This window comes from Colletes latitarsis, chromosome 7 (genome assembly GCF_051014445.1).
Source record: "Colletes latitarsis isolate SP2378_abdomen chromosome 7, iyColLati1, whole genome shotgun sequence".
NCBI lineage: Eukaryota > Metazoa > Arthropoda > Insecta > Hymenoptera > Colletidae > Colletes > Colletes latitarsis.
In genome coordinates, this window is record NC_135140.1 from 20,433,475 (window position 1) to 20,503,461 (window position 69,987).

The 69,987-nt window shown below is 40.1% G+C and overlaps 8 protein-coding genes across 14 annotated transcripts; 4 read left to right on the forward strand and 4 right to left on the reverse strand.

Annotated features, from left to right (window-relative positions):
• Window positions 1-13,590: 13,590 nt before the first annotated feature.
• Abi (tyrosine kinase Abl) lies at window positions 13,591-18,171 on the reverse strand. Of its 5 annotated transcripts, XM_076767791.1 has the most exons (6): window positions 18,072-18,171; window positions 16,275-16,940; window positions 15,875-16,204; window positions 15,009-15,266; window positions 14,807-14,932; window positions 13,591-14,709 (listed from the first exon to the last, which is right to left on the reverse strand). In XM_076767791.1, exons 1-6 carry the CDS (start codon window positions 18,154-18,156, stop codon window positions 14,693-14,695), a joined length of 1,482 nt encoding a protein of 493 aa, XP_076623906.1. In that variant the 5' UTR covers window positions 18,157-18,171; the 3' UTR covers window positions 13,591-14,692. The 5 variants fall into 5 exon arrangements, with proteins under 5 accessions (XP_076623906.1, XP_076623909.1, XP_076623905.1 ...); XM_076767794.1 differs by lacking the exon at window positions 14,807-14,932; XM_076767790.1 differs by having other exon boundaries at window positions 13,591-14,932.
• Window positions 18,172-18,235: 64 nt separating this feature from the next.
• LOC143343182 (TELO2-interacting protein 2) lies at window positions 18,236-20,450 on the forward strand. The gene is made up of 5 exons (XM_076767795.1): window positions 18,236-19,192; window positions 19,258-19,386; window positions 19,468-19,629; window positions 19,700-19,906; window positions 19,978-20,450. Exons 1-5 carry the CDS (start codon window positions 18,656-18,658, stop codon window positions 20,245-20,247), a joined length of 1,305 nt encoding a protein of 434 aa, XP_076623910.1. The 5' UTR covers window positions 18,236-18,655; the 3' UTR covers window positions 20,248-20,450.
• A 447-nt stretch (window positions 20,451-20,897) lies between these two features.
• Window positions 20,898-23,791, forward strand: Cyp304a1 (Probable cytochrome P450 304a1). Its single transcript, XM_076768761.1, has 7 exons — window positions 20,898-21,009; window positions 21,223-21,474; window positions 21,550-21,722; window positions 21,806-22,075; window positions 22,439-22,728; window positions 22,790-23,046; window positions 23,377-23,791. Exons 1-7 carry the CDS (start codon window positions 20,919-20,921, stop codon window positions 23,556-23,558), a joined length of 1,515 nt encoding a protein of 504 aa, XP_076624876.1. The 5' UTR covers window positions 20,898-20,918; the 3' UTR covers window positions 23,559-23,791.
• A 184-nt stretch (window positions 23,792-23,975) lies between these two features.
• On the reverse strand, window positions 23,976-27,544 carry Twr (signal peptidase complex catalytic subunit SEC11 homolog C twr). Its single transcript, XM_076768760.1, has 4 exons — window positions 27,385-27,544; window positions 27,169-27,278; window positions 26,215-26,364; window positions 23,976-26,140 (listed from the first exon to the last, which is right to left on the reverse strand). Exons 1-4 carry the CDS (start codon window positions 27,430-27,432, stop codon window positions 25,906-25,908), a joined length of 543 nt encoding a protein of 180 aa, XP_076624875.1. The 5' UTR covers window positions 27,433-27,544; the 3' UTR covers window positions 23,976-25,905.
• Window positions 27,545-27,867: 323 nt separating this feature from the next.
• On the forward strand, window positions 27,868-58,864 carry LOC143343203 (uncharacterized). 3 transcript variants are annotated; one of them, XM_076767844.1, is made up of 7 exons: window positions 37,581-37,651; window positions 40,293-40,520; window positions 44,036-44,167; window positions 51,051-51,153; window positions 51,215-51,401; window positions 56,432-56,513; window positions 56,868-58,864. In XM_076767844.1, the coding sequence occupies exons 2-7, from the start codon at window positions 40,368-40,370 to the stop codon at window positions 57,012-57,014; spliced, it is 804 nt and encodes a 267-aa protein (XP_076623959.1). In that variant the 5' UTR covers window positions 37,581-37,651; window positions 40,293-40,367; the 3' UTR covers window positions 57,015-58,864. The 3 variants fall into 3 exon arrangements, with proteins under 3 accessions (XP_076623960.1, XP_076623959.1, XP_076623958.1); XM_076767843.1 differs by having other exon boundaries at window positions 37,602-37,739; XM_076767845.1 differs by lacking the exons at window positions 37,581-37,651; window positions 40,293-40,520 and adding an exon at window positions 27,868-27,977.
• LOC143343837 (uncharacterized) lies at window positions 28,086-29,249 on the reverse strand. Its single transcript, XM_076769113.1, has 3 exons — window positions 28,960-29,249; window positions 28,661-28,875; window positions 28,086-28,604 (listed from the first exon to the last, which is right to left on the reverse strand). Exons 1-3 carry the CDS (start codon window positions 29,247-29,249, stop codon window positions 28,141-28,143), a joined length of 969 nt encoding a protein of 322 aa, XP_076625228.1. The 3' UTR covers window positions 28,086-28,140.
• Window positions 29,572-31,641, forward strand: LOC143343755 (ELMO domain-containing protein 2). The gene is made up of 2 exons (XM_076768971.1): window positions 29,572-29,727; window positions 30,247-31,641. The coding sequence occupies exons 1-2, from the start codon at window positions 29,684-29,686 to the stop codon at window positions 31,142-31,144; spliced, it is 942 nt and encodes a 313-aa protein (XP_076625086.1). The 5' UTR covers window positions 29,572-29,683; the 3' UTR covers window positions 31,145-31,641.
• LOC143343756 (thioredoxin domain-containing protein) lies at window positions 31,778-33,859 on the reverse strand. Its single transcript, XM_076768972.1, has 6 exons — window positions 33,514-33,859; window positions 33,157-33,342; window positions 32,960-33,098; window positions 32,582-32,743; window positions 32,374-32,499; window positions 31,778-32,280 (listed from the first exon to the last, which is right to left on the reverse strand). The coding sequence occupies exons 1-6, from the start codon at window positions 33,641-33,643 to the stop codon at window positions 32,133-32,135; spliced, it is 891 nt and encodes a 296-aa protein (XP_076625087.1). The 5' UTR covers window positions 33,644-33,859; the 3' UTR covers window positions 31,778-32,132.
• Window positions 58,865-69,987: the final 11,123 nt, after the last annotated feature.

The window sequence follows — 69,987 nt, forward strand, 5'->3', positions numbered from 1 at the left end:
ACGCACTTTCGAGAAAAAAATTCCTTACCGAAAATACAATGTCTGACCAATGTCTGACCAATTCCCCTGAAATTTCATGCGTATGTTAAAGTATCATAACTATTGAACGGATTGGAGGATTTTACAGTTTCAAAATGCAAACAATGCGTATTAATAAGACTCTAGAACTGAACACTCTGTATATAGTAATTTTTTTAATTAGATCCCCAGAATTGAGTTTCTATGCATTTTCACCAACCCAGTCAAAATCCAATATCCTCGATAACCGTAGAATTTTACAGCCAAAGTCGCTCTTAAATGACAATTAAATCCTCTTTTTCTGATAGTTCGTGCTCGGGATAGTGCGGTGGCAACCATTTGTGAAATTCGCCAAGTTAACAACGACGATTACGTACGTTAAGACAGCCTCCATTGTCGAGGCAATAATCGTAGATCCTTTGTTACCGGCAATATGATCGTACGTTTTACGGGGTACTGCTCGAAAATAATATCATCTCTGGAGTTCGGCGCGTCTTGAACACCAAGCTGAGATACGAGGGTCGTGAAGACGACACGATGGTAGTAAACGATCAGCTAGACCACCCCCATGGGTGCAACATGGAGTACGAGCTCGCGAGAACATGGTACTCGAATGAATTTCACGAGGACTCGCATTTCGGTTGAAATTCCACGCGTCATTATCGTACGCGCGATTGCGACGATTAAACGATGCAGAAACGGCCGGTACTAGACTCGAGGGTGCTATTTCTGTCAGGTAGTTCCAGCTTTTAGATGGTCGACAAAAAATAATTTTCGGAACATTGGCTTTTAACGTGCATCCTAAGTAACGAAACGTACTAGTTGCTTTATTTGTTCCGTCGAGTATCTTGGATATAGCAAACGAGTTCCATTAGACTCTCAAGAACAAGCTTTCACAGACAGTTCTCCCTAATTGCTAATTAATTTACTGTTAAAATTACTTACCTTTGGATACTTTCTATTTTCTTTCTTCTTTATAATGTCGTTTTCGAGATTGTGATTTGCACTACACTCATTTGCATGATTTTCTTTTCACTTCACTGTCTTCTTTTATCTTCCAACAATAACAATATCAATCGATCGTTCAACTGTATTTTCTGATTCTTATAAAAAGTTTTACAAACGACTGTACATCGAGAATCCTTACTTGCAAAAGGGTAGCGTTATCCGTGGACCCATTTTAACTATGTCACGGTTGAATTAATTTTTGACGCTTGGAAAGCTGGTAATGAGTACCGAAGAGAGAGTTCCTAGAAATAACGAGATTAATTTCACAGTTGACGATCCATACTTTCCGCGACAAATGTAGGTTGCGCGAGACAGGTCGGAAAAATTGAAATTCGGGACAGCTGATAAGAGGTCTCGGTCAAATTTCGTTCCTCGCATTTTTGGCGGGACGTGTCCCGCCGTCGCCGGTATCTCCGGAATTGAAAAAGTTCCCAAGGACGCGATGTCCCGTGAGACCTTTAAGATCCATCGTATCAACTTCTTATCTCGCGCGATTAATCTCGAAGAATGCTCCGCCCGTGGAATCCGGGAACGCGATACCGTACGTTCGATCGAAACGCGTTATCACTTAGTGTGGGAAGCCAGAGTACGCTGCCATAGAGGTCAGCCTTCCCACAAAATGACCACGGCGATCCATCAAACCACCTCGACACCGTCTCTGTACGCTTCGACGAAAACATTTACATCCTCAAAATGGAACTGTTTAGATCTAAATTAAGAAATATCTAAGGCAAGAGTATCTGAATCTGATCGTTCAAAGTTCGAAAGTACCTGAGTCTGTTCTACATTGCTGACCGTAGATCTAATCATTAGACTCTAACAAAAAGTCCTCGCAAGCTCCACTGGCTCCTCACAGTCTCCGATGAATCTGAGTTCGAGCATCTACGAGGATTCCCAGGATGCATCTGAAACAAAAGGCAAAAAAAGGTTAGTTAGAGTTCAAATAACTGTGGACTAGCTGGAAAGAGATTATCTTTAGAGGCCTCTAAACTAAGTCCGATTGATAGTTTAAAGTGGGCGTGTACCAAGGACATCTAGTTAGGTCTAGGTTAAGTAATATGCTGAGCCCAACTGACCGTAAGTTAAGGGATATCTGATTGGTCCCTTAAGCTCTTTAATGTCTCAATGAATCAAAAGCTAACGTCTCTGATAACTGGGAGCTTAAGTCCCCCTGATGACTTTTGTAGACCTAATCCCTCGGCACAGAAATAGCAAAAGGTGATTGTGAAACGTAAGAACCTAAGAAATATTCCACGATGTGCTCAAACTGAAAATCGAAACGCTATATTCACCTATCCGCCGTCTTAGATATCTGTTGAAACGTTTAGGGTGACACGACCAGGTCGAAAGTCAAAAGAGTAAATTACCTGTCGACGTTCCGAGGCATTCCCGGTGCCAGAAAACGTTTCTTCGCCCAACTTTAATGAACCCACAGAGAGATTCCCCTGCGTTCTCCGAATTCCCGACTCGCCATCGCCCAGGCTGCGAGAGGGGAGGCGAAAAAAGTCGACGATCGTGGCGTTTTAATTCGAAAGAGGTGCAGGCAAAAAAAAAAAGAGAGGCGAATTCAAGGCTTCCCACGTGATCCTTCGGGCTACGAGCACTGTTCGCGCATGCGACACGAAGGGACGAGACCGGGACCGTAAACGGGCCAACGGGGGCAAAAAGTTCGTGGGACGGGGGATGGGAAGAAAACGCAGGAACAAAGAGAAACGAAAAAGAAGGAAAGGGGACAAGCAGCGAGCCGTGGTAATTGGCCGAACAGTCGGTAAGTAATTTCGGGTACGTGACCGGACGATGGAAAGGCGGTCGCCAGAATGGAAATCGATGCCAGAGAGAACACCGGGTAGTTTACCATGGAAGCCTAATTTCCTGAAGACGATCCACGACTATCCTCCGCACCGCCAAACCCAAACTCCGCCAATTTTCCGGCCGACGACCGACGCTCGCGATAAATTTCGCGTCGAGTAATTCCCGCGATCTGTCGACGCTTCCGAGTAAACAGTTTAAAAAAAAAAAATGAGCGTCGAGTCTCCGTTTTCCAAGAATTACGCAACGGCAATCGAGGTCATCGGTAAGCGACTTCTTGACGGACGACTGGCGGGGATCGATTCGACGATAAAATTCGACTTCAATTTTCGCGTGCATCCGAGCACGCTGAAAGAGGAATGCCAGCGATCTGCAGCATTCGACGCTGTCTGTATACGCCTGCCTCTTTTCTCTCATTTCGATGAAGAAATCTTCGTGGAATTTTTGTGTCAGCGGTTTGCCGGAACTTTAAGGTGTGTTCATTTTTGTTCTCTCTCGCGATGACGAGTTCCGTCGAAAGGAACATTTGTATATTTCTATTTACTCTTTACGAATAAACTTTTAAACGTCTTAGATTACCAAAGTTGTTCAGCGAACGTGGTCTTGAATAACTTTGGAAGATTAAAGCCTGGAAGGGATCGGATAGGCAACGAGGCTCGAACCAAGTATTCGATTAAACAATTTACCAAGAAATTCCATGCTTTGTTCGAGGAAGATGGATAGTATGTGCCTACGGATTTGCACGAGGAGACAAGAGACAGAGCGATGGGGGTAGCCAAACAGTATGGTGAGCGTAACCAAATAGTGTGGTGGATTTACCCAAACAATATTATAGGGGAGTAGACCTCGTCAAGTGGCTACACCATTTTGTTGCCAACTAATTTTTCCACGATTTACATTTCTTCGGTGTTTTATTCGCGATAAACAAAGATTCAAACTCGTATCGAACCATTGCATTTATTAATCTTGCATCTTATATAAATAAATCAAAGTATGCATATTCGAAAGCAACATTCAGTATTGTGTGTCCGTGAAAAGTTGTCTAGCGAGGAGGAACAGGGGTCAGGGTACTACCTCGTTTGCTCCACCCATCCCCACTTTCGTCGTTTCGGCCAATCGGCTCGCTAGCCTAAACTACAGTGGGGAACCAATCAGACCCGCATTCTTCTCACTAGCCAACTTCTCGCGTACGCACAGTATGTCATCCTGTAGTTTTTATTTGGTAAACGTTCAACACTGCCCTGTGCCAGGTTAACAAGTAACAGAAAAATGCGTGACACGACTGATCGAAACATCCCACTGGATGATATATCACAAATGTACGTGTCGTAAGATCTTCGTGCACATTGTATCCTTAACTCACGCTACAAGAATGCAAGAAAGGATTCACGTCTTTCGATTTACGATAAATTCTTGTTCGATCTCTGTAACATCTCCATAGACCGTCGCGTAGATCGCAATAGCAATATCTACGTAACGCGCGTACCTATCGAGAGATCTAGAACGACGTAGTACAGCGGAGAATCCGACTGAAAGCGTTATTTTGGCGAGGAAGAGGTGGAATTCCGGCGAGCCTGATCGATTCACCGCGGAAAATTCGTCTTCAATTTCCGGGAGCGTTTAAGCGTGGAATTCCGCGTCTCTCGTCTGCACCGTCTGTGCCTTCGGCCTGGCGGAAGCACATAGACGGGAACATACAGCACTTTGAGGTCAAAGAGAATCCGCGCACGCGGGGACATTCTCGCGCTGGATCGATGATCGGCGGTCGCTCGAACCACAGCGACACGATCGTCCGCGTTGTTATTTCGAGAATTCCAATTTTGACGGGGAGAACCACGCGCGCGGATTGTGTACACGTCGTTTGAACAAATATCGGTGAATGAGGATGTTTGAAACGAACTTGTTGGGGCGGAGCGCTTTTTTACCAAAACATGTTTGGTCCGCGAACGCAATTGGCGCAATTACCATACGCGTAATCGTTCCAACGCGTTCCACGAATATTTTTCGCGACACTTTCCGTCCGGAGAGTCTTTATTCTACGCAGGTGAAACGCGAACATTTTTAACTGGACGCACGGAAGACAACAAAGCCAGGCTCCTTTAATTGAAACGAACGTCGCGGCTCTTAAGACTATGATGGAGAAATTAGAAAGACTCGCGGAATCTTTCGGCAATACCTGTCGCCCAGTCTCTCTCGCATTTCCATAAAAATCCTTCTAAAACTGCTTCACTGTGCTTTTAAGAAAATTGATATTCGATGTTAGTAAGTACTAAACTCCTTGACAATCTTATGAGAGACTTTAACGAGAAACAACGAAAAATTACTTTCTCGAACGAACCACAGGATGTGAAACAATTTGGAATTCCAGTAATTTGAACCGCGAGAAAGTAACAATAATGACTCCTTTAAAGAAATCACCTAAGAGACACGTTTTTGCATCGCTTCGCTAGTATAAACGTAAAGTTCACTGGAACCAGGATCGGAAGCTTTTGTTGGAGGGTCCACCGTGCTCAGCGCGAAGATTCGCTGAGATTAACCGCAAGGGTCATTATAAGAGACGTTAAATGACGGTGTGATCAGCAATTTCTAGAGGGAAGCTGTCGCTGACCCATTAGGTGCCTCGTGACGGTGAATGCGTGAACGAGGCATCATAAAAGTTGGCGATGACCGTCGTGAAAGTTTACTATTCATGGCATCTTTAATGCCCCGGGACGAACAGCTTATAATTTGATAAAGAAGCTGGCGCTTCGGCGACTGACGTGGAACAAACATTACGGTATAAAAAAGCGACGCTAAAGCGTGGAATATTTAAACGCGTTTCGGCGCACGTTGACTCGATTTCTTTCACGACGTACCCGTGAGTTAACAACATACTACGGCGAATATTGACAGCTGTCGATATCGATCTCTGCCTTAGAAATCGTAAACATCGATGTTATCGATGTCAAAGGACGTACAGATATCGATAACAGAAAACAAGCCGATAACATGTTGATGATTCGATATCAAGGATCGTGGATGTTATTTGACGTTCGACTAGAATGTCAAAGAACGTTTCGACAAAATACTAAAGGTATCACTGTCAGAAGATGTCCCGACAACATGTTGATGGTGTCGATGTCAAAGGACATGCCGACAAGAAGCTGATGGTGTTATTGTTAAAGGGTATGTCCACATGATGCCTAAGGTGTCGATATCAAAGGACGTGCCGACGGTATGTTGACACTAAAAGAAGGAAATAACATAATTAGCAGATTAGAAGGGAGTCCGAAGATATAAAAGCCTTACCAGAAAGCAAGGATTCTTGGAAAAGTCTGTTGAACTTTGGTGTCCCGTTTCTGACCACTATTAAACCTGAGAACATGTCACTTTGACAACACTGGCGATATCGATACGCCATATATTCCACGATTATGTATCTTCGTCCCATTTAACGTAAACAACACGATAACCAACATTACAAGGAATGTTAGCCTTTTGCTAAGCTCCTAACCCCTGACTCTAGCTACTATTCCCCTACAAATTCCAACACATGTCCAGCCCCGAGGCCGTCGGAGAAATCGTATTCAAGTAATGAAACAATGTCAGCGAACAGACCACTGACCGAGATACAACTCCAATCCACGGCATTCGACGGCCCCATCTGCTCCAGCCCCAATCGTCCCGCACAATCCTGGCGATTAAACGAAAAGAAAGGACAACGCCGATAGCGCAGAAGCTCCCTCATTCACCGGTCGCTTGCGGTCTTTCGATTGTCTTGATCAGCATTCAGCCAGAAGGCAGCGAAGACCAGATAGAAATCCCCTAGTACGGTCCATTCGGTTCTGTCTTTGGGTCCCGGAGACTTATAGTCCTTTCAATCAATCCGTTCCAAGACATCCCCTTTATGCGGATTCCGGTTAGTCGGCAGATCCCAGATTAATGTCGCCAGGGCTGTACCGGACATACCGCCAGGGGCGGTTGGACAGCGAACGTCGCGTCGGTGAGTGGACGAAGGGCCAAGTTGGATTGGGATCGTCGTAGGGCAGAGATGAAAAGAGAGGCTAGGTTAGTGGGAGAACCACTGGTCCATTGTGTTCCCGATCACCTGAAGGATTAGAAAGAAACGGGAAGCGGCTCAAGTGTTCAGGACAGCTTAACGCTGCTACAAACGATACGGTTTTCCTTATTTGTGCCCAAGGATCGATCAACGCCCGAACGCTTTTTACGATCGTTCTCGTGGAAAACGGTGTTTTTGTGGCCGCGCTGCCACGCGCTCGGCGAACGGAACGTGTGGCGGCTTGGGACGTCCCGTGTGTCGAATCGATTTCCCATTAGGAGAAAAGGCTGAAGTGTCACCGTGAGTTTGGAAAAACGCGAAACTAGATCGCTTTTTTCCACCATTGTCTCGTCCGAAGAGGTTCCCTTTGTCTTGTGTTCACTCCTGTTTGCGAATGTTCGAGCACCGACGCATCGCTCTAACGATGGATAGTCGGGTTCTGTTCCGAAGTTCGCGTTCAACAAAATACACTCATATTTCCTAGACGGACTATAAACGCAGATAAAATGTTTCGCGCTAGAAATAATCGAGCAAGATCATTTTACATTCGCCTCGACATCCATACGTTCCATTGAGGTTCGCGAAAAGGGCAGAGCCGGGATCGACCCCGATATGCTTCCCTCGGAACACGCCTCCCAGAGGTAATATCGCAATGAAATCTGGTTTAGTCCCCTTAGTCCTGCAAGGGACCGCTGTCCGATGGCTTATCCCCGAACCTGTTCGTAATTCCCCGCCCCGGTTACTCGTAACACAGTACACAGTATGCGTAACGCAAATTCACGTCGTCGAGGTGTTCTCCGTCAAATTAGGACGGGCCATAACGCATACATTACGGAAAGCAACGGTGGCTCCCACTTGGACCATCTTGTCCGTCCACGGTACGCGGACGAAATTACGTTCTACTCGTTTCGTGTTTGTTCGAGGCTCGTTGGCGAGTAAAGACCCGGTCCACCATTTTACCCAAACGTGGAACACACGTACGAATTTAATTTACGTTAAGAAATAAAAGTGTCCAACAAATAAGATTTCATTTAATGAAAAATATTTCTCATCTAGCAAAACGTGGACGAATCGCTATTTTTATTTTGTATAATCTTCTCGTTTGAAGCCCCAGTCCTCGAAACCAATCGTTTAATGCATCGAAGGGTTTCGGAGATACGATCGCGTCATTAATAAATTGCTCCTATGTACCATTTTCTGATTTTTGAAATACTTTTAGATCGACTTCAAAATGAAATAAATACAGTTATTTTTCTCTGCGTTAAATTGTATCTTCTTTAAATCCCGACAGGTCTCCAACATCGAAAAATTTTTAGGTAAATTTGAGTAGACGTTAAATTATTCCGACTTTTTTACGATAACGGGAAGGAAGAAGCGGGGATAGATGCATGCAGTTGCAAAGGAAAGCTGCGGCAGAAGATTGTTTAAAATACATGAATATTAATGGGTCGTGAACACCTCTGAATGTTTACGATTCCGGTGGAACGCGAGAAAGAAGGCGGTCAAGGATTTCATTGTATTACAAACAAGTTCCGTCGAAAAATACGCAAAATGTGGGAAAGAATTGTTTTATAAATATGACCGAATCGATAGCCGAAAATCGTGAATATTTCAACGGTACGAGTTGAAGAAAAATAAATGCATAATTCAAAAAATAAATATAGGCCGCAGCCTTCCCAAAGCATAATTTATTTAACACGACTGTCATGGTGGTCACCGGTGACTAGCACTTCAAACTTGCCACGTATTTTAAAATCAGCAATTTCGAATAGAGCTTCAACAAATATATTGTAAATTGACTATACTATGAGAAATTAGATGCTGAAGGTGCAATGTCCTTCTTATGTACTAAGTAACGGTTAATAAGGGAACGTTGAGTGAGGGGGAGGGGGGAGTGAGGAGAAACAGATCCAATAACGCAATTACGATAACAATTCGCCGAGGAAATGGGAGCATCGATCCGACGTCGATTATCAGCCTCGAAGGGATTACGCCGAGGCGTATGCGCGCGCTAATTTCAAACCGTCTTCTCTGTGCACCGTAAATCTCGTTAGTCTTCAATTATGGTCAAAGTTTCGAGATATGAAACTAGAATTAGGAGAAGGAGCTAGTCTCGCGTCTACCTGATGATAGATACCACCTGCTTCGTAAACAAACTAATTGCAAGATTGATGAATGGACCCTGGCGATAACATGATTCAGATGCCTGGTCGAAACGCAATTTATGCCGCAGTCGTGCGTTGCATAACCATCCCTTGTCAACATCGAACGATAGAGACGGGAACGAAATTCAAATCATGTCACGAGGTTTATACGAATAAAACGTTATTAGCAACGATTGCTGCCGTCGAAATTTTTGCTGTAACACGTCCAATAAACTCCAATAAAAAGTTTCTGGCGAAGATTCCAAAAGTTTTTTAATTTCTTCAGTTAGTAGACCAGTAGAGCAATACTTGAAATAGCCACCTTTAACCTCGATGCAAATCTGCAGCCGTCGTGTCATACAGTTTCTGAATCGTTAAAATCTTCAAGACGTTGGATAAACAATTGTTCTTGAGTGGCTTCAAAAGTAAAAATCCAATAGATTTCAAGTCTGTGAAGCAAGCAGACTTAGCTAATAGGCCCTGCGTGACCTATCCATTTGTTGAGAAATCGTTCGTTCAAGAACTGTCTGGCTGCTCGGCTAAAATGTGGTAGTGCGCCGTAATTCACGTACCACACGGGACGTAAAGCGTAAAGTGGAACTTCGTCCAATAATTCATTCGATCGACTGCTCAAGAAATTGTCGTAAGATTGGACTGTTCCGACCGGATTATCACCGGATTATTCCTGCCCAGAATTTGCACTGAACTATTGATGATGGAAGACTAGATTTGTTTCAGCCCAATAGAGTGTTCTGACAATGACTTTCAGAGAAATTATACTTATTGAGCTACCTTCCAGCTCAATCGCAATGGCGCAAAACTTCAACGAGCACGATGACAACTAGCCCTCCCCCGCCGGCTTGCATTCATCCTTCGACACTTAAAATCCTGGCGCCCACGGTAGTTGAAGGAACATCTGGGTACGCCATCGAGTTAAACTAAGACCGATGACGGAGTAAGTCAGAAAGTTCTCAACCGCACGAATCCTCTTCAGCCTTTCGACGAACCTACCCTTGCGAGACACCGGCTGGCGGGCGCGCCTCCTCTTCAGAAACGGATAGACAAGTTGAAACTCGACGGCAGGCCGGAAACCACCGCGAATATTAATCCCGTTTCCTCCGTGGATGCCGCGCCAGGTTCGTCCGATGTCCCCGGTATAAATTCTCGATCCTCGCCTCCCAACTGCGGGTGTTATTGCAGTCACGTTGCGGGGGAGGGACTGCCAATAAAAAGGCGACGATTCGTGCCATGGGCAGCGGGCATAAAATCCAAGACTCTTGCGCTTAAACCTTGGCGGTTGCTCGTCTTCGTTGGGTCGTTCGGGCTTCATATTTTCCTAGATTCCCAATCGTCCGTTTTAAAATCCATCGAAGATTAATATTTTAACACTTGCTAAGCAGGTTCAGAACGAAACGTTCTCCCAATTGCTTTCTCTTCTCTCTCGTTTCAGTATTCCGTAGCTACATCACCAGGGTACTAACTACCTCGATAGCTATTTTATCCAACGCAAAGAGTTCTCGTGTCTTCTGTAAAGTGGCTACTAAATTGTTTCCCTCGGGATGTATCCTCTGGTACGACGAGCTATGCGTCACCGTAGAGATATATTTCCGTTGAGCTTGACTAATTCGATTCGTACTGTGATCAATCTAACAACGTTAACGCAATCCTTAACAACACCTGATCCCCATCTACCAGCTAGTGGCTTTCTCGGCTCTAAATTAGCGAACGACTCGCTATCGATTAGCAAAGCCCTCGGAAAGCAAGGGATACACTGGCAAGGGAAGAATGGAAGGTCCATTATTCGTTGGTACAAAGGAAGTTCGCGGTGAATTCAGACAGCGGTCGGATACGACGGATATTTCAAGATTCGATGGAAGGACGAATAGGATGACAGGTGAGCGTGGAAGGAAATACCGGGGACCGAGAAGTTGGACGCGGTTGCCCGGGAAGACGGTATTAATCAAATGAAGCGGTTTCTGTTACAAGCCGGGCGAGGATGGGTCTGAGCTGACTGCCGGTACCTGGGGGATAATCAATCTGGAGAATTAGATCAGATAGCTGGCTGTACGTGCGCCAACTCCGTCTCCTTAGATTTATCCAGTCGCCAGGAAGCCTGATAAAGCGTCGTACGCTTCCTCGATATCGAATAAATTCTGCGCTTTTGCTTATCAGACGGGCACAATCGTTCGCGGTTTTCCTCGAATTTATCGAGAAATGTCCGCGGTCGAAGTACTCGCGTCATCAGCGTTTCCAGGCGATTCAAACGTCAGAACGAAACTCGCGTTTTGTGGAAATTACACGCCAACGGGTAGCACGATTTAAACTAGACGCATTGAAACTAGCGTTCCTGATCTCTCGAAATTTTCGTTTCTCCGGAAACGAGAAATCGGAGTGGAATTTTCGTACATTTTTATTCTAAGTAAATTCCATAGTTTTTACCAATAATGCTTTATTTACCAAAGCTTTTTCCGTTCAGATAAATTTGTAATTACCCAAATTCGATTTAAGTACTTGGTTTTCAGTTACAACCATTGTCCTGATGGAACAATACGACTACCTTTTCCATCGACGAAATACAGAGGATTTATTGTTAAGCATTGTTGACAATAAACATCCAGTACCATAAACTGGAATTTTTAGAAAGCCGTGCACACGTGAACCGTCCTAAATTAAAACAAAGGCTGAACGTATGAACGGTTTGCACGAAGGTTTGATAGATGGTGCACCGTTGCAGCCGAAATGTATGACGGGAGTAGCTCGCCAATGACCTCGAGTGGTCCATTGATTGTACCCGCACCTAAATCACCAGTATATTAATTACTCGCAACTTTCTAAAAAGATGTGAAAAAGGCATAGAATGAATCTGTGTTCGCAAACTGCTCGAAATGAAAGTTTCAATGATCGTCGTCCCCGACGTATAACCTTGTTATCTCGGCGAGGTTCGCGAAAAGCATTTTTAAATTGAAATTTCGAGCCGACGATTTCGGCACGGCGAAAAGAGGAACGCTGCGCGTCCCACGGCCGCGGTGTATTACGAGAACGAATAATAATAAAAAATAATGTTCCTTCGCTCCCTTCAGCGGTGTCTTATTTTCGCACGACCTCTTTTGAGCGTGACATACGAGGATAGTTTGCCGCGTCGTTCGCAAAACTGCGCCCTGTTTTCATCTCCACCGTAGTACGTACGCCACGAAAATGGAAAAATTCACGAAGATCCTGGATATACGAGACTCGGGTTACTTTCTCTCTCTCTCTCTCTCTCTCCCTCTCGGGCCGGAGGACGAATCTTTCGCAGCGTGAATTTGCGTACGTAACTGCGCAAAACTAGATCCCGTGGGTGTCATTACTGGCTTAAAAGAGAAAACGCTTGCAGCGGGAAGCTGTTCCCCGCGCTATGCTTCTTATTCGTATATGGGCGGAAAAAACACCGCGTGCGTCAGAAAAATACTTCAACCGAGCATTAAATCGGATCGTAAAAGAAATCTCGTCTGAAACAGACGCGTTTGAAGTGCTCTCGCGATTAATTTCATCTTCTTTGTACGAAGACCGTACGCTCTTTAATAATTTACACCGACTTCAAGATGAAAATTAATTCCTCAAAAAGTAGTGCTACATACTTCTAAGAATCCTCCATTTCGAAATCAAAGTTTTACCCAGAACTCGAGAGCCTGAATCATTCACCTCCACTGTTTATATTTATTCTTATTGATTTCTGCTCGAGATAAAAATCAATGATGTACCTGTTATTTACTATATTCTATGTACTGTTTTTATTACATTATTTTCTGAAGAGGACTACTAAACTAGCCCAAACGTAAAAACAAATAAAGTGAACCACCTTGAAACCAAGAAAGTACGGTTTCCGCTTTCGAGATACAAAATCGATACAGTGAATTCGCTTGAAAGCAGGGTAAAATCAAGCTGAGTTCAACAAGAATACATATACACAAACAGTGGTGAGAATGATTTCATTGATTGATTCCAGTGTAAAAATTATTGCTTGAAAGAAGTCATTACTGTAAATCGAACGGACAGAATTATTTTAGACATTTGCTGTGAAATTGGCGCATGCAAAGCGAAAACACCAATCGTACGAAGATGACAAGCGTTCTCGTTTCGTGACCAGACTCATTCCAAGTGCATTTCGCCCAATTCACAATATCCGAAGTCGGTCAATTTCAAAGGGAATTAGGGACTCGTGTTTCGCGCAACCCACGATTTTGCATGCAGTCGTGGTATTTTCTAGGCCAAACGATTCGATTGTCAGATAGGCTCGCAAATCGTAGTCACGTATGCAATAAACAGAAAAGCATAATGATCAGAGCTTTCTTTTCTTCCTTTTACTCGTGTGGTTATACACGATAAATTCGATAAAAAAAAAAATAGAGTATTATATGGTTCTTCTCAAATATAATACAATCTCGAAAACCGAGTATAAGGCAAAAATAATGCCAAAAGAAAGAGCATCGAAAACTTGCAAAATTATAAAAAAGATAGAAAAGTATAACCATCGTAAAGAATCTATAAGATCACGACTGGTGCATGCAAGTCACTCTAAAATTGTATTGCAACTTCATTTATTTGATTATAAATACATTCGTAGTTCGTACATTCGCTTGCGTCCTTCCCAACTACCACATCTAAAAAATTCTGTACTACCATTCAATATCTTTTCACTCGTGAATTCTACGTCAGAGGCAATTTCGAAATTCACAATCCTCGTGGAAACGAGGTCTCTTATTGTCTATGCAAGCATCTCGGAGCATGGAAAGGAAAATGCAAAGTACACCAGGAGGGAAACCAGAGAGGACACGAATGGTACGTTAACTGGCCAATTACATGGTACTTATATCTGTTTTAATAATTCGCTAATGACATAATTAACGCCATACAATGTGCGAATATTATGTGGGCTTTCTCACCTTGGCGCGGCTTGCAATGTCTAATAAAATGAAATAATGGAGTCCTAAACGATACATATATTAATTGACTGTGTTGTGGGTAGACTGTGAACTGGCGTAAACGAGCAGGATTGCGGGACGATCTTTGCAACGTGAGGATTATCTTTCTATTTTATTTTTACGATAAATAAAATACTGAAGTAAATATACACTATAAAATAAATTCGTTACGCTGCGCGCCTCTTAGCAGGATACGTTCGATTCCTGAAAGCAATTTATATTACAAAATTTGCATTCGATGCAAGGCGCTAGGATTCTCGTTAAACAGGACGTTTGGTATTTTGATTACACGTTAGCCTATCGCTAACGTCACCTCGATTACATCTAAGATACATAAATACAGTTAACCACTAACGTATTGCATAGTGGAGTAATAATTACACCTTATCTGTATATACGTATATAAATACGATCCGTTGCGGATCGAGGTAAAATAACGCTCGTCAAAGGGGAATACTATTTACCAAAAAATACACATTCTCATATCGATACGAAGATTGGTTAGTTTGATTTTTAGAAAACTCACGTGATGTTTGAGATTTTTTTTTTAGGAAGTGTCTGTAATTACAGTTTTTTTTATTGTAACGTACGCCGTGCTATATATAGCATCGTTCCACATCGTTGTAACGACCAACCCGGTCGATATTGACCTTAACGTTACGCTTATCAATATACTAAATAAGATATTAAAACCAGGGATTCGGTTGCGTCCCTTAATTTTGCAGTCTTTCTGTGAACAAAGATCATTCACAATTTTGATACATTTAAATGCAGTGTCGTGAAGACATATTAAACGCAGGGCTCTACATAATTTCCGGGGAACAAACCCGTTATACCGTCCATGACCCCCTCCCACCACCCATCATCATTCTTTTTCAATACATAAATTACAGAACTTTCCTGGAAGCTCAATTCATCTTCCTTGTCAGCGTAATAATCGTAAATTGCAACCACTAAAAGGGTAATACTTCATTATAGTTCGTTCCTGTTACGAAAATAATCGTAACACTTAACGACATTTCGACGTACCTTTCTCGATGTAATTCTTTGGTACCCAACCGGGCAAATCCTCCTCGTCCGGCACGATAGGCATGATAGCCCCGCTGGACTGCATGGGCCTACCGAATTGCGGATGCTCTTCCTGTTCGGGTGGGGGCGGTGGTGGCAATGGCGGGCTACTAGCACCACTACTTCGACTGACTTGATGTGACAATCTATGTGGTAGAGTGTGGTGACCACCATACTCCGCCATATCACCAGTTATACCAACCAGAGGCGATGGTGGCGCTGGGAACAGACATCGAACACCTTGTGTAATTTAACGGGGGGGGGGGGGGGGGGGGGGGGGGGGGGGGATCTAATATTTATTGCTGAAAATACGATAACTGAACGATTCAGAGAATGCATCTTATAAATTACATTAGTTCTCGATTAGTGCCTAGAATTGCGATCAATCAAAACTGGCACGAAATTTTCTGGATACCTAATATCGAAGTATACCTATCCTAAAACTATTATTTTCCGCGATATTTTGTCACTAAGGTGTTAGATTCTCCTGATTACATCTTCAAATACACATATAATATAAATACATATAGAACAGTATGATTGAATGTGGAAAGAATGGAGAGAATGTGGAAAGGAAGGAGAAGTGGGAAGGGAAATGAACTAGAAATAAGTCACGGCAATGTAATATACCAAAGATTGTAATCTGTAAGGACACAAATAAACATATCTATCTATAAATACATATTCCTCCTAATGACCATCTCAAGACCATGCAACTTTCATATATAATAATTCTTCGTACAATACGTAATTTTCAACCTGTTCAAGTTGAGCATGTTAGGTAAATCATCCTGTGTAAGATTTAATAAAACTGATCGGTTACTTACGAGGCATGCTGTTGTGTTGTTCCAAAATATATCCTGCAGTCACGCTAGGTGGTGCAGGCGGCGGTGTTTGAGGATGACTTTGAAGCGGGTGAACTGTTCCTACTTGAGGCGGTGAGGTATGTTGAGTTATAGTGTTTGGGTGAGCGCTATGATTCGTATTTAGAGTTGCATGAGACGTGGTATGAGCGTGTAAGGGTAAGGTACTATAACCGGGGCCGCGTTCTCTTCTAGGATGACCCAATGGATAATTGGGGGCATAATGACTAGGAACTTGAGGCGGAGCAACGGCAGGTGGTGTCCTGTATTCTCGTGATCCTTTGCTCAATGTTCCTGCACAAAACATAACAACCTTGTGTTAGATAGATACAATAACAAAAAATATAGTCCATTTTGTACTTACCCGTTCTCACTGTTTGAGGTGGAGTAGGTGGTTTGGTTGTAGGAGCAGGTCCTACCATAGCAGCACCTAATCCAGAACCAGTGGAGGCTGCACCTAAACTTTGAACACTACCCTGACTACCACCACGTTGTTTACTCCTAGGAGTACCACTGCTACGTACTCCATGTCCGATATCATCCAAAACTGTGTAATCTATACTTTTTCTCACATACTTAATCGGTTTTTCAGGATTTGCTGGTGCAATAATTTTATACTGGCGTACTGTAATCTTATTGGAAGTTAAAACTCCTATTTCTCTTCTAGCTACTTTCTCTTTGTGTATCATCACTGTTTGGGCAATATGGTTCATTTGGCTTTCCATTTCTGCCAACTGGGACGTTTGCAAATCCAGCAATTGTAAAAAATTATAGGTGAGAGTATTTATTTGGTAGGCAACACTGGCCAATGACTGGGTTGTAAAGTTCTTTGTCTCTTCCAAGGCTATTCTTTTATTTTCTGCTTGAAAGTAATTTGCCTCGCAATAATCAGCTACCCGCTCAAGATTTATATGATTGTCTGCAAGATTGCTTCTCCCTTCAGGGATTTCCTGACCAAGAAATGCAGCTAGCTCTGCCATGACTTCTGAATCACTGCCTACTCCCGATGATACACAATAAGAACCCGATCCTTGGGAAAACCAGAGCAACAAGTGATCAGATTCACAAGAACATATTTTAGGTTAAGGGTTCCCAACTTGTTTACTAGTAACTCTAGAGTGATCGGATATTAAATGTAGTGTTAAAAGGAGGTCAATGTTGAGAACCCCCGAATGAAATGATTTCTTGGAACGGATTCTAAAATCATCGTGCTTAAAACGATACTATTCGCAACGTTTCTATCGGCGAAACGAAACACAAAGTGAAATCGGATAAATAATATACGAACAATCGTAAACCTCAAACATTTGTTCGACTTCGAAGGAAATGAGGTTATGTAACTTTAACGAAAGTTCGTACGCAGTACTCGGATTAATGTTGACAAAACTTAATGCACCTCTTTATCAAATTTATCTCACTTAAATTACGGAAATCCAAAACTGACAATTGTAAAAACCGTTTGAAGGGCGGTGTCTTGCATGCAGGAAGCAAGATGGAGGCTAAACTCGAACGACCGACTTTAATATCATCTGATCGAGAATAAAACACCAAATGACACAATAAATGATATGAAAAAATAGAAAATGAACTAACGGTACTCAGCCATATCGTAACTACCAGCTACTACACCTTCATTAATTCATAATTACCAAGGCTCTCGGTATTTGACGGAAAGCAAACAAGCACGGTTTACGTAAACGCGACACGATGCACAACATGAACGTGCAAAATATGCGCGAATATCACTACTGGACGGTATTCATTGGAATTTCCACGCTATCACGACATAAACGTTCCGAAACTCCACTAAACTCGAAGCACGACAACGACAGCTGTACACCCGTACAAAGAACAGACAAAGACATGTTAGTACGACGCAAATATAAGAAAAACGGCCGCGCGAGATACAAAAAACCAATTCGCGAGAACAGCTCGTGCATATGTCACAACGATTAATGCCGCACGAGGGGAAAATCACCAAGCCCAGATACCTTTTCCCTTCCACAATATGTCGGCAGTTCTTCAAGGCGCATTTTAAAACACACTAAATTGTATAATAAAATGAAAAAGTATCTCCTGTAGTATTGTGTATTTATTAAAAACGCTTGTTAGAAAGTTTTCCGCAGTCGTTAGCAGTAATATAACAAACAGAACAACGTACCAAGAAGCTCGAAACTAGGAACGAAGAGCAAAAGTTGTCGAGGCTGGCGGCCATAGTGATTTTCTCCTCCATTTGCACGAATCATATACCGGGCGAACAACTTCGAAAAGATGACATGTACTTCGAGACCTCGAGAGGATCGTATCGATTACCATTTCGATGCATCGAACGATATTACAAAATACAACAATTACATTGTAAATTTGCACGACACTAGACGCGTGTAGTAGAACTTTGGCATTGTTGTTGCACCGTACACGTTCGATCTTCGATGCTCTGTTAAATCGGGAACTCTGTCGAGTGGTCACATGTTGAAGCGCGTACAATCGTCGATACATTCCGTTGTTTGTCGGAAGGCTCAGAACGTTCGAAGGAGTGAGGTTCGTGCAAAGGCTCGACGATCGTTATTCCTTCCCGATCGGGAGCGTTGTATTCGATCAATGTGCTATTGCTCAGTACGATTCAGAAAATGACAGTTACGGTGTGCACGCGTGAAATCAAGGAATTGTCGCGAAAACCTTGATTCGTGAGTCGAGCGATCGTTATTTCTCGCTAAGACTCTCTTTTGCGAGCGAGTCGCAAAAATGAACAAGCTTCTAAGAGAGCTCGAGGCTTTGAAAATCAGAGGTGACATTTCCACAGGCGGTTTATGGTCGGCATGTATCGATCTGATTCAGAAGACTTACGCTCCCGAAAAGACGGTCGGTGCTTGCCGACCGTGCGAGGAGAAAGACTTCAGAGAATACAGACAAATAGTAGATAGAAATTTGCGAAACATCAGCAGATCGTTTCAGCAAATCGTTTACAGTCGCAACCAAGAGAACGCGCAAATAGATTTGAACGCATCAGCGGTCAAGACATTTGTCGTTAACTTGTTGTTGCTCATTGGTGAACATCATGAAAAGAATATTTGGAACACAGCAGAGTCTGTGTCCATCTCCAGAGAGTTAGTTGATGGAGTTTTAGAGTTATACAGGTGTCAGAATGTCTCTCAAGTTTTAACAGAGCAAGACAATTTCACCTCAGTATTGTTAACATTAAGACCAAAACTACTGAAAGATACTTGGAAATCTTATCCAGCAGCTGTAGCATGTTACAAATGGCTTTTGTATCAAATTGAGGTTTGTGGAATTAGTTGAAGCATATAAAATCAACTTTCCATTTATGTTTGTACTATGTCCCTTAGAAACCGGGTTTATACAACCATATCTGCGATGTTCTTCCAACAGCTTTAATAATCATTGATGACTATGTGCCAGAAAATATTGTGATAGGTCTTGAATGTTTGCATCAAATTGTTCAACATTCCCATTTGGTAAAAGTCAATGTTATGTGAGCTAATTGTAATGCTTACTTGGAAGTTAGGTCATTCACTCGTATGATTTTTTACTTTTAGAAGAAGGGATTAATAGATACTGGATATGCCAAAGTAATATTTCATGCTTTAGAGCGTTTAACACATCAGAGAGAAGCCAAATATGTTACATTGGTATATTTGTGTATGACAAGTTTATTAGCTACTATCGAACACTGGGACAATACGTTAAATGTGTTTGAAGTAAGGCTCTTCAAGGTCAACAGATTTATCCATTTAAATATAAATCTCTTAATCTTATCTATTATTACAGTGGACACAGCGTGATGATGTTCTAGCTGTCCTATTAGATAATATGGAATTTGAGCAAAATGTGGAGTTAAGGCGTGTTTACATGATGAGTTTGCCTCAACTGCTAACTAACATTGGCTCTGCCAAATGGTGTGAAAGATTAACAAGAATACTTTCTGAATATTGTGAACATCACACAGACCTCAGAACATTAAAAGCAACATTAGAGGTAGGCGTTTTCGCATATAATTCCAATTGCTTATGTTAGACCTGTATATAAATCTAATATAATTCTTGTAGACTGCCAAGACTTTCCTTCTGATGTTTCACTTACGAGTGGCAGCTCATTGTGTACCTCTGTACATTGCATTCTCAAAATTGCATTTTGATCTAACAGAAACACCAGTATTTGATAAAGAAATAATGCAAAATTTGGAAGACTGCATTTGTTTATTATATAAACTATCTCCGAACGTAGGTTGTGCCGTTATAAATGACGATCGGATGCAATCAGTGATTAAAAATAGTTTGCAAGTAGTATGCTTAGGTGATACCAAATATTTCGAGTGAATGAACTTATACAAGCCTGTCCTAGAATCGAATCTAACGAATTATGGGCCGCATTATTTAAAAAAAAGAAAACATTATTTTTTGTAGTTTCTTAGGATATAACACAATAAAATATAACGAATAGTACTTAGACGCCTTATTTGTGATTTAAAAAGTAAATTGTAGTAAATTTGTATTGTAAAATAAAGATTTTTGTTAGAATATGTTTTTGTCAAAAATACCCATACCCAACTCCTCCCGTTTCATATTTCGTAAATATTTTCCCTCGAATCACAATTGCCTACAATCAGTGGAAATAAACATCGAGTTATTTCGGCAAGGTTTATATTTTGATTACATATCACAACAATGTTTAATCGTTTTTTATTATTACATTCAATATCGTATGTTTCATTTTATTGTATTTGCTAAAAATGTGTATAAATAACGATAAGAAACGATAGTGAATGCGATGCCGATTATCTAAACTAAAGAAAAAATAAAAGGTCGAAACAACTTCATTATGTACTTTGTATTAGAAGATAAAAGCGATTATTTAACTATATGTACCAGCAATATTTGATATAATTTTTTGCGCTCAACCTCTGTAAGATATATGTATATTCTGCTGGACCGCGTAAAATACGAGAAGTAGCGTTAAGAATCATTCTGTGTTCAACACTGGCGGCAGAATGTCGCCCTTGCTAGTGATAGTATTACTGGTTATTATAGGATACAAGCTTTATCAATTCATTAGTGCTGTACCACCAAATACACCACCGTGTAAGTTTCATTCACAATATGAATAATACAGTATATCGTATTCACCGTTCACAATTATTTAATATTTCGTTGATAAAGTGTCGACAGTATCTTTAAACAATTTTTACAATCAACCTTCACACCTTTGTCGTGCAATTCCTTTCTCTTCTTCCTGGTCTTTTGTTTACTACAATTCCAATATTTTTTAAAAGTTCTCTGACTCGTTTCTAACAGGTCTTCCGCGACTACCTGTTGTCGGGTCTTATTGGCATCTACTGTGGGGCAATTACCAATATCCTCACGTCACTGTTCGGTATTATGTAGACAAGTTACACTCCAAAGTTGTGGCCTGTTATTTTGGTCCCATATATGCCGTTATCGCGAACGATTACCAAAGTATCAAAGAAGTATTCCAGAAGGATGATTTTGATGGGAGACCTAGCGACCTCCACATCGCAAAGGCAAGGGCTTTCGGAAAGAAATTGGGTACTTTCTTGTCAAGGAAACTTAACATTCTAGCAATAATATAAGCAACGTCTTATGTTTCGCGTGAAATTTTAGGAATCTTTTTCACCGAGGAACTATTTTGGAAAGAACAAAGGAGATTTGCCCTTCGACACATGAGGGATTTCGGATTCGGTAGAAGACATGATAAATACGAGGAACACATGATGGAAGAAGTTACTTTGCTTATCGATATGTTGAAAAACGGTCCCATTAACGACGAAGAAAAGGTATTTTTCAAAAAATACTGACCCAAATTTTGTACCAGAAAGGCTGATTAACGAACGATTCATAATTTCTATGTGTCTTCTAGACATATTTGAAAAAGAGTTACGCACTTTTCCCAGACGTTCTGTACCCATGTTTCGGAAACAGTATATGGGATATAATGTTCGGTAGCAGATTTGATCGTACAGAACACAGTAAGCTGAGATATTTTTGCCAATCTGCTATGTTGTTCCAAAGATCCGCCGATACCACAGGCGGCATAATTTTCCAAAGGGAAATGTACAAGTACTTCGGAAATTTATTCGGTTATACGAACATTATGAAAGGAAACTACAGTATGGTAGACTTCATCAAGGTACACACACCGCCACTTAAAAATTAAACGTATCCATTAATACACATGTTTCGTTAAAAATTTGATTCTCTTGTATTGAAGGAACATTCCATAAGCACGACAAAAATAAATGTTAAATGAGTCTTTCGAGGACCGTTTTATCACATTGTAATTAATTTCATCGGAGGTCAAATGACAGACTAATATTGATAAAAATGTAACGGTGTTTCGCTCAATTTGCAGTGACATCAATGTGCCATTTGACTCCTGGTAGTAATCAGTATCAACTATCTCGAAAAGCCTCAAATACCTTATTTATTAAATTAATAGCTGTGCCAAAAAACTTTCATTTTCTTCAAAAAATTCTGGTAATTCCTGTTGCAGGAATATTTGAACAAACACGAAAACTCGGATTGTCTGGATAATGATAAGGGAATGATAGACAGATACATTAGAGAAATGAAGAAACAGAGTACAATGTCTACTTTTTCGGAGAAGCAGCTGATTATGACTCTAGTGGACGTGATGTTTCCAGCACTGTCCGCGATGCCAAGTGTTATTCTTCACGGTATTAAATTAGTCATGCATCATCCGGAAGTATTGAAAAAATTGCAGGGGGAAATAGACTCGGTGGTTGGGACCGGAAGATACGTTACGTGGGAAGACAGAAACAAGTATGTTACAAAATTTTCAATAACGAATAAACGTTAGAAATTTTGCTGGTCCCTGTTACAGTTTGCCGTACACAGAAGCAACGATACGCGAGATTCTCAGGTACGAAACGTTGACACCATTTGGCGTCCTACACAAAGCATTAAGGGATAGTACTCTCGGCGGTTACAGTGTCCCACAGGGCACAATAGTTATTGCAAATTTGGCAGGCTTGAACACAGATCCCGATTTGTGGGGCGACCCGCAAAATTTCAGACCTGAAAGATTCATCGACGACGACGGCAATTTGGGCAAGGATTTGTCGTTTTCTTTTGGCTTAGGTAAGCGTGAAACTTATAAATCATTAATCTACATAAATAAAATTGTACCTTCCCAACATCTATCGTTTTCTTTCTTTTACATTTTGATGTTTAAATATTAACGAATCATGATGTCCGCCTTAAACCACTATTACGCGTTATATTGTCATGTCACCGTGATAACACTAATTGTAACACAACTATGTTACAGTATTGTACTGATAACTGTGAAAACAGTTTTGACGTTTGTTTTTTAAACAATGATTGATAGCAATGTAACGTCAGTCGGCTATAAATAACGCCTCGGCAGGCTTGAAAAATAGAAATTGAAAGCAACGCTTTGTCTTTTAGGCCATCGCGTGTGCGCGGGCGAGACTTTCGCAAGATTCAATCTGTTCGGATCGTTTGCCGCGCTGATGCAAAACTTCAACTTTTCGTTCGTGGAGGGTCAACCGACCGAGCTAAACGATAAACTACCCGGTTTGATTGTATCGCCGAAAGAAACGTGGATTCGAGTGGAGTCGCGTTGTTAATTGAAACATAAGCTCTATGTATGGACTCCATTGAGACCAAACAAGAAAATTGCTATGTTTACTATAATTTTTATAAGTTATATACAAAATACTAGATGTAATACCTAAGAAATGGATATTTATGTCCTCTTTGCCTACAATGGCTCAAAAGGCACAATAGTACTTTGTACTGACCTCCTGAAATATTGGAAATTATTCAATATACATACATTACATGAGTAGAAAATTGTCCAGACCCGATAATTAGCACCAATTCGTATTATATTTAATATTACATAAACTCTGTACTTCTGTTAAGATAAAGCAAAAAGAAACCTTTTATTGTTAATGCCAACATTTCTGTAACTTTTTCGTGAATACAATAAACAAAAACAAAACCACAAATACACGTAAGCTACCAGAAATAAAGGTAAGGCATTATACTGAATTCATGTGCTATAAATTTATTTTATAATTTCAGATAGTCAGAGAAACGTTACATTGCATTGGACTAAATACAGGTAACATATAAATGTTTTTAGAAGAATTGCCTACAAACAAGTATCATTACTTATACTACCTACTAATCTGAGAAGTCGTCAATCTTCTAAAATATTCAGTGTCTGTGAAATAAAAGTGTTATGTACAGATATTGCCATGATGGAGAAGCTAGGGAAGATGCGCTTACTTTTATGTGCAGTAAATATTAAAAACTTACTTAAGTATATACATTTTACCGTTAATCTTTCCAAATTTCCCGCGTCCTCTTTTTTTTCTTTTTTTTTTTTTGTTTCGTTTATACAGAGCGTTTATAGATTTTTGTCCAATATTCAGTGCCATTTAAAATAATTCAATATTCAATCGTGATTACTATCTGACTACAACCTTAATAATGTTTAATTTAAAGTACATAATACACTAACACACATTAAAGTACAAAGTACACAATATTTAAATCAAATTATTTCAAAAATAAAAAAATTGCCTGAGTATTCTTAAATTGTTCAGAAAATATACTAGACAATTAAACTTATAGTATTCTTAATAGTATACAGATGGAAAAGTAGTAGTAATAACTTTACTTACACTTTGACTACGTATTAATATACGCTATAAATAACTTACCCCTCGAAATTCTAATTGAAATTGAATTACATGGTGTCTATATCATTGTTGTGCTGACAAAAATCATTAACTAGTAGTTGTGATAAAAATAAATTTCAGATACGATTATGTTACGCAAATGAAATTTCATTATTTTATTACAATGTATCGTAACATTTATATAAAAATTACTTTGAAATTTCGTTAATTGTGTTTTATGTAGAGGTATACGGGTAGCCCGAAACTCGTGTTTGGGCCAGAAAACAACGAACTGTGGAAAAATTCGATGCAATTTGGTCCGAAATGTATCGGGCTTTGTAATATATGTATACTATTTTTATATGGATAAGTAATCAATATTCGTGTAACTCATCATATTTTTAATAAACATTTATGTACATTTATAACAATTTAAATGAAGGAATGCATAAGAAGAAGTTGTAGTTTCATTGTTACTTCTAAAAAAAAATCAGAAACTTAGAACATTTTAGTATTATTTAATTAATAAATTTAATGAATTTCGGCAAAACAACAACGATATTACTTAAAAGAATTAAGATTTTTATACATTTAATTTTGCCAGTAATGACAAAACATTGTCTTTTAATACAATACAAAAGTATTGGAGCTTTGCATACACACCTTATTATTTGCTTATTACTATTGTAAATATACAGACATCTTCTCAAAATTGTTACTTTATTGACCTTTTGCGTACAGAAGGTTCTTCGAGCGGTATGAAATCAACAGAGGTAATATCACATTGTACAGCAGTGTCGGCTTTCATGTCCACGAATCTATTCGATTAAATGATCACGAGTTATCCCCGCCATTTCTTAGAAATTTTTCATGTTTTTATTATGTAATTATAATTGAGTTACGGAGATTTTTACGATTAAAATAATACCAAACACAACAATACTAAATTGATAATACCAAACTATATTTATATTAATGTAACGCTAAGCGGATGGCATAGTTAACTAAACAACTAGCAAATGGGAAAGATTCTAAATAAAAGACAAGTAAGGCGGAATAGAAGTATGACGAACGTTTTACGAAAGTCAATTGGTCAAAACTTGCCGAAAGTTTACACTTTCGAACGTGTCCACGTCCGACTCCGACCGTTGGACATTTAAGTGGACACCACTGTACATAGCTCCACATTTGTATTTGAATTATCTTACATTACTTTACAATGTATCATTTTTTTATAGACGTTCAACAGCAGTCTATTTCATACAACATTCTATATGAAATACACTTATTCCCTGTGTACCAAAACGTACAATGCTAAACCTAATAAGACCATGTATTTTAATTTAGGATACTCGTTCATGTATATAGTAACCATTCCTACATATGGTAAGAAACCCCTTGCTTTACCAACAACGTCTTTATGCGTCAACCACAACTGACCTGCCGCATATAAACCTCTATCATCAACAGAATTATTATCACCCTTTGTTAAAAATTTAACAGTATTGTTTTGATCACCCCTAGAATGGTTTAATTTTTATTTAATAATATAGCTTACATCTATATTACCTACATCTATACAATGAATACTTACTTTTCATGTAATTTAAGTACTCTGTGTACAATTGGAATATCCCTACCCAAAACTTTAAAGACAACAATTTCTCCTACTCTGACTGGTTCATCTTGGTAATTGGTTAAAAATAATAAATCCCCCCTGTGAAATGCTGGCTCCATACTGCCACTATAACATTGAGGTATAACTCCATAAGAATATTATGCTAAAATTATAACTTATATACAAAATATCCCTGATACTTCTCCAATGTATTGAATAATTCATTCTATACCAAAAACATTAAATATATCCATGGTATATGTAACATTTTTGGTTCAAAATGAATTCCAATGTGTTTAGGAGAACTCTACTTCATATTTCTTAAGTATTTTATACTCATATACATGCAATTATACTAATTTCTACTTTCCTCCTGTAAAACAAATAACATTTCGAATATCTTACAAATTTAACTATAAACATATAAATGAAGAATATTTTAGGAAGTGATTCTATAGAGCAGATAAAATTAATGATATAAACACTGTTTAAACCAATATGATAAAAAGTATATTTAATCGGGCACAAGTGAATGATCAAGGACCAGATAACCAGGAGTCTACTGTTATTCAAAATATATAAAAAAATTGTGAAGTTATAAGAATAAGCATCAGATACTGACGAAACAAGAAATTGCTAACTGCTTCGAAAGAGTTAATTGGTGGACCTAAATCAATTTGATATTCTTTGCTCGGTTTAGCGAGTATTTCGAGCATGGACATTTTTTAATTACTTTTCAACACTCTACATATGTAATCCATTTTTAATAGACTTTACATTCTGTTTTCGCAAACCCACCTTGTGATACAAGAGAATACGAGACAATACATAATGTTTAAGAAAAAAAATTGATGACGTTGCTTTTTCAAAAAGCGAATTTATTCGCGCGAAAAACGCGTCCGAAATTGTTAGGTTAAGTTATTCAAATACCTGAGAACCACCACAATCGGACTTTCGCTGCCTGTTACGACCATCAGTCCTTTCCACATCATCAAGGCTGATGAAACGATCATACCAAAACTCAACACCTGATACAGCACCTTTAAAGAAAAGACCGAAAATTGTTATCAAAGGGACCACATTTGATCGACCATATGTGTCTGCCAACGAAAACCTACAAATTCCAAAGTCAAATAATTAATTTACCTGCCGTTTATTCATCCGTCGTACATCGTCAAACGTAGAGTGCATCATGGTCACAATCGTTTACTACGAAAATTATGATAATCAATTAAACAAAACAGTTTTCCGCCTTCGTTTTGCTATACACAGCCGGCAACAACCAGTCAGTTGTATTACCATACCACGTCACGTAAACAATGAATAAGGAATGTTGGAACAGATGAAACACAAGGAACGCTCGAACGGTCCGAATTTTAGTAGGAACGATGAAACTGGCATTCGCGCTCAAAGTCACAGTTCGCGTAATTGTTTCCCACGTTAAAACTGCTTTATTTTAAACATTCATGATCAAATAACATCTCGAACGATTCATTTCAGTTTAGAATTACCGGTTCAATAGTAGTGTCACGAGATCTTTACCGTACTCGCGTTACTTTTCAAAATTTTCGAACTTCATATTCTGGTTAGAATTTTACCCACCTCGCATATTTAAAATAGCTTGTGCAACATTGTGATGAAAGTGTGATTTGTACAAAGCTGTGATGTCCTTTGCAGTCAAGATTTACAACGCAACGTTAACGATGTCGACATCTTGGACAACATCTAGCATTAAAAAGGTATGTGTACTTTGTTCTTAAATATTGGTAACGGTCAATCGACAAAACGGGATTCAAAATTTCCATGTGAATTTTATACAAATTTTAATCTTAATCGAATAAGTTCATACTAAGAGCATTGCAAAAGTTCGATGTACAAATAGATAGAAAATGAAAGTTAAGACTATGCGTAGTATCTATCTTTTTTCATAAAGTTTTCGGATTTGAATCTGGCAACGAATATTTCGGGCGCCATATTGACTTCCGCATCGATCTGTTGAAATTTGTATCGGTGGTCTGTGCTATCTTTAACAAAGATAGCACTCTTTTGCGCGTTGACGCCAAAATCGGAAATTTTAATTGTATCGCCGTGATTTTCTTCGTCAGTGTACCATTGAGATGCCATTTCCTTGAGCGGTTGAAGGTAACTCGCGTTTTGCTGTATCTTTTCCAATTCCTCGTTGCAAAGTCGTTCCACCTCGATTAATTTCTGTTTGTAAGCGTTCGCAATCACTTTCCAACGAGCATTATAACGTTTCTCTGCTTGGTTGAACGAGTACTCGTCTTGATATTTGGCTAGTTTCTTCTCGTACTCGAGTATCGTGAGTTCCCTGATCGTGTCCGTGGACGTTAAATCTAAAACATCCCCTGTAAGATAGATTCGTCTGTTTCACGAACGTTTCGAAAATACAGTTTCAAATTACCTAAATTGCTAGATAATGGCGATTCCACGGCATAAGCTACCGCAGCCGCGCGTGCGGCTGCAGTTGCCTCCTCCAAGGCCATTGAATTTTCTTTTTCACGCAAAAGTTGCAATTCTTCTCTCTCCTTCCGCCATAGTTCCACTTCTCTTCTCAGCTCCTCTTTCAGATTCCCCATGATTTTACGAAGCGACTCTATGCGATCCCGAAGAACGAAACTAACAATAATAAGATTTCATGTCTGCCTTGTATAAACATTAGATATTTTAAAACTATTATTTGTTTGGGAGTTACGAACTAACTCTCTGTCCTCGTGATCATCCCAGGATGATTGAACACCCTCTAAAATCACAGAGTCCTCCGGTTGTTCGAGTACAGCCGAAAGCTTCTCCAATGATTCATTTTCAGAGGCTGGATCACAACATACAGTTACATCTCGAAGATCTAACACTAAGCCAGAATTCGTGTTATCGTTCTCACGATGTTCTTCGTCCGATTGTTCGTTGTAGCGATTGTCGATGTTTTGAAAACTTTCGCTGTTGATCGAACAATTCGTGGAGGTTTCTGACGAAGTTGCACGTTCGTTCTCCATTTATAAAATTTGTCCTCTTCGTTGTCTTTTACTGTACGCATTTAAGGGAAACTATTTTTAAGCTAGGACAAAAATGGGGCTAAAGGTTTTTGCCATTTACGGATCTGACTGAAGTTGTTTCGATTTACATGTCTCATTTTGTAAAATGTGAAAATGATATTTCGTTGTTTTATTTGTATACTTTGTGGTGACTATACAGAGTGTCTTAACGCGACTAATGCAAAATGAAATATACAAAGAGTCGGTTTCTTTTAAATATTTCATCGTTCTGCGTACGCATTACAGTAGTTAACGTCCAATAAGTAATTCTATTTGCGTTTGTAAACAGTAAACTCAAGGTGAAGCAATAATTAGGTAGTATTTGCTTTGCAGAAATACTGAAAATTTGTAATTTTTCATACGTTTTATTGATATTTGTACCACAGTTGCCTTTAATGTGCGGGTCGGAAAGTAAATTAATTAATTCGGTCCAAAACAGGTATGTGTGCTATATTAAATATTTTGGTACAGGATGACGGTAGTGAGTGACCTCTTCTACCGTCAGTATTGCGTTAGTTTAGCAGGTTAATATTGATCTCGGTCCGCTGAGAGCGAATGTTTGAGGAAATCGATGATTTCCCCGTAGCGTAACATAGAAACCGTGAGTTTGTCGCTCACGTAAAAGCTCTGCGGACAAAGTTGTTTTTCATTCAACATAGTTAACGTTTCTATCATGTATATCTGTTACTATGGCACAGGTTATGTGCATTGCCCTCTGACCTTAACGGTGAACAACCAGAAACCGTTGTACTTGTAAAAATACGCGTTAAGTATCAATTTTCGTTGTTCGAGAATTTAATTTTCTCGAAACAGTGAAGCTATACGCTTTCAGTATGATGGCAGAATGAGGTTAATCGTACCTTGCATTTAACATATGCAAATTTTCCTTGTATCAAGGTGTTTAATTAATAGAAAGCATGCTCACGCATTTTTGGTCACTAGTGTGCTGGTATTTCAGACCCATTATAAAATGGTTGTTGCATCAAACTACTCAAATGTGTGAACTTCAAAGGATTTGTTATGGAAAACCATCTGGAGCACAAAGAACTCTAGCTGTGGAGGAGTCTCTTAATCTATCCAGAAATCCAAATATTAAAACTCTTGTGGCACATTTGAATGATTTAGCTGATCACCATGGGATTACTCCTAAAGCAGAACGTAAAATCTTAGAAGAAGCTATTATGACAGTGTTGGTGACTAAGAAAATAAATCCAACAGCACATCCTGATTTTGCTAAATCATTTGGCAAATGTGTAGAATTAATTTGGGGTTACAGACAACTGTGCATGGAATGTGAAGAGCTTAGAAAAACGCCTTATGATGCAGAGAATCCAGAGCATGAATTATTGTTGTTACATTTGTGGAATTCTTTAATGCCTTATGAGCCACTAGATGCTAGAGTTACAAAACAATGGCAAGAAATTGGTTTTCAAGGAGATGATCCAAAAACAGATTTTCGTGGGATGGGAATCCTTGGATTAGAGAATTTGGTTTATTTTTCCCAAGAATATCCCACTGCAGCAACACATGTATTGTCACATTCCACTCATCCACGTTATGGATATGCATTTGCTATAGTTGGTATAAATTTAACAAGCATGGCTCTACGATTGTTGAAAGATGGAGCTGCTAAGACTCATATTTATAATTCTTCAAGAACCTTGCCAACAATTCGTGCCTTTCATCAATTTTATTGTTATCTCTTTTATGAATTTGATAGGTTTTGGATAGATTCAAAACCAAGCAATATGATGGAGTTTTCTTCTATACAAACAAAATTTGAAAACAGTATCAGACTGGCATTAACCGACCCATCTACAGTCTTCAGGATAAATATATCAGTTGATAATGTCTAAAACAGATGCAATATATTCTGTTGATAAGACCAAAAATATCACACAGAGAATAAATGTAATTTTAAACTTATAATGCACAAAACTAATTTCTGTAATATATGTTGCACTGAGTGTCTTGTGAATGAATATAGCAACATTATTGTGAACTATGGAGAATGTAACAGTAATAAAACTGAAAACTTAGTTTTCAAGTCATTATGTTGCAAAATAATACAAGGGGCCTGATGTATTTCATATTATATTTTTACTTTATTTTTCTACCAGCTTATCGATAAAAGTGATAAAAGTGGTGCATGTGATAGCTAATTAATATGGATGCATAGACATTCAGATATATTCTTTTCTCTAATATGGATAAATTACAGTACATCTTACATTCAAATAAACGTATCATTTTCCATTTGTGTTTAATTATCAAATATGCGAATCTAGATGCGAAGTATAGTGGCGGCCGGTTATACTATTCGGTGACTGAATATCGTTCAATTTTCGGAAACCCATTTTTTCGAATATACGACCAGTCACGGCCCCGATTGTTGGTCATATATCCGAACACCATTGACTTTATTGTATTACCTTTGTAAGGCAATTTTTTTAGAGGAAGATGCATATAACTGGGAAATACTTTGGCACTTCTTGTGTAACAGCAATACTCTTTATTCAAAACTATTTATTGTAAAACATAGAAAACATTTCTGTTAAAAAATTAGTCTTGTAAACATCGTACATATTAGGTTATATGGAATAAGAAATACAATATCTGGGAATATAATGTACATTAAGTTCATCTTGCTTCAGCGTATATATTATGGGTACTGAATGCGCGTATCAAACAATGAAAATGTATTGCTCTTATTAACACGCGAAATTACAAAACTTTGTAAAAACCCGAACTTTATTTGTATGGTTTTTATGCTTTTATACAATGTTGTATACATGAGTCATTTGGCACAGTACCCATAACACACTTCTTTGGTGCACAATATAGTTAGTCTTTCTTCTGAGATGTCTGAATTTTACGCCTGAATCTAGAAGCTACAGAAATTATAATAAACACACCAATGGTTATACTGCCAAGTTTCAAAACCCATGGTTTTTCATGGAGGAAATTTGCAATCATTTGTACCAAATCGTCGCTGAAAGGGCAATTATATTTGTACAATACAACGTTGAGGTATACCATTTAAAACAAACATTTTAAGGTTAATAAAAAATGTGTTCACACTTACAATGGGCTTTGTGGCACTGGGACAGTTTCAGCACGTGCATTTTTATACCAATCTTTTGCAAACGACACAAATGCGTTAACGTCGTATTTCGGTATTTGATAACGATACATTTTACCGTGTCTGAAGCTTCAAGTACAAAATAAATCATATTAAATAATAGAACACTGTACTTTTGTTCATTTATTGATTAAATTGTATGTTTACTCACAATATGAATTCTGGTGCTTCATAAACGTTAAATCTTCTAGCTGTAGATGCGCCAGTTGTATATTTATTAATACTAGCTACATTAACTTTTTGTTTAAGTTTTGCACCTACAGCCTCCCATCTTGCAATCATTCTAACACACTCCACACAATCTGTACTGTAACTGTTTTCGCCAAAATTTAAATAAAATGAAATATATCATTTTTACAGGTACTAAACACGTTCGCCGCCAATGCCTCCGATCGGAGTCGCCGGTAGCGAACGTGTTAACAGTCGTTAAACGTTTTTGGTTTTTCAATTTAATACCATCTTTAGAATTTCATAGAAATATTTAATTTGAAAGTGGAGCAGAAACTACATATAAGTAAAATATACTTACAACATAACAAACCAATCTCCTGTAGTAGCTCCACTGCTTGCCTGAGTTAGATGTTCAAAAGTGTCATCTGTTAATTCTTTCACTGTAGGCTCTTTATTTTCAGTAAACATCATTAGGATCTCCTCTTCATTTAATGACCCTGTAACAACAATCAAATTTATGTTCATGGTTAAACAAAACTAACTTCTATTACATACCATCACAGAGTAAAGGTATTCCATGTCTAAAGAATACAAGTGCTGGTTCCTTATCTGTGCTATACAGTCTAAGCAGTTGACTGTCGACAACTTTGACAACCCAGGCAGACAAAGAGTCAACTAGGTCTTCGCGTAAGAGGATCACCTTGTTTTCAAAGTTGTTGCATTCCTCGCAATCTCTACTTGCTGTATTTCATATGTTGTAATTAGTAGACTGTTTAATGTATCAATGTATATAATGAATTCAAATATCCATGATGAGTACAAAATTTAGAGTCAGTAAGTTATGCTAAGATTTCTAAGGATACGTGAAGTTGTAAAGCAAGAAACATTTCCAGAGAAAAGATGAAGACTTACTGAAGAGCACGACTACATATTTTTCAGTTTTTATAAGATTTATCAATTCTTCGTCGCTCACTGTTTCAAGATTGGCGGATCGGACACCAACGAAGGTACATATCACCAGGAAAAATATTAATCGTAACATTTCGAGTTATTTTCAGTCAACAATATTGTACAGAATATTTTCATCGGCAAATGGTACACGTTAAACCGGTGACGTTTCTACACAGACGAGGTATACGAGTAGACCTTACACCTCATGGACTTTCGTGACCCAATCTGACTGCTATACCGACCTGAAAATTCCTTGTCCGCGGAACACGAAAAAATATTACTTCTAATGTCTATTATATACTTTATGCTTTTAATCAGTATGTTACATTAAAGTATTTTTATCGATCGACTTGCTTATGAACCGCTTTATCGATTGAGAATTTAATCTTGAAGAAATGTCGAAAGATAAATGCTTCGCATAGCACAGACGAGGTATACGAATAGACCTTTCACCCAATGTATTTTTTTGGCCCATTTTTCTGGGGCTCTAGAGCTCCATTATTAGAGCCCCATTAGAGCTCCATTTTCGTGTCACTCGCAACATTACCAACAGATTCAGAAATTAACACAAGAGGAAGTGGGACAGAAAATGAAATTACAGAAATTTTATTATTTTTTAACGGAATGAAAGCTGTATGGTCCATCATTGGACATCAATCGATTAAGATTATTAAAATACCTAAAGATGTATTTCATTGATACGTATACAGCAAATCCTCTATTTCTTATTTTAAATTGTAATACATCATTTATTTAAAAAATAATTCGGCAAAAACGTATTTGCGACTCGAAATCAGTGTTGTCAGACCACGCATCGGGCGCTACAGAAACTCGTCATTCCACATTCCAGGTCTACTCGTATACCTCGTCTGTGGCATTGCATCCCTATCGATCATGCTCCGTTGGAATTGCTGGAGTGGCGACAATATTGGTTCCTTTCCATGTTCTTCCAAATAGTCTGTGATCTAAGCATCTGTTTTACCCTCTGCGATATTACCCGCGATTTATAAAAATCTTAGATCTTCCAGTTTTAGACACATTAATTTACCTGATAAGATATACTTGATAAGCGTAGAATAAGAATTTGTAATAACTAACGTTCAAAAACAGCGAAAGAGGCCATTTTGAGATTTTGAGATCATTAAAAGTATTAAACTACTTGTGACAAGAAATCGTTAGTTTAGAAATTCGCATTTTTATTATAAAATGATTCGTCTGTTTCATATTACTTTACTCTTTTGTGTGATAAAGCAGGTAGAAGAGGTCCATTTCGATGATTTCATTTCGAAATAAATTGACTCAATATTGAAAACAAATACTCAATTACGTAAATGGAAAATTTTATCCTTTTATCAAAAGTTGTGAACAATTTCGAAACAAACATTCGACTGATTTTGATAGGATTTATTCAATTTTGGAATTGGTAATACAGTGTAATTGTTGATATATGCACTACACAATCGCAATTTCGTAATAGTTTTGTCAATATTAGTATAGTAGTAGTTACTGTAGAAAAGTTCACGTTTCTTCAGCACTAACAGAGTATCATTGAAATTCTTGCGCGTTTCGAACGATTCTTAAAGCGAGCGGTTTATTCCGCGAACTCTGCCCAGTTTGAAGCACTTCCCTCTTGATCCTCGTATTGCTAAAAGTTTTTACGTTTGCAAATCCCTTTTCGTGTAGCCAGCATAACAGTAAAGCAAAGACAGGAATGATATTTTTACAGGACGACACGCCCGCCCTGAAAAAGTAATAGCGTTTCTCGCAAAGGTAACATCTGGTTTTGTGTAAATACTTCCGTTGCAACTTTTCTTTTTTTCCCCCCTCGTATCTGTATACACCCGCAAAGCTACATTTTACCGCAAAACAGTTCCAACCTACGTTTCGTTCTGCCACATGCAGCGCATTAAACGTTTTCCAGAAACGTGTTTGAACAATGTATTTCAACAGCGTGCTCGAATAATTTCTGTCTGTATTTTAAAAGACCTACACGGCAAATCTTTGCTTCGTTCATATTTTAATGCCTAGACCAGTTCTGCTCAGCCTATGGATCGCGAAACACGATGACTGCATTAATCAAGAAATTGATCAAGTTTTTTCTGAATATTAAGAAAATAGGGTGTATTTTAATACGTGTTTAACGAAAAAATTCATTTTACGAGAACCGAGAAATTTAAATAATTCAGTCGATCTAAAAAATTAGACATGTTGAGATATCGCGGAGGTTTCTGGGTAGAAGATATAAATAGAAAGGTTCTTTCGTTTTTAAGATCACTTTGCAAACTATTTTCAAATTCTAGTATGCACTCTGTGGCAACGAAAAGTACCACACGAGATATTTTCTGACGAACAACATCGCATGCTGCATGCTAGTGTGAGGATAAGGTTCTCCATTTTTCCTTATTTGTTAATGGATAGCCTTCGACTCGATGGCCAGGTGCAAAAGGTCAGTGGCACGCGATGGCACGCAATGCTTGTTGAAGTTTACATCAATTTCTCAACAACGTGTACACACGGTGCGGATCAAACAAGTCGTAGAACTACACGCATCGATGCTAAATATACATCGCACGATAATTTCGAGTCTGATCGATAGCTTGAGCATGAAATCTTTCTTTATCGGTTTTTTGATTAATTGTTAGAACGTGGACTGTTGGAAAGTGTGGAATATACAGGGTGTTCGGCCACCCCTGGGATAAATTTTAATTGGGGATTCTAGAGGCCAAAATAAGACGAAAATCAAGAATATAAAGTTTAAAGTTCCGCCCGTACCGAATTTTTTTCTCGAAAATGAGTTTCCCCTGCAACCGAAAATAATTTTTTTAGAACGATTTGAAATTTTTGAATTTAATTGTTAATAACTTTTTAACGAAGCCTCCATCAACAAATTGGTATCTTGATTTTCGTCTTATTTTGGCCTCTAGAATCCTGTATTAAAATTTTTCCCAGGGGTGGCCGAACACCCTGTATATGAGAAAAGTAAATATAGTGATAGGAGGAAAGGTCGCAATTTATTATATTTTGTGATTTGTACATACATGTTTTTCCGTAAGTATGGTTACAATTTACTCTTAAATATTTGAATCGAGATAGTACGATATTCTGTTTTGTAATTTCTCCTATAATTTATGTTTAATTATGTTGCAGATTAATACGTGATTTATCGAAGGGGCCGAAATTACGGTCGAAAGCGTTTTGATAAAGCTGCAATAACGTTGACAGAGATTAATTTAACGGTAAATGATAAATGTGTTACAACATTGTGTATTTTTAAGAACCACATAATCACACGTTTTGGTTGCAAATTTTTTTCTACTAAAGTAATATTTCATGTCAACTAAATTGTGTTTTCATCAATGCAGCATATAAGTTTAGTGTTGGCCATGACCACGACCCCACACTATTTCAGCTAAACTTAAAAGCCTTCGAGGTGTGTAGATTAGTGAAATAGTTGACCTTACGTTCTTACTTAGGATAATAAACGGGTTAATCATGCGCGCACCCCTTTTGGAATTAATTAAACTTTATGTTAAACCGAAGGTTACCTGTATTTTATAATGCAAGGCCTCTATCCGATTATGATTCCTATGCGTAATCGCATTCGTAGATTTTTTTCCAGAATTATTCACGTAAATCCCAACTGCAAAATTAACTAAATAACCATTAATCCCCTTCGACGTTAGTAATAATAAATTATATCTAATGACTTCAGTCTCGTCGCTGTCCTCGACTCCGATCAACGAGTCCCGGTTACACGACATAAACTCCCTCCCCCGTTGGTGTTTAAATCGTAGTTACCCTGTTTCTAAACCACTGTCCGCCGCCAGCACTCGTAATTTTTCGCGAAGTTAGGGGTGCTTTCGTGCACCCCGACAGCCCTGTTCACGAGCCAGCGGCAGTCGAAGGTCGAGCGTTGTGTATAGCGATGTAGTATAGGGGTAGACGGCAACGGCGTAAATCGTGACGCATATACTAGCGGCGTACGTCGAGGGGGATGTGCCGGCATGCCGGGGGAATCGACGTCGGCAGGCAGAACAGGGTGGCTGACTCGGACGGGGGATTCGTCGGTCGGTTGGCAGTCGCGTGCTCTCATCGTCAGGTGAGCAGCTTTTGTACGGATGTAATCGGTTTACCAAAGTATTTTCGCGAGTTGCCGCTGGTTGCGTCGCTGTCGAGTCCTCGTTACTGTGAGTATTAGTCCGAACATGTTAACATTAAGGTGGTAGTCCCTTTTTTTTTACGGCTAGAAAAGTAACCATTCTTAGGGAATTTATTCCGAACGAACGATACGCTCCACTCGTTCGATGTTTTTACTATTCACCGAGTTCTTATGGTACGAGGAATATTTTTTTTTATGCGTTATGAGTATTATTTTTCCACGGTGGAAAATAACGGGTTCTCCAACAATGGAGCTTTTAAATGTAACGAAAACTACGAAAGATTGTCTGGTGTTTATTTTGGTATACATGAAATACAATATCGTTTAAATGACCGCCGCAATTGCGTTTGGTGGAGCGAATATGATAAACCAAATTTTCGATGACTCTGACGCATAAATCAGGCGGTATCTCACCAATAACACGAATTATGTTTGCTTTGAGATCGTCAATAGTTTGTGGTTCGTTGGAATAAACAAGAGATTTAACATAGCCCCGCATGAAAAAGTTTTACGACAGTTGAAAATTGCAGCTCTCGATATAATCTCATTATTGAACTTCTATCAAACGATCCGTTCAATAGATCACCCTACTATACATCTCAATTTTTTCTAGTACTCAAATCCAATCTACTGTACCAATAATTTGTACTTTCGTTTAAGATCTTTGTAAGCTTAATAGATTTTAATTTAACGATCGCAAATGAATCAGATTTTCTCTTCTCGCCAGGACACGATGATTAATCGTATACGGGATGTTTTATTCAAGCCTGTTTCATTTTTTATGAAGCAGAAAGCGATTTCGCGAGGCAAATTTGAAAACAAAAACGCAGCGACGATCAATGGTTCGTTAAAATTTAATTTCACTTGAAAATTATTTACACGTCGGAGGATTTTGTTTCTCTCGTATTTGGGGACCCGCGCCGAGTATTTATCATAAAAAATTATTGTTATTATTCGGTATTTTTCGGACGAGCAGACGAACGGAAACGAAATTTTCATTAAATTCGAGGAGTTCCGGATACCGTTGAGACGATAGTTCTTTCGTTATGAAAATGAAATTCGCCAAGTATCTCGTAACAATGCCGTTGCTACCAGATAAAATGATATTGATGGCATTATGCAAGCATGCCTCCAAGTCCTTTCATTTTACCTCCAGTCATTCGCATTCCGCGCGTCGCGAAACGCTCGGCCGCTTTGCAAAGACATTTTTATGGATAAATCGATGGACGAACTTTCACGTTCTCGTGTTGTTTTTATATTATTCATGACTATATTCCACGTTATTATATGTCGATACTACCGAAATAAATGGAGTTTTATCGTACTCGATAAAATTTATTGTTGCCTGCCCCGACGGACTTTAAATATTTATTCAAATATTAAACGTGACAACGTATGACGCAAAGATCGTAAAATATATTTTGTTCGCGCGTCAATGTTTTGTCGTGAATTTTGACCGTCGAAAAGTTCACCGAATTAATATCAAAAATCACGATCGGAACTTGTTCCTTTCTTTGACAAGAATACAAAATTTTTAAGAGCGTAATAATTTTTGGTACATTTTTTTTTAATAATTTTGCTCTTGAAATTGGAAACAGCACGAAACCCAAATGTGCGCTCACTCCTCTTCATTTTCCGTTCTACGGAGTATTCGTTACTGTCGTTATTATTCGATGTTTTTTCCGCGCATTGAAGTCGGCAGTACGCAGAATAAATTGAAACCCTTCAACACCCACTTCGCGATGAATATATAAAGTATACGGTTGTAGAAAATAAACATCGTATTCCGGGCAACCTATAAAATAAATACGAGCTGTCCCCTGCACGTAGAAACTCAGTTATGGAGGCGTCACTTTTAACTTTTCAAGGAAGAAAAACACGGAGGGTTGATTGATCCTCGTGTCTGCACGAAGATAAGTTCGTGCAAACGAGATAGTCCCACACATCGACCGCGTAACAATACCGATGTCGTGTTTCCTCGAAGAAGGATAATATCTTGTTAAATCGATAATAGATGATAACGACACGGATGCCTTGTTGCTATATTTGAAACCGCTGGCTTTATCCTCCAAACTATATAATATTTTTAGTACCCGCGCCCATTACTTGAGATAATTTCTCTGTTATCTGAATTATACGATAATTAGAGTGACTAGTTTACAAAATTGCACAGTTATTGGTCTCTATAACGTACGAATTATTACAAGCATTACGTAACGCAATATTATTCGTGAATTTTCTTGAACGAACAGTCGTGTATCCCTGTTGGCCCGTGTAACGGATTGCAGCACATAAAATAGTGGGCGTGGCTAGTAGGGATCGTGGTAGGCAGTGACCTTGACAGGCCAATTATTTCTACCTCGACCCGAACAAGAGAGCCGATCAGGAACGATCGACTCGAGCCCCTGTTGAAGCTGCTTTGGACGCTATCGATCTTAACCGGCGCGTTACAATTGCCGCGGAGACAATAGCCCTCTTTACAATTCTCAACGAGCGACAGAAAGTCTCTCGCGACCCTCGACTAGTCCGGCCGAGCATGGTCGTTTCCTGCATCTGAGCGCAACATCCATTTGATTTTCAGAGTGTCCGCTCACGGTTGCACGCGATGCTCGTGATTTGTTCGTCCTTTTATTAAGAGGAAGGCACCGGGACCGAAATGGCGCAGGAAATCCCGGAGACAACTTACGTACCGGAAGCCGTGGAGGTTTCCAGAAAGGAGCGGGAACGACGGGCCGTTCAGGACGGGACGGTGTTGTGGAGGCGGCGAAAGGAGGAGTTGCAACGTCAGAAGCACCGCGAGCAACGTGAAGTATGCGTCGTAAACGGCCTGTTGTGCTTGCTCGAGCACCGTTCGCGTCGCTGACCGCACACTTTTAGCTTTATTTCCAGCCTGTATCGCCGCTGATCGGATAAAGATCAGTCGCCAGACCCGTGTCGCCGGCAACGACCCTCTATTTTCACTGGTTATAGCGGGTTGTTTCGAAACTTCGACGATAGTCGCAGGAAATTTACGACCTTCTGTAACAGATTTTACGTCGACTTGGCTCCATTTTCTCCGGTGTATCATTGATGGAGCGTTTGCACTGTTGCCTCGAAGATAGTTCGGAGAATGGAGAGTCGAATTCGAATTCGAGCACAATTCGAGCCTGGAACTCTTGACAGTGTTGATACGGTCTTCGAAGTTTCGAAAACTTTGCAGATCCGAAGCGATTGGGAATCCCATCGCCAGGGTAGAACTTGAAGCGTATATATTCATCCCTCGAAACCAAAAATAATTAAATTTTTCTTATTTTGGCCTCTAGAATCCCCCATTAAAATGTTGCCCAGGGTTGACCGAAAAGTTATTCACGTTTAAAGTTACGCCTGTAGAACGTGAATAACTTTTTAACGAAGCCTCGTTACGAAAGACACGTGACGAAATTCACGCTGTATTTTCGAATTAATAAGGAAGCTAGTAGGCTTCGATGTAATTTCTGTTCGCTGTCGTTCCTGCTGATTGAGTAGAAACGGTTCGTCGACCTTCGTTACGTGCCTATTTCGGAGTTCCCCTAAGCCGCGTCAATGGCGCGCTGATGCACAAGTTTATGGAAATAACCGACGCAGTGGCCATTTATCGAAAGCCAGGAAAACTTTCGGCCAAGTGGTTCGCGTTGCGTTCCAGACCGTTGCAATCGGATTTTCATTTTCTTCGTCGAGATTTACGCGACGCGCGGGACCTGAAGCGATTTCGTCGAGCGAAATTTGTATAAACTGTATCATTAGCAGCTGCGCTGTAATTACCGCGTATATATTTCGTCCTGGGAGTAGTAAGAAATATTTCACTAACGAGCGCAAACGTTTCCACGATTTAATAATACTCGGGTGTAGCTTATTGTTACTCGAACTGCGTTTTCCTCGTTTAGTGTATCATTTCTAACGATGTCTGACGGGAACGTAATGTTACTAGTGAAAGTATCCATAGTTCGAGAAAATATTTTACTGATTTCAACGACGACTACGAAAAATAATGATTTCTTAAAATTTTCTATGCGTTATATTATTATTTTTGTTGGTATGAACGAATGAAAATAATTTTTCAGTTCGAAAATGTTTGTCACATTAACGTAGAGAACGATTAAGAAATTATTGAATATTTTCGTAGGCATAATGATCACATAAATTCGCCCATTATTTCTAGCTCGCTAGGAAGAAATTCTAGCCCACGGTGGTTCGAATCGGAGTCGAGGGAAACAATTTTCCTTCTTATCGTCTTCCACTGGGTGAACGCAAATAAAAGGATCCTCGAGCCCTTTATAATCAACGCGGCGTTAAATTTTTAATTTTAGCCCGCGGGTCCTCCGCGTACTTTATAGCGCGTAATTTCGCTTTAAAAAGGTTGTAAATATCCATTTTACACGAAGGCGTCAAGAGAGGGTATTATCAACGCGCAGGGTCGAGATTTCTTTTTTTTCTTTTTTTTGGCTGAGGAGAACAATTTCTGGCAGGAGATTCATACGCGTAGAGTCTTACAGAGTTGCAACAAAAGATTTAAATATTCAGGGCCGTTAAAGTGCATCCGAATTACTTACCTCTTTAAATCGGATTAAGAACAGCTGAACATTAGCATGCCACAAAGGCTCCGTGGGGAGATTGTCTTCCAGTGTAGTAATAAACACGAGCTTTTGCGTGAAGATTATGGCGATAAATCAACCAGAGCTTCGAAATATTCGAAGGGAAAGAGTCCATATCATCTCTTTCAGTGTTTTACACACACGTTTATAGGTGATTATTAAAAATAATCAAAATTATAATCGATAACGTTATATTTAGTAAATATCAATTATTCTAATCGTTAATTTGTTTCTGTGCTATAAAAATTCATTGTAGTCTACCGTAAGTTCGGTGTTCGTCACTGAATAATATAATAATTTGTTACATATTAAACGAGGTGTATTATGACATTGATTAACTATTCCTTGTTTAATATGTTATTGTACATTGATGGTATAGAGTATTATATTATTTAATGAAAATGACCGAAATTATCAACCCCAATTGTTATAATAAGTATTAAACATATGGAGAACACAATAAATTTTTATGCAAATTCACAAACTATGCATTTTTCTCACGAGAATAATCATCGTTAATTTGTTTTCAAAGAATCCTCTGCAATGAAACATTTTGTTTCAGCGTATAGTGTCTCTTAAATTGTGCATATATTAATTACAGTGAAAATCACCGGTAGAATTTAGGAACATTGGATTATATTCGTATAACAATGTTATAATAATAGACAAGCTGCTGAGCGCGTGTCGAGGAAAATTGTTGTTCAATGTATTTCGAGTTTCCCGGAGTATTGATCTCGAGCGTGAGTCCATGATAAAACGGGAGTTTGAGTTCCGTTTAAATCTTTAGCCGGTTTTTAAAATCCCGTTGGACCACGATGAAGGATTCTTCAAAGCGAGTTCTCGATCAGTCTCGGATGCTGGTTCTCTAAAACGGCTCGGACAATAGGGTCTCGATAAGGGTGCAGTAGAATCAATCAGTGCAGTGTCAGACAGACGAAATCGTCGGAGTACAGAGTCGCCATTGGCGTAGTCACCCTCTAATTGAGGGAAAAAATACTCTGAAATGTTCTACGATATTTCTCCCTAATAAAAATATTAGTAATAAAAAATTACTCTCGTTTTAGGACAAAATTTCATGCTACATGGTTAGACACTCTTTTACTTTACTCCCCCTTTTACGGGATTGTTTCTGGGAACGTGTTTTTAAACGGTTTCTATTATTTGTTGGATCGCCCGAGTGTCGTTTTGCGAAGTAAATATTTGTATTCAAAAATATCATCGCAACAGATGATTCCATTCGAAACTTTTTAATTTTATTTTTAACTATTAATTCTTTTTTACTTCTGGAGTCGCTGTTTTTAGTAAAACTCTCTATTTCGGAAACAAATTTGTTTCTAAATTAAATGTTTGCGCTGCCTATTATTTTTTCAATTATAAGAGTGCTGTTCTGCGTGATACGTTTTCGTAGGTATTAAAAAATCTCAATGAAACAATAGATTCTGTCCCATTAACTGTTCACAATTTTCAATAAATTTGTAATCAGTCATTCCTTTTACCTCAGAAATTCTATTTCGGTTAAAACCTCTTTTTCGGGAACAATTTCGCGTCTAAATTAAATATCTGCTATATAAATTGTTCATTAGATTTTCGGGATCTCGTTCGACGCGATAACAATTTGTCATGCAAGTTAAAATTTCATTTTACCGAGTTATAATATTTTTAGTTAACCGAAGAATCGGACTTATAAAACCGTGACTTTTTCTTCTTTTTTTAGCTGCAGCAAATCTTGGAGAATTATTCGCCTTGGGGTAAGCCTGGCGGGGGTGCGCCTTGCGCAGCCACCCTTAGAAAGAAAAATGTACCGCTGGAGCCCCCGGAGCCTTCCAAGTGTCAGAATTTCCGTCAGGTAATGTTTCAAACAATTTATACAGTATTTAAGCATTCGAATACACGCGTTTCAGGTAGGAGAAACGTAAATAACGGTGGGGATCAATCAGTAACAAGTAAGGCAGATTTTGCAACAAACGAGACAGTATTATATTTTCAAGCAAATTCCACTGATCAGAATAATTTTCTTCTATTCGAGAGCTCAGTTTTAGCTGCTCGAAAACCATCCGTCGTGCTAAATATTCGTAAAACGCGCCAGTTAAGTTACAATTTTCGTGCTTTACCCTCCATTTGCAGAGGACTCGATTTGTTTTAATCAACGAAATGCACTCGACTCGATAAACAAGTTTCCCGTGGAAACGTTGTGCAATGTAATTTGTGCAGCCACTCGGGACCATCGATATTATTATTAAAAATGACAAATAATGTAGAATGATAAAAACAAAGCAAAGGTTCGATCCCCACGCATTTTTGTCGGTCTACTTCCGACATTTTTTATTTTATTTGGTTCTCGCATTATAATTATTATTGATTTGTATCGAATGTTTCGCGATTGGACTTTTAAGTATTCGATCGCGAAGGCAACATTTTGAACGAGCACTCTTCGTGCGGAACATTCTATCGCGAAACAGTGTCAAGTGGCTCGATGCGAATCGAATTAAAAATCCTGGTGTTTCTACGCCGTTGGACGAACCGACAAAAGGGGGCATTCTTTCACAAATTGGATGTTATTCATTTATTACACGCGGCGTTAAATTGAAAACGAGCGAACCGAATCCACACGAGAGGCGCCCACGTTGTAATGCTTGACTTCTTTTCAAATTAATCGCGTGCGCATGTGCCTTCGTTAATTAATACCTCGCAGCGGGTGGATTCATTCAAAAGTTCGAATAGTTCGATCAATTTTTATTGAATTCGGATTGTGTCAGAAATTTTTGCAAAATTCGACCTTTGACCAGAATATTTGTATACTTTTTAAAAACTGTTTTACAAATCCATACAGATTCTTCGAAACGAAGTCACATCTTCGCTCGCAAGGATGCCTGAAATTATTAATATTTACGCGATCCAATTCTTTTTTTCTATTCTAGTGCATCCTCTGATTGGGCAACGGAACGCTCGAAATTCGTTTACGGGCACATGAATTACTGATTTTCAATCCGACGTTCCGATTCCAAGCAGCCCTTTAAAATATACACGCCGCCAATAATTATCTTCTTGCCTTCGCGTATTATTGAGCGAACTGGCAAACACGGATCCTGGCCAGTGCTACGGTTCCTCTGTAAATAAACGCTGCATCTGAAATTACAAGGCTACGGCGGCGCTTTTTTCCCTCGTCCCCATAAAAGTTGATTTCGTTTTCCAGCGCAACGAGACTCATTTTGCATTCGTTAACGGAGCACCGTGTCTCGTTCGGATCTTCGTTAAAAAGGCTTTTGTCGCGATATTTAATTATCGTCGACGATTCGGTAGTAGGTACAGTCATCAGTCGTCGATATTTTAATCTAAAGAAAATAGAAATAAATAAAGTAAACTTCAAATCCATAAAACACCACGGATATGTTCTCGCCTTTCTACACAAACCACCTCTCGAAAAGTGACCCCAGCAGTCGCATGACGTAAGATTCTCGAAATTCAGGGCACGAAGATCTACGCGAAGCAATATCATCCCTCTACGTGACACAGTATAGAAATACAAGATGCTAAAGGCGAACAAGATCCAAGGTTGCTCGCGAAATTAGGGCGGTTGTTTTTGCAGGGAGCAATTCGCGAGGAAGGATGTCGTTCCGTAGCCTTATTATCGTTGCAAAATCGGGGACCGTTATCGGCGTAAAGAAGGCTTCTCTATTGGCCGATAATAACCATGCAAACGTTTGCCCTCGACGTGTTTCCGGGGACGCGAACAGGCGTTGCGGTCGTGATTCGAGAACTAGTTCCGAAGACGATTTGCAATTCAAAGCTTAAAAAGTGGTGTGCAGAGGTTGGCTCCGAGCCGCATATTTTGTCGTTCTGGGCTTGGGACGTGTGATTGCGCGGGGAAATTGCGAAATATCTGTTTTTAGCGTCCATGGTAATCAGTATCGAGGACCTTGGCAATTTAATAATAGACGCTATAATAACCTTTGCTTCAAATTAGAAATTCAATTATTTATTATCACCTCAAAAATTAACCCCCATTTTTTATCACCCTCTACATCGTACCGTTCCCTTATTCCGTATAGTTTATTGCACTCCTAGCCAATTTTATATTCCGTAATTTTAGCTTGCCGCTGGCGAATCTTGAACTTCCCTCGCGAACAAGTCTCTGAAGTTTCTATTTCTCCATTATTCACAACTTCATTATCGGATATATCAGCTTCGCTCACAAGTAATTACGTTCTCCTTTTATCGTGCGTTAAACCAACACGGACATTTTGCTTGTAGAAAAGAGTCATAGTCCTCCCCTGTTTATTTAAGATCAGAAACAAGTCTAGGACTTTCCAAGGAATCGAGACCCAAACGTCTGCAAACTGTTCTATATTTGTGATTGCCTGTTCAATCTTGTAAGAAACAAATTTAAAGTACCTCCATCCAAAAAGGATAACAGGAATCCTAAACGTGGGCATCGATTCCGAACTTCGAAAGTGAGATTACTTACGGGGGGCGGGAGGGTGTATAACCCGATATCTCATTCCTAATTCTCCAAGTGTCTGCCCCGATATTTTTCTTGGAGTTTTGGGGTCGCAAAACTTTCGCCGGAAGTCACTTCCATTGCGTTTAATGTCACGCGGATCGATGTATCGAGAAGGTAGTCATCTCTGGATTTCACTCACAAAGGGTCTTGTAAAATATAAAGTAAGGTACACGCGTTTCAGTGTTTGCGTCAAACCTTGAAACTATTTGACGTTTCGACACCTGATTGTACATTTACATTTAGATTAAAAATGTTATTTACTTCGAAAAATAAAATTGGAAAAATGTTCGTTGCTCTGCACATGTCGTTGGTAATATATTGGGAACAGTAATTTATTGGACTTTCTAGAGTAATATTTTTATCCGTGCTCGAGCATAATCGATTTATTTTGAAACTTAAAATATTGTACAGCGTCAGAAGGTGATAGAAAGACAGAGGGGTGGTAGTCATCGTTGATAAAATTCCGCGATATCATCGTTGTCACCTCGCTGATGACGTTGGCTTTCATTAACATCTCAAGCGACCTCGTGCACGAAGCCTTTCTGCCAGCTCGTTCATGGAATATGTATTACGGGGCGTATCGATCGGCGCGCGTCGATATTCTTTGCACCCTTAACGACATCTTGTTAACGAACTTCGCGCCGATTCTTTCCCGGATAATTCTTAATCGTTCGGTAATTTGCTGGGATAATTTCGTCTCTGGGAAGTGGAAAGTTGCGTGAGTTTAGATTAGAAGTCTCTCGTAGGGACTTTATCGTTGACCGAGATTTTTCCCCGGGGAATTTTCTTTTTTTTATTTCAATTTTATTCGTTTCTTGGAACTCTTTATTCGGAATAATGAGAATTACCTCTCTCTGCTGACAAACTTTTTAGAAATTCTCCAGCGTTTATAAAGTTAATAGCAGGGTGTTCCGTTTCCATTTTTGTCATGGATTTAAAAGTAATTCGTAGCTTTTTCATTCTGATTTTTCCAGAAAATCGTAAAAAATTTATTTTTGGATAACTCGATAGCAGCGTCAGTTTTTTGTCTAATTTCTTCTTGGCGGTTCCGACGATCGAATTTCCGAACAGAAATTTCATATTGTATTTCGAGAACGAACGTTGACCTGATCCAGTGCATCCAGTCGTTTTCACGACAATAAAATTACATTATAAACGATCCGAAATGATCCAGGTTTTGTCGTGACGACGGGAACAAGAGGCATTTCGTAATGGACTTTCGTTGTAGGGCGAACGTGAAACATCTTTTTGCCGGCAATAACGTGGATAAAGAGAGAAAACAGTCGACATAGTCGGGTGTTCGACTCGTTTCCAGTCGAACTGTAGAGGTATCGTTCTCCGATCACGTAGAGCCAAGAACGTTTCGTAGAGAGAAAGTCGATTTCTCTTGGCGACGCGAAAATCATCGCGTCAAGGGAATTTCTCAAGAATTTTCTTAGAAAATTCCGAAGAAAGATAGAGGTACTTCGTTGTCCTTACGTTTCAAGGATCAAGACATTGGTCATCTGAGCTCGCCGTCGCCGAGAATTTAAAAATACCGTCAACTTTCTAGCTTTAGTGCTCTCCCTGCATCATTTAATTTAAAATTAAAACGAAGTCGATATTTTCGTTGGTATTTGGGGAATTGTAATAGTTTATTCGAACCGCATATGTAGTACAAAACGAGAATTAATTGTAAATCATAAATTACAAGAACGTGGAAGTTGATATGTTCGTAACTTTGTTTCACTGTATTTTTAGCGTATTCTACGTATTAGGATAGGTCTTATTAAACACATCCCGTTAAATTCATGCCGGTAGATACATTCTGTATATCAAGTGCAATGATATTCAGCGCGCGCCCAAACTCGAGGTAGTCGGGTTGCGGATGTAGGAAACGAACCTTGGAAACTGCTTAATATGCTATGACGCCGTGTGCTTAGCTGGCGCCTCTCTGGCCGTGGGGTCGTCCCGGTCCCGGTGGAGTTCCTTGGAGGGATCCCAAGTTGCTGGGTGTGCGGTTCCTCGAATCCCTGGTACGCGTATTCCTTGATTGCGTTAAGCACGAAGATCCGCGAGCGATCAGCTTGTTACGCTGGCTCTCTTCTTCGCGGTTAAGCTTGCCTGGAAATTAGGGAATGTTTACACCAAAGCGTCCACGACACTTTTCATCGGTACCGCATATCTAGCTCTGACCCCGAGGTCGACCCGCTGGCAACTTGTTTATTGCTTTGTACATAGAAACGCAGCAAAGTCGAGCTTCGCCCACTCTTTCCCGGAAATAGACGTCTGCAAGGAGGGTCATGTATTTTTCTAGCTACGAGTAAATTGGCGTGCAATATTAAAATGTTCACGAGCTTCTGTGCAGGGCTGTTGCTTTCTTTAGCGAATACTTTTTCCATTTACCGGTACACCCTTTTCAAACGCATGCAGCTTGAAACTTTCCTCGATGGTTTCTTATAATACTCGACGAATTCAATGGTCCTTAACGTTGTGCCAAAAAATATTCGCGGTCCAGACCCGAGTTAGGTTAATTGGGTTAACGCGGTACTGCGCAGGCTCGAAAGAACCGACAGATGGCGCTACAGTGGGAAGCGTGGAGGGGGTAGACGCCCGCTGTGGCCTTGGGCGGCCAACCGAACGGTCGTTTGTCATCGATAGAAAATTAAGAATACGACATTTTATGATTGTCCTTTTGAGTCCATCGGTGTCGAGGGTCGCAAAGTCCAAGGTTAATATCGACAGTAGTCAACATCTACGCTTTGTAGCGTACCGTTTCCACGGTCGCGTCAAAGTTACTTCGTAGAAACGAACGCAATGGCTTGTGCGGGCGTCAACAAGACAGCCGCAGATTTTTCCATTGGTCGGTGGATGTCACCGCACATGGGCGACAGCAAACACCGTTTGAAGTGGAAATTATACGCTTACATTTACGTCCTTTCGGGACGCGTCGGCTGCGTTTCCGTGGAGACGCGGCTCGAACCGAGCCCCGGCCCCATCCGGCCTCTCAGACCGCGCCAAACGATCCCGCGGAGTGAAACTCTTAATTTTTAATTAACCGCCGGTAGCATCCTCGAACGGCAGACACATAACCGTGCCGCGTTACTGCGTAATTGAACGATCCTCCTCCGGCTAGTTTCCGCGGCCAGAAAGTTTAAACTGAAATTTATTACCGCGTTCCACTTTGGCCAAGTTTACTTCTTCCTGCGCGTAACCTCGTTCGCGCTACACTCTTTTCCTTGCGTCATGCTCTCCTCTCCCTTAGTCTTCCTCATCCTTCGGCCGCTTTGGTCCTCTGCATCCTGCATCCTGCTTACCCCTCTGCTTCGCGAATCGGTTCCCAGACACCAATTTATGGCGGATGGATTTATGGTCGGTTTCTGTTTTTCTTCGCAATAAACCATGCGGTCCTGTTGCACCCCGCCGGTTAACTAGAATGACGTTGATGGAGGATCTAGTTGGTCGCGTTAAGTCTGTCTAAGTGAATACCGATCACGGGCCGAGAAATTCTTCCGGACAGCTTCGTTATCCTTTTCTTCGATTCAAGATCTTAAGAACTGGTGTTTCTTTCCAAATTGTGTACCCGAAGACTATCGATAATTTAAAACTTTGCAAGAATTATTTCTCTCTTCGATTGATGCGGTGTTTGAAGTTCAGAAATTTCGGTCGTTAGCGCAGTTCCGTTTTAGCTTGATCAAAGTTTGACGTCGTGCCTGATGGAACTGCGGCGATGGTTTCAGTATTGGTCCGGGATAATGCCAATCAAGATATAATTCTAATTTCAGTTTCATCAGATTCTGGGTCAACGGTGACATTGACTGAATTGTGCCACAGCTTTCATCGAGATCTGACGCAATGCCTATCCTGATCGAACTGCAATATCATTCCTAGGTCTCAGAATACGGTCTCTGTTAGTTTCACCTGATTGTAGGCTGATCTAAAGCGACATTAATTTCGGACAAACTGCAATGATAGCTTCATCAAAGTTCACGCTAATGCTGCTATTAACAGGATTACAATACCAGTTAGGATCCAAGTTAAAACATTGACCACGTTACCCCTGACCTTCCAATTCCTGAGGCTTCGTTCATCGGATAGAATTAGAACTCTATATTTGCACAAAAGTCAAGGATGGAACTCGCAATGTTAGAGATCGTCAGCACCCAGCACGAAACGGAATCTAAGAATAGGATTCTGTTCCATTAAAATTGCGACAGCTGTGGCGGGTTACCGTGTTTAATCCTTTCAGGGCTGGACGAACAATTCGACGATCGAGAGATTGCACCGTAGGAACGTTGATCCTTTGGCCGTCACCGATATGAACAAATTCTTCGACGATAAGGCGGAGCCAGGTAAAAAAGAGCTGTTCGATGTTGCTGGGGCAGCTCGTTTTTAGGTCAGTTCGTTTCCCAGGTATCGCCGCGGATATGCAGCTGGTCCAGGATCCCAGGCATCGCTACAACGAGGAGGTTCAGGTGTACGAATTGACCGGGGGTGTGGAATTGGTGCCGCTTTTGACCAGCAGACGTTATTACTCGCAGCCACAAAGCACTCGTCACGTTGCCACCGACGCCACGCGTCCTGGGTATATGATAGAGTCGTACGTATCGCATGGAAATTCAATTTCAATCCACCTTGTTAGTCTCTGTTTCTCCTATATCACATTTTGTTAATGCTTGCTTATCATTTTTTAATTATACTCCTACAGTGTTCCCACTCTTTGCAAATTGTGTGAGATATCTGATTTTGATCGATACACGACAATATCAGAATTATCCAGGTTTATTTAATAATTATTCATAATCGAATATCTCGATGATATAATGCGTCAAGATTGACAGACTTCACGGTTCGATATCAGTCTTCATTTTTGTTTATTTTTAATTTGTTTGAGAAGAGGTTTAAAGGTGACCTTGTCGTTGTAGCTTCAGAGAAAATAAAAATAGAGATATGTTTTAATGCAGGTCGTTCAAGTTTATTTAGCTAGACAGGTCTCCTTCGCAAATAGAAGAGACGAAAATAACAGTTATTCTGCCTATATTGGTTGTTTCTTTTTCGGGTCGTGGCACATTTGAGAGTCATCCTCGAGCTGTAAAAAGACAAAAGGAGTGATCTGAATTAATCAGAGTGGTTCAAGGTTATTTTGCTAATTGCTGTTCCATCTTGTACGGAGATCAGAGACAGTCTGCTGAAATTACGGTCCGAATCGAGTCGACGCGTGTACATATGCTCTGCAAAGCGTTCTCGATGCGCCGTACTGATATCAAAATGCGACGAGCCGTGAGCCTACAATGCAGGTCTGGTTAGCGTTGTTACGGTCCTCGGGGACGGGGGTGGGAGGATGTAACTACATTACAGGTAATCAACCCACTGACCTGAACTCCCTCGACCCCGACAACTTCAGCTGTCGGCCCCTCTCCGCAACGAGCCCCCTTCCCCTCGAATGTTTGTCAACGTTACAGTCTGTCGGTCTGTGTACTCGTCAACACGGTTTTCCTCGCAGCATCTCCGGCTCCGACTCGAAGGCGTTCGGGTAATTACGCGCTGAAAAATCGCTGGAGACGGCTGCCTCGTCGAGCGTTGTCTGTCATGCCGCTCACTTTCCTTTTACTTTCTCCTTCCACTTTAACAGATTGCTTCCCTCCCGCTCTACTACCCTTATCATTCAACAAATTCCGCGACAGAAAAAACCACCAGTCACTTTTGTACCGAACGGTTACTCAAAGAGACGTTACAGCGTAGCCTCTGTCTTGAATCGAAGTCTCGATTTTGAGATACCGCCGCCATGTTTCTGATGTTTGTTATTCTTCGGAACCAGCAGATCATAGACTCTCTGGAATATCGCGTGCGAAAGGATGCCTAACGATCAGACATTTTTCCTGCCTGTACTTTGAGACTCTTTGCTTTGTAACGGGTTTCTAGGATGTTCCAGATTTTGGAGTATTATGGATCGATATATCAATCGTTTCGACATTTCTTCATGATCGAAGTCGTATTATGGCGGACGCGCGTTATTGTTTCGTCGTGTTATAACGGTTAGAAACAAGATCACTGGGAGACTGATGTATAATGGGACACTTTGATAACGTTTAATGGAATTCTGTATGAAGCGGTCGCCATGGGTGTTACGTTGTGTATAATATGGTTGGACGCCGCGCCGGCGGAACACTGCTGCAATTAATCACTGTCGATTATCGGCTGCTCCGCGAGGCTGAAAGAAAACAGAAGTGTTGCAAAATTTTTAGTTCACGACTTCTTTCTTCGCAATATTATTAGGAAAAATGTGAAGATTTCTTCGCAACAATTTTTCGTAACAACAAAACCTTTTTATTTTAGTTTAATTTATCTCTTAATTTTGCCTTAACGCGTGAGTTACTGTTACTGTTACAAGCTGACTAATTCTCTAATTCCGGAGGTGCGTCGTTTTCTTCGGGCAATGCGCGAGGTGCACACAGTCGAGCTAAGTCTCGTTTCGTGCTCGCTCCAATTCGTTTCTTGTCTCTGTTATAATGAAGGGACACTTTTTTTGGAGAACGTTCCTCGAGAAAAGAATAGACGATGAAACAATGCGCTGTTCCTATTTCCGCTGACTTCTCGTACTGTTTGCCTTCCGACTGAGGAAAATTTGATCTCGTGCTAGTTCTGATCTCCCTGAACGATTTTCTTTTGCAAATACTCACGAAACGAATCCACGACTTCAGTCGGAGTATGCTTCGATGTTATTCAAATTCTAGTTCACTATTTCGAGTAGTCTCCAATTTTCGATCAACTATTGTTGATATTACTACGATTTTAACCTATTCCGTGGAGACACGTATCGTGTACAAGTAAAGCAAAGTTTAGACAGGTATCTGCAGTAGTTTTTTCTTATCACGTTCGTAGTGGTTGGAAACGTGGTTCAGCGAAAAACGCGTTTAAAGTTTTAAGGTGAGCGTTACTGACCCGTGCACCGCTGGTTTAATCTCTTGTAACTCCTCCAATTTTCGGAGTTACACTTTGTGACTTTTTCACAATATTCTCCACACTTGGGTCTCTCGTATTATACAAAAAAGCAATTCGATCTTTTGAACCTTACAAAGTAGATTAGACCCTTAACGATACAGACTTTACTTATTCGAGAAGTCTCTGAAAAAGTTAACTTTGAAAGTAAAATCTTTCATTACAACGCGTCTGCGCAGTCATTAAATGTCATGGCGGGCAAGACGAAGAAGGAGAAATTGTTTGTTGATCGTTGAAAGCACCGTTGTTCCCAAAGCGTCATATTTTACTTGATTTGCGTGTTGTTTCTTTCTTGTGAAACAGAGGAACACAGATTTTCCGCAGCAAAGAAGGACACTGTTCGAGTCAGCCGATGTAGAATGAGAGAATCGCATTCTCGTCAGAGTTTCTAGAATTTTATTTGCATAACGACCCGCGTAAGCACCCTTATTAAGGGGTAAACACCCTTAGCAGACTGGACCGTGTACGTGTCACTAAGGCAGCGTTATGCTTATCCTTTCTTACATGTTTGGGGCAGCTTAACTCTTTAGAGGTAACGCGCACACGTACCAGGGAATTATTTCTCGCCTACGCTCGAATCGTCGCATAATCCCTAACGGATTTTTGCAACTTCATTCTTCTAACTTAGGCCCTTTTAATTCTTGAAGCAAACAATAAACCATGTAGGAGTGGAATTAAAAATCTCCTATTATTAAAGAAGACCCATAAATTAATTTTTTTTTGCTAAAAGTAATATTCATATCGTTCGTTTTCATTCATGAGGCATAGTATGCTCCAATGAAAGAGTCAAGTCTGGAAATTTCTGTTGGAAAGTAGAGCTTATTAATTTCCTCAAGACGATGAATTTTTTTTGCGAGAAAATATTGAAAGGTTTATGGAACATTGTTAGGATAATATTCGCACAAAAAGATAAATATGGCTCTGAAGTAATGCTGCAATAATTCTCCAAGGATGATAGAAGCTTGCATCGTAGAAGTTAATCCGTTCGATAGAAGCCTGGCAACAAGTATCCGCTAATTGCTTTTGTTTCGTACATTTTCAACGTTAATAGTATCCCTCCTGTTTTCCAGAAGTTTTTCCTGACTTCCAGCAGCTCCCTTAACGCGCTCTCACATTTCATTGCTATGCTTGGCAACTTTCCGAACGCGATACACCAATGAAAGTTTTATAGATCGCGGAAAGCTTATCGAGGAGATGGAAGAGCGTGTCGATTTTTTGTTAAGAGGGAAGTTGTATTACAGCAATGCAACTTTTTCTCGATCGATATCACGAAAATCCTGCTCGATTGGACGTCGAGTGGTTCGTCGAATTCTGTTTCTACGCGTGTCGAAAGCTTTTATAAAGGGGGAATGCATGGTTCAGCCGAAATGGAAACGATCCTTCGTATAAAAATAAATTGGACGCACGGAACAAAATTTTTTTTCGAGAAAATCGATCCTAAAAATTTATGGGACGCGTCTGCAATTTCATACGACTTGGCGAACGTGTCCGACCATTACCGGCTACTTCCACTTGTATTCCGCTAACAAGTTATAGCAGATTCAAGTAGAAATAAAGAGCCACGCGTGCGCCATGAATTTTCCAATTCCAATTGCTCAACAACGAAGGCTCGTATCGAAAATTTTTATTCCACGTTTCCGATTTATTTTTTCGTGAAGGATCACCCTCTGTTCTAACCTTTATAAAAATCTTGTTACATCGATTTAAATTGATACTTTGGTGGAAATCACTCTTTGAATTTTGTTCTCGCGCAATACATTTAAAAACGACGGTGGTTTCGTAACGAAGCGATTTCGCGACAACGATATTATCGTAAGTTTTCATACGCATTGTAATGAGTGCCACGGCCATTATCCGAGCCGGCGAAATCACAAGTTATCGTTCGGAATATTTATGCCGTCGTTCCCTTTGTGTTCTCCGGGCGAAAGCTTCGTGCACAACGAGCCGCAATTTCGCTTGGAATTTCTAGCGCGTACGCGAAGCAATTATAGACTGCAATTTCAGCCGTTTTTGATCAAGCATTTGACGATGTCTGGTTAAACTTCTGGGCGGGAAAATGTTGAGGACGCGCGCGCGCGCGCGGAGCTGTCCGCCTTTGAACGAGAAAATCGAAGGTGAGATCCCGAAGCGTCGCGTCGTTAAGTTTAAATTGCAACTAATGGAATTATTTCGCTTCGCGGAGCCGTAGTTCTCCACATTAGATTAACTGCAAAGAAATGTTGAAAGTAGGAAACTCGCGCAATGTACGTAACCAGAATGCTCCTTCAATCGTGAATTTCACTTTAGTCGCTTCATAATCGTTCGTGTAATTTTTAAATCCGCTGTAGCACGCAATGCTTGAGAACTCAATCTATGCATGACACACTATGAACTTGACCGAAAAGCTCTCTGAGACTGAGTGTGAGAGTTAGCACTGTTACTGTAATTTAAAAATCTATAAGTATACCTTGCTTTCCTCGCTATTGTCGCGTATTTTCATCCACTTGAATTTCTATAATTTTTTGTCTTTATTGTACAGTCGTTAGCATAAAAAATAAAAATATGTGAAGTCACATGTTAGATAAGCAAAGTAGCGGTTCTTGAACTACATCAGCGTTCTGGGAAGCTCATCCGCGTCGCTTTTGTCGGCAGATTACGACCACTGGGAGTCGGGAATCGCGAGTACATCGCCGAGCTCGTCGAGCAAATGCGACGAAAACGGGAACACGCGATGGTAAGTGAAAAATAATTCAGAAGAATCAGCTAACGACGGTCCTAGAATCAATAGTGTCGATTGTAGCAATCTTGTGCATAACCTTTAGCTTTTAGATAAGTTGTAGCAACGTCCAGTTCGTCCTAAAGTAAGCGCCAAATATATTGGTCGGTCTGAAAGAACATAACTTCTGGCAAAAGACGCGGTTCTTAAGCGGCCAAAAGAGTACATTTACGTCACTCGTGATCGGGAAGGTGACTTCGGGCGGCCAAAACATTTGGCGGTAACCTCGAACGGCCAAAACATTTGGCGGTGACGTCGGTCAGCGTTGCAGTGCGCGCGCCTGGCTCGTACAGAGGGCGATTCTCGTTCCAGGAGGAACGACAGACGGAGCAGGAAAGCTGTCGTCGACATTTCGATACATGGAGGAGGCTGTGGGGTCGGCCAGGTCACGGTGCTCCCATAGATCACGCTCATCGTAATAATCTGCACAACATCTTGTATCGTTCGGCCATCTATTGAATTTCGGGATCGCGTCTTGCGTGCTCCCTTCGACGAATTCTTGAGCGGTCTCTTTATGGGGATGGAAAGGATTGCTGTCACAGGGGATAATAACGACCGGGAGTTTACAATGGGGGAACGTAACACGAGCATAAAAAGAACAAGACTCTCGGGGAGCATTAGGGACCGAGACGATCCATGATGGATTGTTACGAAATCGTTCGTGTCGTTCGCGAAGAGGGGAACACTGGCACGAGGGAGGGGATGTCGAGTGACGTAACAGGTGATGTAACTTCGGTGGGGGAAAGATGGAAACGGTGGCCACGATAATACGAAGCAGCGTGCGCTGTATAATTAATTGGCGGTTTTGCATAGAAAGTACTGCGGCCAGAGTGGCCAGAAGGGGAGCGAGTTAGGGGTGAAAGTTGGAACGGGATCAGGTTTTCGGCCCAGGTGAATATCATGGGCGCGAATACACGCTGACTTTTTTCTTCCGGCAGACATTTTAACTGGCACTTAATAGTTTAATGGGTTCGCAGATTAAGTTCGTAGCTGTAGATGAGGTAGAATCGATGCTGATATAAATGCGTCTAGCGATATTAATTAGTCGCAGAAGCACAGATTTTGTCGAATTATCTTCAAAATATTTATTTTTCTCTTGCATAAATAGCGTCTATATGTACGAAATCGATGTCACAGGCACATTAAATCTCCTCAAGCGTACACTGAACCAAAGATATTCTAGGGCAATGTTCCAATCACTGAACGTTTACTTTGGATGTAGTCAAAATTTCAAGTTCGGTTCTTTGGTTCCTGAGACATGTACAGTTTCTTAAATTTTGAATTATCATTTCAAAAATGTACTTTTCGTACTCGAATCTTTACGAAAATGTGAAAGAATTGGTACGTGAGAGAGCCACCTTGATAAAGAAAAAGCACAAAAATTTGTCCTGTTTTAAAAGCTTGAGAATCTAAAGAATAATTCCGTCCAGGGAAACATGGAATGAAAATCAGAACGTATTGGAGATAACTCTAGTCGAGATCGGAGAAGTATTAAATTTCATGAAAGCCCTGCAAAAGCGCGAAAAGACGTTCGATAAAGCAGAAGCGTGCTACGATTGACCATACCTCAAAGGAGCAATCTGTGGCGAAACGCTGTCCGAGCTGATGGTTTTTAAATTTCATGAACACCAAAGAACTCAAATTTGAATGCATGTACAGGATGATTCTTAAAATAGTGGTCGAACCATACGGTAACATATTTTATCGATACAAAAATGTCGTTTACACTTTTTTTAATCAATGAAACTTATAAAATACGCTTTTGAAGTTGAACCCCCTACGTCAGGAACACGCTATAAGTGTATCTGTGTGCGTGAGTGAAATGAAGGTGTGCAGCCCTTTAGGATCGTCAAAAGCAATGTCCCTCGTTACCATCGATACGGCTGCCCTGAAAAAACTTTATTGGTTACCTCAGTTCGCGAGCATCAAAGAGCCTTGGACGAAGAAAGGGTCGTGAAACAGAGGCGTCTCGTAAAACTTGTTTGTAATATTGCATGCCATGCTAAGCAGAAAGCGAGCGTGCATCTGAACGTCACGTTCATACGTCGACCCTGTTCCCTAACATTCCAAGGAAACGCTCGATGAAAATTTCTTTCGGCGCTCTGTCGTCCCGTGAATCGATAAAATTGTGCTCAAAGAGCCAAAGCTGACAGAATATCGATCGCGAAGCTTTTTTATTCTCTATTTAAAAGAAGCTGCGTTAAATTACGAACTATTTTATGTACTACGAGTATATGTTTCTTAAACGTAGGTGCATGGTTTGAATAGTTGAGAACCTTTGACAGTGTTAATAAATAATGTATAATCGATTGCTTGCCTCGATTAGTAATGTCTTGAGCGTTAACAATGATCAAAAGAATGAAAATGTCTAATAAAGTAGAGTACTTAGATGACTTTGAAATTTGGGGATCTATCCCAGATCCAAATATGATTTAATGTAGAATGAATGTTCTGATGTTGTTTTTACCGGAATCCTGATTGGACACATTATGTAATGGTGGGTTAAAATCCTCCTCTCACATCCCTATAACTCGAATAGAACCGCGTTCAGCATCGCATTGCCCGAGGTCGTCGGGAAATGACGGTACCGACAATAGGGCTTCATCAATAAATAAAGAAAAACGTGGAACACGTATACACTACCTGCCTTGCGACCTTCCTTTTCTCTTTGCCTCAATCAGACGCAAGATGTGTTTCTGAACAATGTCTGAGGAAGGATAACCTACGTGAAGCAAGAGTGCGGTAGGATTGGACAGAGACAGAGGATGGAAAACAAACAATCAGTAATAAAATTAAGATACGGATAGAATATTGGGATGGTTTGTTCCGAATGCTGGTCAATATTACGTTGTGTCCTTCTAAAAATATTTATAACAAAATTTTGCACCTGAAATCAACAGTGATCTACGCAGAATTGAAAGAGACATCTTCAAACCAAAACGTCAAACTTGATGCTACATACAATGAAGTTGAAAAAGTTGAGTGGCCACCAACTGGACGAACCTGCAACGTACACTTGACGTGGACGTAACAAATCAAACTTAAACTTGATTAGTATAGTGATGCCCAAAAGTTGTGACCTCAGCTAAGTGGAAGATCGCCCATGAAACGCAACAATTCCACTACCTTGGAACTATAGTGTCGGTAGTAGTGGGCTCCCTCGAGGGAAACATCTCGACGATCCCCTTCGATCGGGCCGCATAATGCGCTAATTAGACGTTAATTGGTGTCCAGTCCTGGTGGTCTTGCTCGTCCTTAATGGGCGCCGCCAATTTAATTTGGTCGTCGTTTGCCGGCCACGACACGGTTTGTATTCCTAAACGCGCACCTTTGTCCCGTGGCCGGCCATAGAGAACGCTCGACTTCATCCTTTCTGGGGTTGCGTTTCCCTCCAACCAACGGAATCCAGAGTTCCCTGGCATCTCCCTGGTTACGATCCCCAGGTCCGAGTGACATCGTAGCCACCGTAGCCATCCCGAAAGCTACCGTTCTCCCCATTGTCTGACTATTGTGTCCCGTTACCGCTGTGTGTTCGTTCGTTTGCACAAGGGTGGGGGTGATTCATTTTCCGCGAAATATCAGTTCCTGCGCCGCATGAATTGCGAGTCGCACGGCCGCGTAAAACCGCCCGTGCTTGTTTCGGCTCTTCCTCCCTTCAACACACCCCGTGTTGCCCTTCTCCTTTAACTTGTCCTGCTCGTTCATCCGTTTCTGTCCCTCTCGCGTGGCGCATTGTCACCGAAATTGGGTCGGTAGCTCGCTGCTGGCTGAAATGAGATACGCGGTCCCGCGGCACACGCGAAAATTGGTCATTGCTATCTACGTTTTTTCCTTTCGACTTTTTTGTTATTTTTTTTTCTTCTTTTTTTGACTTTTATTTTTTATTCTCTGTTTCGTTCCGTTTTGTTTCGCTCCGGTGTCCGATGCGTGTTCAGGCGGCAGTGGAGGAACAGAAAAAACGCCCCTGGCGCTTCCTGTTGGCTGTTTGCGGGTGCTACTTTAATTTCCGGCTTTGCCTTCCATGGGGTGGGAACTTGGGAGGGAGGAGGCAGTGTCCCATGTCCGAAACGCTTTCGAATCGCGTGTGTCATTGTTTTCCAATGTGGGGGGTTGCTACACCCTGGGAGTCTTACAGTCCGAGGGGGATGGCAGGAAAATTGTTATTATTTAAAAAGTTTTTTTGTTTTTTCAAGTTCCATCTGTCTTCGACTTCGTAACGATGATATAAAAACGCGGGTAGGGTTGTTTCAAAGCGGCAAATCAATTTCGAGAACTTTTTTACGATTTAATTAACCCGTCGTGGTTTCTACCATTGTTATTACGTAATTGCGTCCAATATTCCAACGTATAAAAGAATCGAGCATCACGTGATATCATTGCCAAGCTACATTTATAAATTTTCCATCAATGACAGTAACATTCGCTTATAGCAGACTAACAATTGAAGAATTTATATTCATAATCGAGTTCGATCAGATCGAAGAACAATATCATGCCGAAATCTCTCTATTTGCAAGTATCCGTAACGGAGATTGATGCAATAAGCGAGGCACTACTGTACTACATTAAAATCGCGTTCTCTGTTGAAAGGTTGCACGTACGAATTGTTAAACGGGGAACATTAGAATCTTTTTTAATTAACAGAATGCACGTGTTACATATTAAACTAACAAGGAGTTTAGACATAGGATTTTGCACCTGTATTTTTCGAACAGAATTTATCAGAGAAATTTGAAACAAAAGGGAATTCTATTTTCCGGTATCATTAACATAAATTAAAAGAATCGAGCATAGCGCGTAACTTTATTAATCGGTTTCGTCCGGTCGGATATTCGTTTCGCGAACGGGAAGCGTTGTGTGCACGTCGTCGGACAATTTTCGTCGCGCTCGGAGATACGTGACCGCGCAAGCGGCGGAAAAATTTCCGTCGCACGGACAACGAGTCCGATGATTAACAGCTCGGCCGTAACGAGCGCTTCGGTCCTACTTAATTAGAGATCGGGTAATTTATGCGGCAGACGTGTTCCACGCGCGACCGGCGACGAGCCTTTCTTCCTTTGTAGCGGCCGCTTCCTCCCGATCCACTTTTATTTTTCGCCGTTAATTGTTCCGCGCCCTTAAAGAAGGACGATGAATTTCCGGTCGCGCGAATAGATGCCGCGATTAATTATTTCGCGCTGTTTTGTTCACGGGACTTTGTTATTCTCGCTCATTCGACGCTGGCCAGGCCTACAATGCCCGGATAACTGAAATTGTTCGAGACCCGGATAACTGAAACTACCTGAACAATCAAGTTTACTCGGATTACTTTTAATACAAAAGGAATTGTATTTGGTTTAGGTTTGCACAGGCAACTGATAGTTCAGACTGGAGGTTATCAAAATGCCGGTTAGAATTTGTTTATATTTCTATTAGTTGTTCTTGGAGACTTTAGTTATCAATCAACTCTCGGTTTGAGGTATAGGAACCATCGTATTATTTCCTTTCTTTTTTAAAACACGATAAACGGAGCGTTCTGAACGCTCGTCCCTCGCAATAAATGTTTTTGAATCGCGTGTCAGTTATCTTGATCGCCCAGAGAATTTCTGTTCATTTTAGAGATACGTTTGTTTTGAAATTTCTTCAATTAGTTTCTGTCTGATATCGATTGCGCGATCCGGCAAAGAAACAGTGAACAATAGTAAGCATCGTAGGCCGAACAGTATCGAGGACATTTTATTTGTATCAGACACATTCCCGTTGTCACGATTCGATAAGTAATTCCTCTAAGAGCTGCTGCAGCGACTTTGCTCGATGAAAAGCCGCTTTCAGAAGCCCGCATTGTTTGCTTTGCGTACTGTCGCGGAAACGCCGTTGCGCTTTGCGATATTTCTCGGTTACAGGACCGTTTGAGAATTTCGCATATACTCGTCGAAAAATTTCCAAGCTGGGACCAGAGGTTCCCCGGAACATTTGTGGTTGAAATATCTCCGAAATCGGAACTGAAAGTGTACTGAAATTGTTAACTTTCGAATCTTTGATTTATGTTATTTGGAACGAGGGAAGGAAAAATATTGGAACATTCGTGGAAAAGTTAATGATATTTCTTATAACGCAAGGTTAGATTTCGTACGATTAATTAAGGTACAATTTATCTGTAATAAATTATTAATATTGTCTTATGTGTAGATATGTAATATTGATTAAATAATTTGCTATCTCAGCATGAGCGTTTTTATTTACCGATTGTTAGCAGACTGCCTAATCTATAGTGTCTGAAAACATTTAGTGGGGAATAAAATATGAGAGGGAAAAAAGTATGTTAGCAATCTGGAGACGTAGTAATAGGTGCTGATTCTATATGCAAAAATAAATCGAAAATGTAGAATGAAATTTGTTCATATAATGGTTTTCCAGAAAATTGATTTTAAATATTCATGAGGCATACGTGTGATAAAGTACGATTGGGAAGTCGGTGCAAGTAGAAATAGTGAGTAATGGTCAGACATATCAGCAAACTCTTATTCAATAGCAGCACTTACTTATCGCGAAAACGAACTACTATACAAAATAGTATTATTCTACGTTTTCAAAAAAGATTAGAACAATGCAGGGTGTTCGACTACCCCTGCGAAAAATTTTAATGGGAGATTCTAGAGGCCAAAATAAGACGAAAATCAAGGATACTAATTTGTTGATTGTATGTAGGATTTCGGGGGTATGTGTATCACCAAAAAAATTTATTTTTGATTCTCGGTTTTAAACATTTTATTAACTGGGTTCGAGGAGAAGAATTGCATGGTAGATTTTTCACAATATTAAAATCGTTATTTAAATTTCATTTAATTTTTCAGTAAACGTTTAAAAAGTTTCTTCAAAGGACGCAATACGGTGGACATTTTTTAATTTAGTTCCGGGCAAAATTGGTTGCGCTGTGTTTCTGAGAACAAAATATACGTTTTCCCAATTGCTCTTACGAAACGATTTCACGTTTGACACATCGAAAATATCCGACAAAATTGTGCCCGTCACGGTGAATGGCTTGGCCAGAGCGTCAGAGCCCTGGCTACAGTTACATAAAGTTAAAAGGTTTCCTTGCAACACGTGCCTCCAAAAAGAAACTTCTTTACAAACGTAGAAAAACCGTTTCGAAATCCTCTCGGAATTCCAGCTGGCAACGTACGGGGGCAGAAAATAAGTCGATTGAATCGCAATTCTGCCCGTCTGGGCGCTTTCTTCGCCCACTGGCACCGAATCGATCTTCGTCGCTGCGCGATCTCCTTCGAAATCGCTTTTCCCCCGACGGGTAGAGGCGATAATTGATTTTACAAGTTCGACCAGGCGCCATTCCCGTCTGTTCTGTAAATCGTCTACCACGTGGAGGCGCGAACGATAGATCGCGAAACTTCTTTGCCAGACGTCGAAGAACCGTTGCCGTGGCAGAACCGTAATATTTGTTCGTGGTTTCGTCGCTATTCGCGTGATGGACGACCGTGCAGCGATTGCTCCACTTCTTATCGCGAAACAAAACGGAGAAATTTTATTCCAGAACGTACCGTCGGAATCCAATTCCTTACAAGTGCCTAACTATTGCCTAAAAATCACCGAAATAATTTTATTTATCCATTGAAGAAGTTTCCTTTCCTCTTTCTTTAAAACTTACTTTTCCTCTTTCTTTTTAAAACGGCGAATAAAGTGGTTAAGCAGAAGAATAAATGAATATGATAATCGCGTGTCTCGATAAATATTAACTGATTTCGAAATGTAATGGTTCGATACGAAAGTACCAATTTAAGACGTAAATGTATCCCTGCTACGAAAACACGTCCGAACTACGAACCGCCGTATTTCACATTTAACCTCCCCGATCCTGAATCTTTTTCTTTGGGTAAAAGAAATAATCTTGATTCGACTCAATTTATCTCAGGTTCGATAAATGCAATTGGATCAAAATGTTACAATATAAAAAATGCTTTAGGTGTCAGTGAATTGGCCATTTGTTGTTGAATCATTTGTTGGTTAGAGGGGAACGCGAAGACAAGATAATCTGTTTCGACATGAAAGGAGGACCTCGTATCGATCGTTTTCAAGCCCTCATCGATGCATAAGATATCGAGTGGACTGGAAAAGTGATGCTCTTCTTGTACGTCGAGGGTTGTTCAATGATCTACCCTTCAGCGACGTCTTTTCGTCCTGCTCTTTCGCTGCAACATTTTCTAGAAGCTTCTCTGTATCAATCGTAAAAAGATCGACAAATGGGACACCTTGGGCTTCACGTTATTTTTCGAAAACTGTCTTGAAAACTAGGTTTTATAGATTAACCTGGTTTATATTGTTCAGATAACCGAACGGCTACCACTTCTTATTTATCTGTAATTATAATGTGGACCACTAGATGCTACCTTTTCCGATTATTACGTTTGTTGACTCCACAACTATAATTTGAGCCACTATATTGCAACCTTCTCCCAGTGCTAATTTTGTTACAGCTATAACTATCATTTAGGTAATTGGATGGCTATCTCGTCTACTTTACTTTGCTCCGAATTCTACGAAATAGGGTACTGTTCAAACAATGGAACGTATCTAAGATAGGATCTGTTAGTACAACCATAATGAGTCCACTATCCACGACAAAATATCATTTTCTTGTCGCTAATATTTATAAGACCAATAATTGTACTTGTAGTATCGATCCCAACGTAGTGAATAACATTTCCTTTACGAATAACAAAATGCAAGATAAATTATAGAAACCAAGGGAACCGAAGAAAATGGCGTGAAACTGTGCATTAATTCCCGTACAGTGGAATCAATCTTCCCTTCTTATCGAACGCGTTACCGGATGAATTCCTACGTATTCATCGGTTATTTTCGAATCAATGACGATTCATCGTGCTCGTTGTTACCGCGTTTGCGTACCTTTTTGTTGTTCACGCGATACGTGATCCTTGTTGCAAATGCATGGGTTAGTTGATCGAGAGCGTTCACAAAGGGATGCATCGAAATACGTTGAGCGAAACGGATGACCGTCGCTGAATGGACCAAAGAAGCACGGACTATTCCGGTTGAACATAACCCGGCTGGATTGTTGCAATTTGCAGGCTATTAAATCGGCTAATCGATGCCATTCGATGCGCGGATGACGGTCATCGTTGAGCGCATCGATGAGCAGAAGCTCGTTGAAACGCCCGCCGACGATGGACGCGCGCAGTTTCGACATACGAAATCATGATCAAGCATGGGATTATAGCGTCAATTGCTAGAAACCCTAACTTCGTTCATTTTTTAAATAAATTTTCTTTTAATCGCGTTAGGGGAATTTCATCGGTCTGAACGGTCTCTTACGCAGACTGTTATTTAACCGGGTGGCACGAAAAACGCTCGCATGATTTTGCTAAAGTTGCACCAAGCCGGGTGCATTCGAGGCACGAGCTGTTCCCGGTATTCTGCGTAACGTGATACGTTCCGCGATCAATTTATCCACCCTGAACCGAATTTCCCCGTTGCGCAACGAGAATCAAGAACGAGCAAACAAACGCGATGAAAAAGACAACTCAGACCTTTTATAATGCTGCTCGGTGTTTGGTGGGTGCCTGTAATCTAGACCTAACCTCTCTCTTCATTCAAAATATATATTGCAATCAGAGCACACTGTTCAGTGATGAAATGTCTGAGACGTGTCATAGCTAAAAATATGTTACATCACATTTTCCTAATGGTTGTCTGCGCCTGCGCGGAGAGCTACGAAGCTGAGTGGGAGACAGAAAGCTCCATGGTGGGGGGAGTCCTCTACTTGGCCTTCAGCGGCCAATTGATTTCGTTGCTACTTAAGTCACCGAAACGCTTTTAAAGATCACGCAAAACAATGGAGGGTTAGAGAGCATAGAGCGCAGTAATGCGACCATTTCTTGAGCTGCTTGCAATTTTTGAAGGCTCTTTTTCTTCCTGTGTATTCCTGGCCGTATAATCCGGGTGGATAGGTCGTCGAGGATTTTATTCCGTTTAATTTCCTCCCGGGAACAATATCAACAGCGACGCGCATAATCAGCGAATCGGCTGCCCGCTGCGTAATGGCCAGCTAAATATTATCCCCCGGGCGAAATGCTTCAACGGAATAGTTTTTAATATAACATCGTCGGCTTTGTATCGTCGAATGGGGAATTTCGTTTTTAATTTTTTTTTTTTTATATTCCTCGCATTCAGGGCACTGCAATCCCGACACGTTTCGATATAATCCCGATAATTCGAGGAGCGATAATACTTTGCGAAAATATTAAACACGATATCTAGGATTTTTGGTGCTACAAATAAAGGCGGGGCTGGTAAATTATCGCGACAATTATGGAATCCGATTAAGGGGGCTGTTTCATATTATGGGTCGAAAATTCAGGGCACATTATAATTTTTTTTTACGAAGGAATAATTTATTCGGAACTAAAATTATTAGATACAGATCTTACAATTGCCATTGTGTTTTATAATTTCAAACAGCAAGATACTGTAACGAAGTTATGGGATTCTAGGGGTGCCAATGTGCAGAAACGAAAATATCAAATATTGCTGTTAACATCTTTTAAAAGTTTAACAATCTGATAGCATATTCATACTACTTTCAAAGTCGGAGATATAACGAAGTTATAAAATATTTTCGAAAGCGTCACGGATTGCTGTGGCGCGTCTTCCGAAACTTTTGAAGTCGTTTTATTTCAAACGACGTCTCCGGAGGCTATCGACATGGTATTTCGGGAATTTCTGACCGAATTTTGTTTACTTGAAACCATCTACATTTATTATTATTTCTTCTGGTAAAAAATCAGTTTAATATTTATACAAATTCGAGACGACAAATAGAGAGTTTGGCGAAGTGAATAACTCGTCGAGATTTAATAAATTACGCGTACAGTTCTGTTATTTTCATTTCGTTGGTTAGTTTTGTTGAAAAGCGAGCTACACGGAAAAATGAAAATCCATCAACGCGCAGCTTTTGAGTGCAGCCGCATGTTGAAAAGCTACTTGTCCGATCGTATAATAGAGCAACATCCGTTCGTCGTAATTTCTACAGTATCGCAAATGAAAATTGCGCGGTTTCGGTTAATCAAATTAAAGCCGATCTCTCGTATCGAAAATTTCGATATCGAATACCAAAAATGTTAGCTGTTCTACCAGTAATTCAGTGTATTACTTTCAAATTAGTATTTCCGCGAGCCAATAGCGTAAGTTAATTATTAAATCGAAACAAACAAAATAAATAAAAGTATTTAGCATGAACAAGTACAGAGCGAGTCACTTACAATCCCTTGGAAACTTTTAATCGTATCGAAAAATGTTTCGTATAAAAATTATATATAATTGTTGCGAGGGGGAAATAGTTTGGTATTTTTAGATAGAATTATATCGATATTCGTTAATTATTGCAAAAGAATTGCGGTGGAAATATATAATATTGATCAACAACCACTCAGGATGATGAATTGAATTTTCCAACGAATCTCAAACTAATGAACGAATATCCTATCTAATAATTTGTTTCGTTTCAATTAAATTTAGCTTCCAATTAACGTGATTTTGCATCAGACGAGACCGTTAACGTTTTTCCAGGGAGGTTTCTTGTTCATGATTTCGACATTGTTACAGAATCCCGCGGTTTCCTGAAATATCGTCTGTCAGAATCGATATTAAACCGGGCACCGTCATAGTTATGAGATCGCTAACCGCGAAATTTAATATACAAACGACACCGCGTCGTATTGTTAACCTATTGTCTCTACAATTCGTCCCGGTTTCATCGGGAAATTTGCATCGATGATACATCGGGAACGCCATCGTTCGTTATCGTTTGCGTCATCGGTTGAAATGTAAACTCTCGTTATTACGAGCGATGAAATCGGTTCACGTTTATTCTTATTCCGTCGAGTATACGATACTAATAAAAAAAAATCCAATCACCGTTCGTGATTGCGCCAAAGTATTTACGTAGGGTGTTTTCGGATTAACGATAAATGGCACGAAAAATGAGAGTCACAAATATCAATATTTGGATTTCGCTGATTTCTTGATTAAATTTTATAAAAATTATACTATTGCATAAGTTATTGACTATATCTACATATTCCTTATCATGGACTTTAATAATAATAATAATGTTTGCATTCTGTCTCGTTCCATCAATAGTCTGCGACCAGGTTCTTTTCAAAAGGAGAAAAGAAAATAGAATTTGCATTCAAATTGAAAACTCAACCCCCCTTGAATTCACCGAACGCCAAACATTCCTGCTCTAAAGGAATTTGAACGTTACTCTGTGCGAACATGCTGCACACTAGCAATTTCGGCCAAAAATTTGCAAACATCCCTCCCTTTCTCGACCGGAACCTGGCGTTCAATTGCAAAAAAATGTCCTCTAAAATACACACGATCGACAAACGAACAAAGACATTCGAGCGCCCAATAGCAACACAGGAATACACGACCTGTGCTTTTTCACCGATGATTTCGATCCACGATCTCGATTTCGTGCCACGCTGAAGAAGTCGATAGAATGCTTTCCCGGCGAACGAGCCTGCCCGAAGTTGCACGCAATTTCGCTGGGCCAGAAAAAAGGAATCAACGGGTTCGACGTCCGCCAGAAACTAATTCCGGCGAGTTGAATAAAGTATCAACGAGGAAGTTGAGCCGCCGAGATCCTAACGGCTTAACGACCGAGCCGTCAATTAAACTTCATCAAGCGCTTAAACCGAATTCCAGGAATTGTCATTAGGTACCAGGACGCCGATGAATTTTAGCTCAAACGGGAGATATAACTGGAAGATTTGTGGAAGTCCTTGCGGCTGCACTTTCCGCATCCTCCACTAACAGTAAATCGAGGAATTTTAATAAAATCCATACTTCTTCGAACGACTCTACTTAATTGACAATATTACGCATGAATTATGTTTAAAACATAGCAGCTTAAATTGGAATTTCACATAACTAATGAAGTACAATAGAAATAGCGTAAATCCTCCGACAAAGTCTAATCCAGACCTACCAAAGACTCAAGAAGCGCCTAGTACAGTATTGCCTCGCTTATTGCACAAATCTGCGTTACGGATACACGCAAAAGAATCATCTCCACTACTTTTCTCTCGCATTTCTGTTGAGATTCTCAGTGAAAAGTCCTGTCGACACTTTGCAAACTCTTTGCTCGCAAATTTTAGTGGCACACTGTACGCATTGAGAGAAGCAAGGCTTCAACAAAAGCCTAACCGAAGCCTAACCCAGATTAAACCCAAATCTAACCTAACATAACCACAGAAGCAGGGTACAGAGAGGAACCACGCTCACATTCATCAGCAAAACCCAATTATTTACAAACCGCTACGCAACTGTCCCACTGTTAAGCGTCAGCCATCCCTGTCTGGTTGGTCTCGATCGCGAAAACCGGGAACAGGACCGTGTTCATCCCCTCCCATAG

Coding starts and splice junctions, on each gene's coding strand:
- Abi (XM_076767790.1), bottom strand. CDS start 18,156: ATGATTCGTGCAAATGGAGGAGAAAATCACTATGGCCGCCAGCCTCGA. Junction 16,205..16,274: donor ACCTCAAACAGTGAGAACGG/GTAAGTACAAAA, acceptor TGTTTTGTGCAG/GAACATTGAGCAAAGGATCA. Junction 14,933..15,008: donor AAAGAATTACATCGAGAAAG/GTACGTCGAAAT, acceptor TTACCCTTTTAG/TGGTTGCAATTTACGATTAT.
- LOC143343182 (XM_076767795.1), top strand. CDS start 18,656: ATGAACAAGCTTCTAAGAGAGCTCGAGGCTTTGAAAATCAGAGGTGAC. Junction 19,193..19,257: donor GGCTTTTGTATCAAATTGAG/GTTTGTGGAATT, acceptor TATGTCCCTTAG/AAACCGGGTTTATACAACCA. Junction 19,630..19,699: donor ATACGTTAAATGTGTTTGAA/GTAAGGCTCTTC, acceptor CTATTATTACAG/TGGACACAGCGTGATGATGT.
- Cyp304a1 (XM_076768761.1), top strand. CDS start 20,919: ATGTCGCCCTTGCTAGTGATAGTATTACTGGTTATTATAGGATACAAG. Junction 21,723..21,805: donor CCATTAACGACGAAGAAAAG/GTATTTTTCAAA, acceptor TGTGTCTTCTAG/ACATATTTGAAAAAGAGTTA. Junction 22,076..22,438: donor GTATGGTAGACTTCATCAAG/GTACACACACCG, acceptor TTCCTGTTGCAG/GAATATTTGAACAAACACGA.
- Twr (XM_076768760.1), bottom strand. CDS start 27,432: ATGATGCACTCTACGTTTGACGATGTACGACGGATGAATAAACGGCAG. Junction 26,365..27,168: donor CCGATTGTGGTGGTTCTCAG/GTATTTGAATAA, acceptor TCAATGTTATAG/TGGCAGTATGGAGCCAGCAT. Junction 26,141..26,214: donor GTACTTAAATTACATGAAAA/GTAAGTATTCAT, acceptor AAACCATTCTAG/GGGTGATCAAAACAATACTG.
- LOC143343837 (XM_076769113.1), bottom strand. CDS start 29,249: ATGGAGAACGAACGTGCAACTTCGTCAGAAACCTCCACGAATTGTTCG. Junction 28,876..28,959: donor GATGATCACGAGGACAGAGA/GTTAGTTCGTAA, acceptor TATTATTGTTAG/TTTCGTTCTTCGGGATCGCA. Junction 28,605..28,660: donor GCCATTATCTAGCAATTTAG/GTAATTTGAAAC, acceptor TCTATCTTACAG/GGGATGTTTTAGATTTAACG.
- LOC143343755 (XM_076768971.1), top strand. CDS start 29,684: ATGTGCGGGTCGGAAAGTAAATTAATTAATTCGGTCCAAAACAG. Junction 29,728..30,246: donor ATTAATTCGGTCCAAAACAG/GTATGTGTGCTA, acceptor CTGGTATTTCAG/ACCCATTATAAAATGGTTGT.
- LOC143343756 (XM_076768972.1), bottom strand. CDS start 33,643: ATGTTACGATTAATATTTTTCCTGGTGATATGTACCTTCGTTGGTGTC. Junction 33,099..33,156: donor AATACCTTTACTCTGTGATG/GTATGTAATAGA, acceptor TTGTTGTTACAG/GGTCATTAAATGAAGAGGAG. Junction 32,281..32,373: donor CCAGTGCCACAAAGCCCATT/GTAAGTGTGAAC, acceptor TTGCCCTTTCAG/CGACGATTTGGTACAAATGA.
- LOC143343203 (XM_076767844.1), top strand. CDS start 40,368: ATGGCGCAGGAAATCCCGGAGACAACTTACGTACCGGAAGCCGTGGAG. Junction 51,402..56,431: donor CCTGGGTATATGATAGAGTC/GTACGTATCGCA, acceptor TTTTGTCGGCAG/ATTACGACCACTGGGAGTCG. Junction 56,514..56,867: donor GAAAACGGGAACACGCGATG/GTAAGTGAAAAA, acceptor TTCTCGTTCCAG/GAGGAACGACAGACGGAGCA.